The following is a 72089-nucleotide window of genomic DNA, read 5'->3' on the forward strand; positions in this document are numbered from 1 at the left end:
TTTTTAAAATAGAACATAAATATCAGCAATAATTGTCAGTTAATCAACGAAAAAGGCCCAACACGTGATATTTAAATTAGGGTTCTTATGTTATTTTGTGCTATAAATTTGAGACATTCATAAAAACTTTTTGCTTGTTTTCGAAAATTTATTAATTTGCTAAATCTAGAAGAAACATAAATAAGCTCTTGAAGTTACTAAATGAGAAATATTTTCTGCACTTAGAAAAAAATGAGCAAATCATTCTTAAATTGAAAACAATACACATTTTCCCCCTCCATTTTTCGTTTCTTAAGATGGCAACTTTTTCTACTTTTGTTTTTCAGTTTTACCCTATTTTACTTCCAGCCTTCTTAATGGTATTGATATTTTTCTGTGAAAAAAGTCAATTTGACTGCTTTTGAAATGAGATTTGGGAGCTTTGAGAGCGTTTGTATTAAATATATAGGGGGCTCCTTTTTCAAGAGCTTCTTTTTTCTGGAAAATTCTCAATGAGAGAAAATGATTGTGCACGAAATGGCTTTTTGATATTTTTAAAAGTTAAAATGTATCAAAGAAATTTTTCAAAAGTATTTGGCCATGCCATAATATTATTCGCTAAAGAAAACCATTTTATGTTTTAACTCAAAGAAACTAAATTCATATTAAGAATTTTGTTAAGTAGATAAATGCATCATTCAAAAGTTTTCGTTGCATGAAGATTTTATTGTTTGGAAATTTTACTCAAAAAGAGTCACTAAAACATTTTTCTATTTTTCAAAAATTATAATGTAAAGTTTTTTCTTTTACCTTAACTATCTGAAGTTTTTAAGCCCTTTTTAAAAAGGCAAAGGATAAAACTGCGAAAAAATTAATGTTAAAAAAAATGCTTGCCACTTGAAAACACACACACACACACAATAAATTTTGCCAAATTTTTGGCTCAAATAATATGTTTTTCCTCGACAATAGTACGAAATAGTATAAAATAAATTTTATTTAAATGCTTACATGCATTTAAAACTCCAAAATTTATTCCGCATTTAAGCTAAAATAGTAGTATCGATTCTGTTAAGAAAATGTAATTTAAATCGAAGGGGCTGACACTCTCTCACATTAATAAAATTACTAATTGGGTTAAGTAGTTACTTTAAGTATCTCGCCGTATTTTTATGGCAAGGAAATTACTCCTGACGTCCACCCTAAACATTTATTGCCCTTTTTTCCTACTAAATCTTTAAAATATTTTCCGGCAGAAAATTTTATGTACTGAAATTGTGCAGGGTATAAATAAAGCATTTCACTTTGTCTTTGAAAGAGTAGGCTAGAACTAATATTATAATTGCATTTTCTAAGATTTCGGGTCTGTAATAAACACTTTTGTACATACTTTACCCTCGGATTTTTTTTCGGATAATATTCTATAATAACAGGGCATGTTCTCATGTATTTTTCGCAAGTTTGTTAAATTTATGAGCTGAGTAATTACAATGGACTTCGGTGTGATTTGAAATTACCCAAGGCAAAGTTAAGAAATATTGCAAAATAAATTCTGGTACAATAATTCTAAAACGCGCTGTTTTTCGAACTTGTTCAAAACCTTAATTTTTTCCTCAAATTACAAACATATTAATATTCATTAATCGACAGCATAACGTTTTGCTACTTTAGTGCAGTAATGAAATGATTTGTTCGCAGAATTTGGTACTTCAAATACCAAAAAAACTTTTTTCTTCATAAGAATGTACGAGCTCGTTGAGATTAATTAAAGCAGGCAAAAAAATGCATGTTTTTTACTTAAAAGCTGTAATTATTAGCACGACTATTTGTAATAATATATTTCTAAGGTGAAATAATTTTATTTGTTTCAAGAGAATCGCTTGATATACTTTATTATGCTAAATTTAATGAATAATAATTTCAATAGAATATATGCTACCACATTTGCAATTCGTTTAAAAAAAAAGTTTTTTTTTTTAATAGCTATTGTTTCTACACAATTTATAGTCAATGTATAATATTCCTAGAAGGAAAGAAAATGAATGGTGTGAACTTTTAAATTAAAAGTTAATAATTTTCATCTTTAGCAATTTTTTGTTCCTCACTCTCACATTTTTACCGATTAAACATTACATGGGAAAGCATTTTTATCTGGCCCTAAAGAATATCAGAGTGATTTTTCTCCCGCCCATGTCCATTTTTATGAAAAAGTTTTTTTTTTTCTTGTTTTTGTTTTTATTGCTTCATTCAAATATAAAATTCAACAAAGTGTTTGGAACCTGTCCAAATCGTATGAAACTCATACAGTTTAAAACTATTTTGTGAGCACATAAAAAATTTTTTTTTTCATATAAATTATTCTAACAAAGAAACATTCTTTTTTTTTTTTTCAATTTATGATGGAAAAGAAAGAAAAGTAAAATTTTATTTCAGCTATTTCCTTCTTCTTAGGAAATCGTTATGGTTAGTCGTCGACATTTCTTTTAAAAGTCAATAAATAAGAAAATTGAATTGCTCTAAACATGTTTCAGAAATTAAAACTAGTAACGGATTATGAATGAAAATTATGCTAGTACGTTTTTATTATTGTACTATTGTTTTTATTTTTAGGTAACATTTTTTTATATTATGAAGAAAGCCGTGAACATATTTGATACAAGATTAATTAGACACAAGCGCTTTAATATTCGATTGCTTATATCCCCAAAACTAAGAATGTTGTGAAATAGTAGTTAATTTTTACGGGTTTCACTTGTTAACTTTTCTTTTTTCGTTTGAAAATGTTTCGTGAAAAATCAATTTCTTCGCACAAAAGTGTTTTCATTTAACTGCAGTATAGTTTTAGTGATTTTATCATAGTAAGCAAAATATTAATGTGTTCCTTGATGAGGATACACGATTTTACCCAACAGACTTTGTGCACATTCAAAGCTGTTTGTACACCGATCTTTAGTCAATGCTATGGCGTTTTTTGAGTCAGGTTGATACATCGCGTTTGAATCAAGGGGACAGCGTGTAAAAATTAAACACACGAGTTTTCAAATGTTTCTTTCTTCTTTCAGAAATGCTAAATAAAGGACCAAAAATCTACAAGAAAGATATTTTTCTTGAAATGTTTGAGAGAACGTATTTCGAAGAAGATAGGCATGCGTTTGCATTAAATGTGAGACAAATTTACATTGACTATGTAACTCGGATTAAAACTTCAAATATTTTGTGAGAGTCTAGTTTGCTTTTTCGGGGAATTTTCCCGTAACATATGTAGGTGCTGGCAATTTTAAAGAGATCAATGCACTATCAGACAAATCAAATAAATATTTCCAAAAAAGTCGTTATAAAATTTTAAAATTCTGCCGTAAGGAATCAAATTTCGAGAAACTTTCAGCTTAAAAACAATCAAGGAGAAATGACTCTTTTCCAGAAGTTCAGGAAACTGAAACAAAAATTTTTGAATCCCACCCCATCTACATTAAGAGACAGAACGATTTGCCTATAAGGAAGAGTTTTATGTTGCATGAAATTTTGTTCTACCAAATTGCTTACGGAACGATAAAATCTGTAACGCCTGTTTGTTTTATTAGCATATGATTCGACCTTGATCTCAACAAGTTTGATTATTCTCTTTCATCGGTGGAACTTTTAAACATTGTACACTGTTAAAAATTCAGGAAGATTTTCTGGTAATTGTTACTGTAAAATTGCATCGCCGACGCATCGCTGATTTTTACGGTAATTTATACCGGAGAAATAAGCGATCCCAGTGCCAATTGGTTGCTGCGGCCTACCGAGGATACCGTAAAATTTTACAGTAACATTTGATTTTTACGGTAATAGTTACTGGCAACATGGATGCCAGTAACAATTACCGTAAATTTTCCGGAAAATTTTTAACAGTGTAGGTTTCAGCATAGCTCATTTCTTTGTTTACATGGCCTGTATTTATTTATAAAATCATTAGTTTATTTGGTGATGACGAAAACTTGGTATCACAAAAAAAATTGGTTATTTTTTACAAACCATCAAAATGAAAATAATATTTACAAAATTAATGATTTTTTTTTTCCTCCATGCATGCAATTTCATTTCGCAATTAATCGCTCATCCAGAAACCAAAAGGCTTATGAAGGCTCCTTGCTCTACAACTACACGTGAAGTACATATTATTTATTCATTTATTTGAGAAGTAAAGAATAATGATTATTTATTCATTTATTTGAGAAATAATTAAGAAGTTAAGTCTCAAAACATTTTCAAACTTGAATTCACAAAAATGGTCGTATACGAAAAAGGACAAAGAATGATTATTTGTCTTTTTTTACAGTATAATTAGGAATTTAAGAAAAACACCCAAGAAAATATTTAGCAAAGCAAGGGCTTAAGAGTTCAATATCGGCCAACTCATGAAAGAGTGATTATTGCATTATCTGTTTCTTTGCGTGAGTACAAATCTTTTCCAATTTTCACGAAACCTTAACGAAAATCTTAAAAAACTGAATAGTTAGTTCAACTGAATAAGAACTTCAGGGTATATCAAGGAGTCCAAATAGGTGTACATATAAACACTTTTAGAGAAAAAAGTTATTTCAAACATCAAATTTTAAGATTCAATAGCGTATTTGAAAAATTTATTCGTTTATCATTAGGCATACTGTTTAAAAAAATTCTGAAATTTTACAGTAAAAGTTGCTGGCATCCATGTTGCCAGTAACTTTTACCGTAAACTCATATCTTGCTGTAAAAATTTTACGGTTGAATAAACGAGAGTCAAAAAACGCAACATGGGAGAAGCAAGTTCGATCTCGGGAACTTCGTATTTGCAGGTGGCGTTGCTAGCACCATAACAGTAGAAACATATCAAATGAGGGGAAAAACGGTGATAGACGCTTCGCACTGTAAGTCACGGGATGCATCAGTTGGCGTTGCAATCGTTTATTTTTTTTCTGTACAACATACTATACACTTTCTCTGTACTGTAAACACTCCATTTTACAGTAATATTTACCATAAACGATCCCTGAATTTTCAACAGTGTATGCTATATCTAGTTCAAGTTAAAACTTACTTTTTTACGGGGTGAAAGGTATAGTTTAGTTTAAAGTAGTAAACTTTTATATATTATAAAGTTTAAGAATGTATGAAGAATTTTTCCTTCCCTGATTTTTTAAAGATGAAATAACTAAACGCTTCTTTTAAAACTAATATTGTATTTTTTATCTTCTTGTGAGGAAAGTACTATTATTTTTGCCTTTTTACTTTTATGCCTTTTGTGTTATAAACGAGGGGCTTAATTTTGAGAAGCGAAGAGCATCCAGGTCGCATTAATTTTAACGCATTTGATGTCACAGGAAAAATGATTTGTTTAAAAATGCTACAAAGGCAGACCGTTCGAACTGATCCGAAAGCGTAATAATCTACCGACTGAGCAATCCTGTTCTCTCTTTTACAAATGCAAGCGGAAGTTCGCTTTTTAATTAAACGAACTCATCCATTTTTTTTAAACTGGCAAAACTCTAATTGTTTGCTTTTTGAAAATTGATAAAAACTCTTTAAAAGTTAAACCTTACTTATGAAATTTGATGACGTGTTTCGGTAATGGCCTCTCTCAAAAAATACATTTGAAAAATAATATCTTAGATTCTTTACATCAAATGTACATCAAACATTTTCAGGCTACTCGATAAAATTATTGTCGTGAAACCAATTTCAGCCAAACTAGTCACTATTTTCAACTTTGAAGGTTTAATAACACATTGAGGATAAAAAAGGTAGTGAGAGAAAAATTAAAGACTAATTACTAATTCAATGCTTTTAAAACTATATTTTCGATAAATTAAAAAATTACTTTACGCATAACGCTCCGAAACAAAAATTAATTAGTATCGTCTTAAAAGAATAGTGACTTTCATGGTCTGATCAATGCTCTTCTTAAAATTAAAAAAAAAAAGTATTTAAAAAAAATGTTATTCAAAATAAATTGTTACAAAACTTTCTAAATTAAAGGTTAAAGAAGAACTAATTGAAATTTAAAATTAAGCTCCTTCAAAAACACTTTTAGCACTTAAAAAACATCTTTTGAAAGAAAAATGGGACATTGTATGCATAAACTCATAAATAAACGTTTATTAACAAAGAAGGTAATTGAATGTTTTTATGAAAACACCTCATTTATTGGATGGAATAATTCATAAATTTCTCTCCGAATATGCAAAAAACGATACGGTATCTTTTGTTTCAGTAAATGAATTTGCATAAGAGAAAACATGCAAGTAAAGTGAAAATAAAAAATAATTTCATTACATTTTGCGTGCAATTGTGTTTCTGAGCCACAGAACTAAGAATCTTTTAAATTGACTATTTTAGCTTTTGATTATATGCGTTTTATTATTGAAAAGAAATTGAAGAAAAGCTACTATGCAACAAAATATTTTTAGTAAAAGAGTTCATTTTCAACCCATACTCAAGAAGTATTACATCATTTTTCTTAACATATCTTTGAATTCAGGTAAAATGAGAAAGAAAGAAAAAAAAAAGCTCGGAAAACTCTTAACTTCATAAATCTAGTAAAAATCTATAAGGTTTGTTTTTTTCTTTGTGTCACTTGATGTTTGCACTTATTATCTTCCAGTTAATCCGAGCATTGCCTTGAAGACCTCGAATTTAACTGGTTCCCTTATTATTTTTTGTTATTTTTTTAGCTAATCTTTTGACGTTTGAAAACAAAAACTTACACTCCAGAAAATCTAAATATTTATCTAAGGTTATGATGCATTAGACTTGACATATATATGTCAATATGACATATATAAATATATAAGACATCTATCCTATATCAATAATGACATGAAATTCCTGTAGTTTCTTTGAATGATATTACAATACGAAGCATAAATACAAAACCAAAGCAGTGAAACAATGACTAAGAACCAACAAGGTCAATTTGGTGCTGCGAATTCAGTCATTATTATCGAAAATTAATCTCAAATATTTTTGTGACGAAAAACATAATACCAAAGACACAGCATGTTGTTTTTGCTCAAAAAACATGCACAAAATGGTGTATTTTTTATAGTTTTGGGAACTAGTACCCTCTTGGAAACCCAGTCGGACCTTCAGGAACTTACACTAAAAACTTACACACAAAAAAAAAAACACTATTATTACCAAAACGTTTTGCACTCGTAAATATGGCATATGTCATACTTTCCTACTATGCCGGTTTCATGGTAATTTACATGTTTCTCCATACGTCACCCATAATTAACAGGTGCCAATTTGTCACGGTTGCACCATAATTTGAAGAAAAAACGTTACCAGTAAAACTTTAATTTCGGCCTGAAATTTTATACCAGCATTAAAAGAAATTTATATTAGTGTTTTATATTTTATATACACTGCAAAAAATAATTGTTATTTTTATAGTAATATACTGCTTTTTCCTACAGGTTAATACTGCTCTGCCAAATAACAGAGAAAAACTGTAAAAATATTTTAGATTGCGCAAAAACGATGCGCAAAAGGTGTTTCTTTCATACGGGAACAGAAACTAATGAATTCAAGATATTGGCAGCCATGTTTTTTGATGATTCGGGTGTGCTGAGGCAGGACTGCAATCCAAGTTAAAGGTAAGTGCTGGTTATATTATTCATTCCCTTTTCCTCAAAATATAGTTTTCTTTATCATCGAGAATGTATGTAAAATAACAGTTTATTTTGAAATCGCAATTCGTATCCCAATATTCGTTGATGCTGACTTTGCAATTTCTTATAGTTGCTAAGTTGCAGCGATTGCTTTCTAGCAAAAATCTGAGTAGTTGTTGTGATTCTGAATATTTTATTGCACGTGCGATAGTTTTTTAAACATTTTCTGAAACTCAAATTTTATTTAAAAATAAATCAATTCCTTTCTTGATCGTATTTAAAGTTATTAGAACATTAAACTTTGTGTACGATTATATTTTGTGTTATATACTATGTCAGTACTTAAAATTTAAATTTTTATTTTCTCTAGTGAATTTTGAACATATCGCGATTGGCTTCTTTTTTCTGTTTTTTTTTTTCTTTCTTATGTTCAGTTTTAAATTCTTTAACATTTTGCATTTAACCATTTTATTGAAAAACTTTACGTTATAGCATCAGTGGCTTTTATACATAATTCGATGAATAAAATGAAAATAAATAAAATAACAACGTGACAGAGAGACATGCAAACAGTATACAATTTACTGATATTTTTTGTTGAAGAATTTGACACTGTGGAAATACAATACTCTGATGTCTGAACGACTCAAAATTCTCTGAAATCTGGAGCCAGCTTTCATACTTAACGGTCGAAAGTAAAATAATAATAATTGAAAAAATCATCAATAAAGAACTCAAAAAAAAAAAAAAAAAACTCAAAAAATAAGCAACTTAAAATACAAACACGAAACCCTTGTGTTTTAAAAGTTTTATATTTGCGTCAGTAGGAAATTAAAGTTTTACTTCGGGAAAATTGCACTAGTACCGTTGAAACTTGGAAACGTAAAAATAATTTTAGAAACTATATTCAAAGGCACTCGATTGGAGGTCACGGGAAGTCTCTATGACTTCCCCAAAAATGCCATACTGGGAAAATTTTGTCTGGCTATTCGGCAAATTTGGGGATATAATTGTAATGTTGCAATTTTTAAATTCTCGAATGTGCAAATTTCATTAGATATTGTACTTAATTGTGCGTACTTAATGTGTGCATTTACCAGTATTTTATTAATCGGCAAATATTTAAGTTCCATTTGGCAAATTGAGATTATACGCCTTCTCAACATATTTAAGTTCAGGCCGTGCCTGGCTATATTTTAAAATTTTCAGCTTTTCATTTCTGATCTGGCAGTGTTTCGTTCTCGTCAAAATTACAGCTTTTAAATTTAAAGTAGAATATTTACATTATTATGCATTGTTTGTTATATTTTATTCGCTTTGAAGGGCATGCTCATTTAGAAAAGTAGATGCTCGAGAACTACAGTAGAATTTGAAACTCTTACAACCTTGAAACTCATCAGTTTCCTTACATTTTAACTTTTAGAACACTTTGAGTCTTAAATTTTGGCATCAACATGTTCAGGATGAAGACAAAAAGTATATCATAAATAATGAAAAGTGTGATTCTGTACTTCACTGTCTTTCACTGCTTATCAAAAGTAAAAATATGTCAGATTGTTATCCGTGTAAAATGAAAAAATCGGAGAATTTCGTTTAAACCTGTAACGGAGATTCAAGCCAACATCCGGGAAGATCTTTTGCATTTGAATACGATGGGTTCCTTAGCAGTTGAGTTTTTTAAAGCGGGGGGGGGGGGGGGGCGCTTATTTTCACAATAATAGACAATTTTTCAAGAAACTCTCCAGTTTATTTCTTTTTTCAGAAGAAAAGTGAGGTTTAAGAACATTTTGTCAGGTTTCAAAAGATAAGAGAGATTTGTGGCAAAGCTCCGATAACGCAAAGGAATTTCTGAACTCCCGGTTTGAAATTTACCTTAGCGACCAAAGCATAAGAATCGAAAAAAACCAACAAATCCTCTAGTTAACAAAGTAGCTTCATAGAACACTATAAGTCAACATTAATTGAATGGAAACTTTGAAATGAATTGGGTTTGCCTCAGCAGTTTTGAGCCGAAGCAGCTATGTACTTCCACTGCTTACGGACTAGAGCGGCTTTAAAAGGAAAAACCGAACTCTTTTTTGAGCTTTTTGGGGGAAGAAAGCCATCTATTAAACAAAACCTATTTTGAGCTATTTGGGGTAAGAAAGCCATCTATTAAACACTCCCGGGGTTTTTTTGGATGCATTTCGTATATTGGACTTCCAAAACAGAAAATAAACAAATTGGATATGAGAACTCAACAAGGAGTCATGGTAGGATATGCGTTTCATACGAAAGGTTACAGAATTTGGGATCTCAAAAATCGCGAAGTGACAGAAACGCTGAATGTTAAATTCGATGAAAATAAATTCTGGACGAACCCCCCCCCCCCCCCAGGAACGAGAAACAGAGGGACACAGTTTTATTTCACTACTGAGTAAATCTGAAGTAGAAGAAGAATATCCTGAAAATCATAAAATAGCATGTTGAGAATTAAATGGGTTAAAGCAAGTCCAAGGCAAAATAAAGAATACAGGGATAAGTATTATTCTATTGACACGACTGTTCTAAAGTCCGAATCGTGAAGCCGAGGTTTATTGTTCTGAAAATAACATTGAATATGACACAAAATATTTTAATTTCACTTGTGATGATAATTCAAGAAAAGTATAGGATTTTTATGAAGATGGGGGGGATAATTCAAGTATGCTAGAAGCTAACATTTCCGAGATTTAAAATTAGCAAAACGGAATGGCTCAAGAAATTCAGGTGATATGAGAAAGAAACGTTTACGTATTGTTCCACTGAATGAAAGTTTTAGAAAGAAAAAAGGGTACAGATGTTTTTTTTTTATTTAAAAACAAATGAGCAGACTGAAATAATGCGCTTCAAGACCAGACTGGTAATTTTAAATACCCACCAGGTGGGGGGGGGTTACTTTTCGAAAGTGTTCTCTCCATAAATTTCCTTTCCTTTGATTTAGGTTTTCTTTTCAATTTTTGTGTATAAGCTACATTGAGTCCATTTCCATGTAGATGTTTGCAATGCGTATCTATATGCGGATGTAAGAGAGGAGATTTGTGAGACAACCTAAAAGGTTTGTCCGTCAATGAAATCTAAATTTTGTCTGTAAATTGAATAAATCATTGTCATTCTGATACAGATGACGCCTCGAATCACGACGACCGGATTTCAATGGGGGGGGGAAGGGGGCTTGTAGTGTTTTTGGATAGGGTACGAATAATATGGTGGTACATTCAAACAAAAATGCGTACAACTGTCAACGATGGAAGCGGAGTATATTTCAATTAGTGAATAATCTAAGGATGTGGGTTAAAGGAATTTTAAATCAATTGGCTACGAAAGAGTTCAGAATTTTAGATTGTGACAGTACAGAGTACTATTAATCAATCTAGTTGCAATCGATTTTTCTAGTTCTGCAATAGAAAATAGCAGAACTGAGCAGATTGATGTGGGGTACTATTTCCTAAGGAATTTGATTAATAAAAATAAATTTGGAATACAATTTATTGAAACTAAAAATAATGTAGCTGATTGTTTTACAAAACCTTTCTCTAGGGAAAATTTACATAAAGCTTGAATTGCAATGACATATTTTTCTAGGTTTTTTTTTTTCTTTTTTTGAAATGTTTCAATTATTCCATTATGTTTAAGTTATAATTTGTGCACACAAACGGATGGCCTGTAATATATTTCTATTTTTTTTTATTCATGTCTTAAAGTATTTCATTCCAGCCGCCTGAATTTCCTTCATCTAAATTTATTCACTAATGCAATATTATTTCTATGAGTTTAGTGGTATGCAAATGTAAAGAACTACGTAACTTGTGACCAGAATTGAATGGGTGGTTTCATTTTATCAAGATGGCAATTCGTGGTTGTGTTCCGCTTGGAATTTCAAAGAAGCCTCTAGTCTGAACGATGTTGCGATGATTCACTTAGTGACATGAATGCCGGTAATGGAAGTTTATAAGTACCCTTTTTCATTTATATTTTTATGTTTTAGGATGTAATTTGTAATCACAAATGCTTTTGAGCTTTAGAGCGTTCTTAGCCACTAAAGCCTATCCTACGGTCTGTGTGCCATATTGGGCCCCTGAAGCTGATTTTTGTGTGCCCGTTGTCAGGTTTTATGTTACAATCAAGAACTATGTATTGGAACAAGATAAACTAAATTTTGTTTTGATTTAAATGTGATGGATCATACAATTCATTTACGTCTGGGTTTTTTAAACTTGTAATTCAATATTGGTTTTTATGGGTAGTTGAATAATATCATTTCAAGAATCACCGGAATATAGAAATTTCTGTTAGTGCTAAATTAAACGTAATTTATTTTATTATTTATTTATTTTTTTATTTTTATTTTCCAGTAAATTTTGGAGCACTGATTCTTTGTTTTTACATGTTAGTAAAATTGAAGGAACCAAATCAGAATGTTAAGTGCTTTATTATTTATTGTACGTATGTTTGTAAAAATTTAAAGGAACAAAGTTTAAAGTCAACTTTATAATGAGAGCAACAATAAAGATTAGAGTTTAAAGTACGATGTATTACAGCGTATGAAACTTTCTTCGTATATTCAGACTTGTGACTTATAAAACAAAATTATAGATTATTTTTATTGTAATGTAAATAAAAAGCAGTTATTTTGCAAATGTGAGCATATTTAAATTTACAGTTAAAAGAGGTGCGATCTTCTGGCAAGCATTTCCAAGAAGGGTAGCATTGTTTACAAATGTGGACCTACAATTTCTTAATGATTAGAACTGGCAGTATCAGATTTAATCTATTTCTTGACATGTTTGTCGATTTATTCTTGTTAAAAACTTTCAACTTTTCTGATCGATTTTCACTTTTTACTGAATTGACTTTAACTAAGTCATCTTGATTTTGGGAATATAGAATTGTTTCTTCCGAGTTTCAGGTAAATTCTGAAAAACTTAAAGATAAATTGTCTAAATCCTATCAAAAGAAGTAGCACTTAAAAAAAAAAGCCGCTGGCGAATTAAATGGGGATATCGATAGCTGTTCAAAACGGGGGAGGGGAGCGTCCACATTTTAAAAGACATAAAATATAAATGAAACATCTTAAATTATGCTTGAATATTAAGACAGATATAAGATAGAATGCTCTTACGGTATTATTTTATTTCAACTCAAATGATTTTTTTATGCAGTTCCTTAGTACTTAGAAAAAAAGCTCCAAAAAATTAAATTTAAACAATATAATAACACAATTGTGGAATAAAATATATGAAAAAAAAAATATTTAAAAAAATTACAAGTAAAATATTTCATATTAAGTACAGAAATCTAAATTATTTTACATCACACATTGTTTCATATTCAGATTTCTAAAAATGGGCAGCTGTCGAAGAAAAAGAATATGAAGCTGGTATCAGTTGAACATAGCTCGAGCTGTTAACAAGTGTTGGAATGGAATATGAGTTAAAGAAAAAGAAAGAAGAAACATCTACGGTTTTCAGTGCTACTATAGCAACTCGGGGAGGGGGGGGGGGGCTAAAAGAGGCTAGATGCAGTATTCATTATTTTAAATGAATACCTCAATATTTCCCAATTGGTTGTCCTAAACGTCGACCTTGCTCCATTTTCTAAAAAAATAATTCTCTACCGCATCCTAATTATTGCTTTGAAGTAAACATATTGCAATCCAATAATCTGGAGCCTATTATAAGAAGAAACTAGTTTCAAGTTTCATTATCCGTAAGATATATATTCTCCCGATCACCGATCACTTCAGTTATCCGATCAAAAAAAATAAATATTACTCTTAATCAACGGTCTCCTATGTATTACAAAATCCTTCAAAACTACCGAAAGTTAGAAGGATTTTTTTAAATTGTATTTCAAAAACCAGTATAAGTGCATTTCTTGACATGGAAGACAAAATGTAAGATTATGTTCTTTCTTTTTTCTTTTTTGAGTTCTTATGTAAAGTATTCAGATTAGGTCTATTTTAATTAGACACTAATAAACCACCGTTTCAATTGCGTAGTTTCCAAATTGCTGCACAGCAGTTTTTTTTTTTTCTCCTTGAAAACAACATATTTAGCGCTTAACTGGTTCCTGAAATAAACGATTCAATTACAATTTAGGTATATGTTAAGGGGTTTCAAAATAAAAGCAACTCCCAAGGCAATCTTAATTTCAGATCATTCAGAGTTATAATTTTAATCATTTTAGGGCGTATTTTTATACCTACGTAATTTGATTTTTCCATGAATGTTTTTTGGTGTCCACAAGTTTTATGAGATTCTAACAATTTTTATTTTGACAGATGCTTTCATGATATAAGGCCTAATGATGGCACCTAAGTCGGCAAAGATGTCACAAAGAAGAATCAAGTTTGTAATGTAAAAATATTGGCCTTGAAAAAATCAGCATTCGGTTTTAAATGAATTTCTGCAATTTCACTGTAAAAGCTACTAATCGATATTTATAGGTGATGTATACGAAATAAAATAATTTGGCAATTTTTAATGGTGTGAATGTTTCATTTTTTCTCATGAAAACAGTATAACATAATATAAAGTTATATAATTTTTCGAGTAGTAAAACCAATTTTTAACTTTAATACTAGTACTCATAAACCTGCAGATTTTATTATACCGAGTGAAAAATTGTTTCTGTTTAGTAGCTCTGGAATTTTAAACCGTCACATATTTATAGTTTTCATCTATGTAAATTTTAAAAGGTTAATAGGATAAAGTATTATCTAATCTTTAATAATCAGTTTAGAATAAAAACCATTCTGTGCAGTCTAAATGCTGTATACTGCACATATGGTGTGAAATAAAATTAGTTTGTTACTAGTATTTCTCAAATAAAGTAGATCCAAATGCAACTTATAATATTAAAAAAAGAAAACCATGAAAATATTCTGTTTTACCATAAAAGAAAAATAAATGCATATAATTGCATGCATCAAGTTAAAATTAACTTAAAGGTTTAATGGATTGCATATTGCAAAACATTTCTCACGTTATGCTGCACATTTTAGCATTACAATAATGCTGGAAGTGAAAAAAGTAGTTTTAGTGAAGATACGATGTAGTATTTTCAGTTATATATAAAAAACCATTCTCATTTTTACTACCTCCATGGATCAAAAAGTTTTGTATTATGAAAAAGCTATAGCTGTTCTTAAAATAAAGCTTCAGACCATATTTTGCAGTTTCCTTCAATTTGTAAAAGTCTGCAATAAAGCTAAAAGTTTTTTGTAGAAATGAAAATGCACCACTTTTTCTTCTTTAACATGTGTTTATAAAATATTGAGATGGGGCATTGATTTATTTTGTGTACAAGGAAATTAATATCAATAAAACATATATTTAGCAGCAGTTAACTATTTTTATGTAAAAGTGTTTTATATTTCTTTATTTGTCGCTTTTCATAGCCTAAAACATTATTTTTGTTGTTGAAAAACTTAAGAAAAGGAACAGATTTCGTATGTAGGCTGATTTATATAACGTACATACTGACTCAATTGCTTTACTTTTCGATATTGTTCTTCAGCTGTAAAAGCAGTGATTTCGGCTATGAAAAGAAACGATAGGGTGAAACAACCCTTTTGCATAAAAACTGATAACTTCATTTTATGGTTTACTGCTGTTAATTTTACTATACAAATCATTTATAAAACCGTATACTACTGCTGCTTTTATGGCACAATTCAGTTGATTCCGCAGCATAATACTGCAAACTTTACAGTTTGATACTGTTAATTTTGCAGGGCAATTCCGTTACAAAACAGTATATAACTGTTAATTTTACATATTATCTCTGTTAAATTTACAGGTCAAGTCATTCCTAAAACAGTATATTGCTGCTGATTTTACAGTTTGATACTGTAAGTTTTACAGGGCAGTTCTATTAAAAAGCAGTATATTACTGCTAATTTTACAGTTTATCGCTGTAAATTTCACAGTAAAAGTCTGTTATAAAACAGTATATTACTGCAAATTTTACAGTTTAGAATTGTAATTTTTGCAGTTTTTCTTTGGAATGCGAGCTGCCAGTATTTTACTGTAAAAACAACAGCTTTTTTTTGCAGTGTAAGAACAGTTTAGGCTAAATACCATCAACAGTAGTTTTATTTGATTAAAGCTATTGAAACTTTAGAGAAATATTTCGTATATCAATGAATTGAATCTTTTTCCTTCAATTTTCGGGTGTTCTAACTGTAGTTACCTATCTGGAGCTTATCACTTTTAGTTTAATTCAAGTTAGAATTTGCATTCTTAATTACTGAATCATTAGCTTACTGCTATGCAGAGTTAAATTAGATCAAATCACAGAAAAAGACTTTAATACATTAAATTAACTATTTTTCATAAAAAGTTCCTTTTCGTATTTGCAGTTTCATAACACAAAACATGAAAAGTATAATGAAACAAAGAAATTTTTTATACAACAATGAGCTGCATAAAACTACTGAAAACAATGCACGATAAAGTAATAAATGAACTTCTTCCTATCGTATGAAAAAGGTACAATTCAGCCCAAAACAATATACCTTATATAAGTTTCAATAAGATATTAACGATATACAAAAAGCGCCATAGCTTATAACAATAAGTAAGCATAACAAAATACAAGTTATTAAAAAAAAACACAAAAAATGGAATAAAAATAATAAATCCATCTTAGATATAAAAAAACATTCTTTATCGAATGCTCAAAGAAAGGATACTTTAAGTGATTTACGATGAAATTTACATTAAACTACTTTCAAAATAAATGGATTCGATGACATTAGTAGAAAATCAATACTTTAGTAGAAATATGTGTTGTTTTAATTTACCAAAAATAGATTAATATGTAGATATAAGACTGTTTTATTCTAAACACAAGCTTAGTCAGTTGAATACATTCCTTTGACTCGATTATTGATCGGATCAGCCTTCGGTTTATTTTTATCTTTACCAAGATAAATCAATCATTCTGCAAAGGAAATAAGAAACTGAATATAAAACTTGAAAAACTCTGTTAAAGAAACTGATTTATGATGAAAATGAAATATTGGATTTCAAAAAAGAAATCGAAAAATAATGTTAAGGTCAGATTTCATGTTCAGAAATCAGTTAATATAGCGAAACGTGGAGTAAACTGATGATATTAAACTTCAAAAAATATTTATCGCTTTAGGATTTGAATTAAAATTTTGATTTAAATCTACGACTCCTTCAAATTATAGTGCTTGATTTTCAAAAAAAGAAAAGAAAAAAAAAAAAAACCTCTGGTTATCTCCATTTGAATTCTGAAAAATATATCATCTGAAACAAAAACGTTTTTCGTCATCGTACACAACCTATCGAATAAGCTGACGAACTGCCAACATCTATATTAATAATATAAATCTGAAGAGTTTGTTTGATTGTTAAACGCGCTAATCTCAGGAACTACTAGCTCGAAATGAAAAATTCTTCGTGTGTTGAATAGACTATATATTGAGAAAGGCTGTATGTGATTTCTTTTAAATCAGATTCAATAAAATATTAGTAATTGAAAATCAAATGTGCAATTAATTGATTAGTTTCATAAGTTTAGTTATATGAATTTCTAAGAAGATGGCAGGGAAAGTTAAAGCAGAAGAGTTTATTTGCATTCTCTAATCTCAGGAACTAATGGCTCAAATTGAAAAATTATTTTTTAATGAAATAGTCCACTTATTGAGGAAGGCTCTAGGCTATATCTCTAAGGCGGACGGCGAACGCTGGTTTTTAAAATTTTAACTCCCGTCTGAGCGTGGGTTTGAATCCAACTCCTGACAGACGGCGAACGCTGTTTTCAAATTTTAACCTCCCACGTTAATTGCGTTTAATACTTTGATCACTACGATTAATCATAAGCAAGGAGGTTCCGGTGGCCTAACTGTGGTCATGGAGGCCGAGCGGTCTAAGGCGCCAGATTTAAGCTTTGGTTCTCATCTCAGAGCGTTTGTTCGAATCCCACTCCTGACAAACAGGGAACGCAGTTTTCTACGTTTTTACGTCCCGCCTTAATTGAATTTAATAATTTGATAACTACGATTTGATAACGTAAGCAATGAGGTTCCGGCGACCTAACTGTAGTGAGGGTGGCCGAGTGATCTAAGATGCCAGATTTAAGCTCTGGTTCTCATCTAAGAGCCTGGGTTCGAAACCTACCCCGTACAGACGGCGAAGGCTACTTTTCAAGTCATTACCTCCCGCGTTAATTGCGTTTAATAATTTGATAACTACGATTAATCATAAGCTCTCTCAGGTTCCGGCGACCTAACTGTGGTCAGGGTGGTCAACCTGTATAACGCGCCAGATTTAAGCTATGGTTCTCATTTGAAAGCGTGGGTTCGGATGCCACTCCTGACTGTCGGCGCGCTCAGCTTTTCTATTTTTTGCCTCCCGCGTTAATTGCATTTACCACTTATATAGCTACGATTAATAAGAAGCTAACAGGTTTAGATGACCTGCCCTTGGTCAAGATGGCCGAGTGGTGTCAGTCGACAGATTTAAGCTCTAGTTCAAATCTGACAGCGTGGGTTTAAATCCCACTCGTAACAGACGGCAAACGCTGATTTTCAACTTTTTACTTCCCGCGTTATTTACTTTAATAACTACGAGCAATTCTAAGCTATCAGATTCCGGCGTCCAAATGGTGGTCAGGGTGGCCAAGCGGTCTACGGCGCAAGAGTTAAACTCTGGTTCCGATCTTAGAGCATGGGTTCGAATCCCTCTCGTAACTGACGGGGAACGCAGCTATTCATACTTTGACCCCCTACGTTAATTGCATTTAATGCTTTGATAACTACGATTAATCAGACGCAATCAGGTTCCAGAGAACGAGCTGTGGTCAAGGTGCCCGAGTGGTCTAAAGCGTCAGATTTAAGTTCTGGTTCTCATTTAAAAACTTGGGTTCGAATCACATCCCCTGCAGACGGCGGACGCTGCTATTCAACCTTTTACCGACCGCATTAATTGCATTTAAAACTATTATAATTACGATTAATAAAAGCTATCAAAATCTGGCTCGCTGTCCGTGGTCAGGGTGACCGAGTAATCTAAGGCTTGAGGATAAATTTTGATTCCCATCTCAGATAGGGGGTTCAAATTCCACTCTTTTCGCATTTTCACCTCCCGCGTTAATTGCATTTAATACTCTGATAACTACAATTAATCGGAAGCTTTCTGGTTCCGGCGGCCTAATGGTTGTCAGGGTGGCCAAGAGGTCTAAGGCGCTAGTTTTAAGCTCCGGTTCTAAGCTGAAAGCGTGGGTTGAAACCCACTCTTGACAGACGGGGAACGCTGCTTTTCAAATTTTTACCTCCTGCGTTTAATACATTAATAACTACGATTAATCATTTGCTATTAGAATCCGGCGACCAAACGGTGGTCAGGGTGGCCAAGTGGTCTACGTCGTAAGATTTATCTGTTGTTCCGATCTGAGAGCATGGGGTTCGAATCCCACTCGTAACAGACTGAGAGACTCGTAACGGCAGGTTTTCATGCTTTGACTTCCTGCGTTAATTGCATTTAATGCTTTGATAACAACGATTAATTGGAAGCAATCAGGTTTTTTAGAACGAACTGTATTGAGGGTGGCCGAGAGGTCTAAGGCTTCAGATGTAAGATCTGGTCTTCATCTGAGACAGTGGGTTCAAATCACACCCCTGACAGACGGCGAACGCTGTTTTTTAAATTTTTACCTACCGCGTTAATTGAATCAAAAGCAATCAAGGTCCGGTGCCCTTTGCGTGGTCGGGTGGCCGTGTGGTCTAAGGCGCCAGATGTAAGCTCAGGTTCTCATCTGAAAGCGTGGGTTTGAATCCCCCTCCTGATAGACAGCGAACGTAGCTATCTATGTTTTTACCTCCCGCGGTAATTGCATTTAATATTTTGATACCTACGATTAATCAGAAGATATCAGGTTTCGTCAACCTGTCCGTGGTCAGGCTGGCCGAGCGGTATAAGGCACCAGATTTAAGCTCTGGATCTCATCTGAGAGCGTGAGTTCGAATACCACTCCTGACAGACAGGGAACGCAGCTTTCTATAGTTTTACCTCCCGCAGTAGTTGCATTTAATACATTGATAGCTACAATTAATCAGAAGCCATCAGGTTTTGTCGACCTGTCCGCGGTCAGGTCGGCCGAGCGGTCTAAGGTGCCAGATTTAAGCTCTGGATCTCATCTGAGAGCGTAGGTTTTGATGCACACGCCTGAGAGATATCGAACGAAGCTTTTCTATTTTTTACCTCGCGCAGTAATTGCATTTATTATTTTAAAAGCTACGATAAATCAGAAGATAGTCGGTTTCGTCGGCTTGCTCCTGATCAGGGTGGCCGAGTCGTCTAAGGCGCAAGTTTTAAGCTCTGGTTCTCATCTGAGAGCGTGGGTTCGAATCCCTCTCCTGACAAAGGGCGAACGTAGCATTATCACGGGACGCGGGAGAGTCCCGCCCCGCCAAGGAAACCAAACGTCAGCAGCCAACAGAAGCAAATCCACCGCCAAAGACGAAAGAAAATAAAAGCGACCAAGAAAAAGATTACACGACAGAACAAGTAGGGGTTTTTGGGTTTTTCACCCCTCTGTATCTCAGCCCCATGAAGACCCCCGGAGTTGATTTTTGGTACGATCAATCTCTATGGGCCCCTGCCGCCGTAAACCAAAATACAATCCCCTGGACCATCAGGGGGAGGAGGTATTAAAGTTATAAAATCGCTGTTCAAAAAGTTTTCGCTTTCTTTGACAGGGCTACAGCCCAGACGAAAAAAGGAATCAAGCTGAAATTTCGCACACACATTCCTTGTGCCCTACTGATGTGCCTTTTGTGCCATTTGACCCCCCTCCCCTTCCCCCCTCGTTTTTACCACCCAAATTGTACCTTCCCGGGGTTCTATCACAGCCCCCCGCGGGGCTACGGAAATGATTTTTTGGGTACATATTCTTGGGGGGCCATTGAGTACATATACAAAAATTCAACCTCCAGGGACATCATGGGCCGGAGTAATTGAAGTTTGGAAATCACTAACTTTCCCTAAATTCTTATGTACTTACTCTCAGCGCATAGGGTTTGTTTATTTCGGACTGCAATTGCAAGGTTAGAACAGATCTAACAGTTATTCCAAAGTTGTCTTAGGAAATGAAATTCAATCAAGACAAAAACATATCCAACAGTCGCAACTAGACGTTAAATCGCGGATATCACAAATTTGCCACAGCGACTGCGCATGCGCGCAGACTAAGCTCATTGGGCTTTGTGTTTTCAGATTCTATTTTGTTTGTTTATACTTACGCAGAGAAACAAATTAATGAATGAGATTAGAATGCTGTAAAATAGCACTTTTTTATTGGTTTGCTTATTTTCTAAATTAATGGATTTTTCACAAACAAGACATAATGAATTGAAAATATATGAAATACCTGTGTGGATATCCTTGCTTTGCAGTAATTTGTTAGCTGAAAAAATTTTTGCAATTAATTTAAGAAAGACTTAAGCAAATTAATGAGCTTAGTCCGCGCGCAACATGTGCATTCACTATGCCGAATTTGGGATATCCGCGATTTGACATCGAGTAAAGTTGTATAGATCTTCTGACACATTCAAATTTAAAATATTTAATGGCTTAGTTTTTTTTTTTTTTTTTTTGCTCGGTGATAACATGCGTTATTTCGTTTTTTAAATGAACTTTTAAACAAAACTAGGTATTAAACAAGACAAAGACTTATATCAAGAAAAGGATAAATGACCAAGCAATTAAAATTATCCCATAAAACGTAAAATAATCCACGATTCAAGAAAAAATGTAATGAAACAAAAAGTGAAAAGCTAGATTAAAATAGCTGTAAAACTTTAAAAGAAACCTTCATGAAAATGTTGAATAATCTGTCAAATAAAGAAACTGTAATAGAATTTATTGCGAAGTTGTAAAATACTCGAAAATAAATATAATTTAAAATAAAATATTTTATTATCCAAGAAGTTTCCTTTGCAACAGAGAGGATACAAGTATTGCAATAATATTTAAACCGCCAAATTCTTGCAAAATGAACCTAGAATCTTAATAGTCAAAAAATAACTTGACGTAAAATTAGGCTACCAATTATTGTTCCTTAAAAACACAAAACAGCTTTGTTTCAATTGAAAATTTTCTGACTTGAAGTTCTCAATTCTAAAAATACAGACAAAGTAATAATATCAATGCAAAAAGATGTGATATCTCATCAAAAACAATCCTGTTGTAAAAATTTCCCCACCAAGAAAACCTTTAATTTTTCCACACAAAAAAGAAAACCTGCATCCTACACGCAAAAACCGTCAGCCATAAAAAGTTATGATATCCAGTTTGTCCGCCAAGTATCAGCCAAACTATCATCCTCCCTCTTCTCCTTTTTCATCACAGCTACTTCCATTAGAACCTCCTCCCACCTTCAACTCCTCAGAAATATGGATAGATGTTTTAAATTGTTTATCTTGTTTGGCGGGAAGTTTTTCAAAGTGAAGTGGTTGCTTGGTGAGCAAAAAGCTTCTCGCCAAACAAGATAAACAATTTAAACCTCCCAAGGTAATAGCTTTTAAAACATTGATAGCTACGATTAATCAGAAGATATGAGGCTTCACTGACCTGTCCGTGGTCAGGGTGGCCGAGCGCAATAAGGTGACAGACTGGGTTCGAATCCCTCTCCTGACAGACGGCGAACGTAGCTTGTTTTATTTTAACCTCCCTCCGTAACTGCATTTAATATTTCGATAGCTACAATTAATCAGAAGATATCAGGTTTCGTCGACCTGCTCGTGGTCAGGGTGTCCAAGTGGTCTAAGGCGCCAGATTCAAGCTCTGGTTCTCATCTGAGAGCGTGGGTTCGAATCCCACTCCTGACAGACGGGGAACGCAGCTTTCTCTGTTTTTGCCTCCCGCGGTAATTGCATTTAATACATTGATAGCTCGATTAATCAGGAGATATCAGGTTTCATCGTCCTGTCCGTGGTCAGGGTGACCGAGCGGTCTAAGGCGCCGGATTTAAGCTCTGGTGCTCTTCTGAGAGCGTGGGTTCGAATCCGCCTCCTGACACTCGGCGAACTGAGAAGTTAAATTTTTTTTCCTCGCGCAGTAATGGCATTTAATATTTTGATAGCTACGATTAATCAGAAGCTAACATGTTTTTTCGCCGTGTCCGCGGTCAGGGAGCCGAGCGAACTAAGGCGCCAGATTTAAACTCTGGTTCTCTTCTGAGAGCGTGGGTACGAATCCCTCTCCTGACAGACGGCGAACTTAGCTTGTTTTATTTTTAAATCCCTCGGTAATTGCATTTAATATTTCGATAGCTACAATTAATCAGAAGATATCAGGCTTCGTCTACCTGTCCATGGTCAGGGTGAGCGAATGGTCTAAAGCGCCAGATTTAAGCTCTGGTCTTCATCTGAGACCATGGGTCTCGAATACCACTCCTGACAGACGGGGAATGCAGCATTCTATGTTTTTACCTCCCGCAGTAATTGCATTTAATACATTGATAGCTACGATTAATCAGAAGATTACAGGTTTCATCGTCCTGTCCGTGGTCAAAGTTGCCGAGTGGTCTAAGGCGCAAGATTTAAGTTCTGGTTCTCTTCTGAGAGCGTGGGTTCGAATCCCACTCCTGACAGACTGCGAACGTAGGTTTTTTTTTTTTTTCCTCCCTCGGAAATTGCATTTAATATTTCGATAGCTACGATTAGTCAGAAGATATCGGGTTTCGACGATTAGTCTGTGGTCGGGGTGGATAAGTGGTCTAAGTCGCCAGATTTAAACTCTGGTTCTTATCTGACAGCGTGGGTTCGAATCCCACTCCTGACAGACGGGGAACGGAGCTTTCTATGTTTTTACCTCGCGCGGTAATTGCATTTTATACATTGATAGCTAAGATTAATAAGAAAATATCAGGTTTCGTCGACCGGCCCGTGGTCAGGGTGACCGAGTGGTCTAAGGCGCAAGATTTAAGCTCTGGTTCTGATCTGAGAGCGTTGGTTCGAATCACACTCCTGACATACGTGGAACGCAGCTATCTACGTTTTTTCCTCCCGCGGTAATTGCATTTAATACATTGATAGCTAAGATTAATCAGAAAATATCAGGTTTCGTCGACCTGCCCGTGTTTAGTGTGGCCGAGTGGTCTAAGGCGCTACATGTAAGCTCTGGTTCTCATCTGAGAGCGTGGGATCGAATCCCGCTCCTGGCAGACGGAGAACACAGCTATCTATGCTTTTACCTCCCGCGGTAATTGCATTTAATACATTGATAGCTAAGATTAATCAGAAAATGTCAGGTTTCGTCTACAGGCCCGTGGTCAGGGTGGCCGAGTGGTCTAAGGCGCAAGATTTAAGCTCTGGTTCTCGTCTGAGAGCGTGGGTTCGAATCCCTCTCCTGACATACGGAAAACGCAGCTATCTATGTTTCTACCTCTCGCGGTAATTGCATTTAATACATTGATAGCTAAGATTAATCAGAAGCCATCAGGTTTTGTCGACCTGTCCGCGGTCAGGTCGGCCGAGCGGTCTAAGGTGCCAGATTTAAGCTCTGGATCTCATCTGAGAGCGTAGGTTTTGATCCACACGCCTGAGAGATATCGAACGAAGCTTTTCTATTTTTCACCTCTCGCAGTAATTGCATTTATTATTTTAAAAGCTACGATAAATCAGAAGATAGTCGGTTTCGTCGGCTTGCTCCTGGTCAGGGTGGCCGAGTAGTCTAAGTCGCCAGATTTAAGCTCTGGTTCTCATCTGAGAGCGTGGGTTCGAATCCCTCTCCTGACAAAGGGCGAACGTAGCTTTATCACGAGACGCGGGAGCGTCCCGCCCCGCCAAGGAAACCAAACGTCAGCAGCCAACAGAAGCAAAACCACCGCCAAAGACGAAAGAAAATAAAAGCGACCAAGAACAAGATTACACGACAGAACAAGTTGGGGTTTTTCACCCCTCTGTATCTCAGCCCCATGAAGACCCCCGAAGTTGATTTTTGGTACGATCAATCCCTAGTGGCCCCTGACGCCGTAAACCACAATACAATCCCCTGGACCATCAGGGGGAGGAGGTATTAAAGTTATAAAATCGCTGTTCAAAAAAGTTTTTGCTTTCTTTGACAGGACTACAGCCCAGACGAAAAAAGGAATAAGCTGAAATTTCGCACACACATTCCTTGTGCCCTACTGATGTGCCTTTTGTGCCATTTGACCCCCCTCCCCTTCCCCCCTCGTTTTTACCACCCAAATTGTACCTTCCCGGGGTTCTATCACAGCCCTCCGGGGGGCTACGGTAATGATTTTTTGGGTACATATTCTTGGGGGACCATTGAGTACATATACAAAAATTCAACCTCCAGGGACATCATGGGCCGGAGTAATTGATGTTTGGAAATCACTAACTTTCCCTAAATTCTTATGTACTTTCTCTCAGCGCATAGGGTTTGTTTATTTCGGACTGCAATTGCAAGGTTAGAACAGATCTAACCGTTATTACAAAGTTGTCTTAGGAAATGAAATTCAATCAAGACAAAAACATATCCAACAGTCGCAACTAGACGTTAAATCGCGGATATCACAAATTTGCCACAGCGACTGCGCATGCGCGCAGACTAAGCTCATTGGGCTTTCTGTTTTCAGATTATATTTCGTTTGTTTATACTTAAGCAGAGAAACAAATTAAATTAGAATCACCTGGTAACTCGGTTACCAGGTGATTCTAATTTAGAGACTTTTGTAACTGATTCATTGTCGCAGCGTATTATAAATGGACGGCCGAAAAGGTAGTACTTGAATGATTTAACTGATTCTTTGACAGCGAAGAATTCTTTTTCAAAAATGGGATACTTCTGTTGAGCAGGCGTAAGTTTACGAGAAAAATATGCTATCGGGTGGATGATGTTACTATTATCTCTCTGACCTAGCATGGCAGATATGCAGTTATCCGACGCATCAGTAGAAAGCACGAAAGTTTTGCTGTAGTCAGGGTGAATCAAAATTGGTGGTTGTGACAATTTTAATTTTAATTTGTCAAAGGCGGATTGTGCTTCTTCAGTCCATTTCAGTTTGGATCCTTTTCGAATTAAATTAGTTAAAGGAGCTGTAAGAGCACTAAAATGTGGAATGAATTTCCGATAATAATTTACTAATCCAATCCATCTGCGTACTTTGCGAACAGTGTTTGGAACAGGAAAATCTTGTATTTTCCGTAGATTTTCATCGGTTGGGGAAATGCTATATTGGTCCAGTTGATGTCCCAAAAATTTGATGGAAGGTAAAATCCACTGACATTTTTGAGGATTAAGGGTCAATCCGAATTCTCGAAGTCGGGAGAACAATTTATCTAATTTGAAAAGCATTTGATCAACAGAATCGGCGCCTAAGCAAAAATCATCAATGTAATTAGCAATATTGAGGTCAGAAATTGGAGATAGTAATTTGTCGGAATAGCTTTGGAAAATTTCTGGTGCGGCATTAATACCTTGCGGTAGAGAGCGATGACGATATGTGCCATAAATTGTGCTAAAAGAAGTCATGTCCCTATCTTCGGGTTTTAAAGGTATTTGTCAAAAACTGTTTGAGAGATCGAGTGATGTGTATAGTTGTGAACCTTTCAAATTTTCCAAAAGTGTGTGAATAAGAGGTAAATTATGTTTTTGGTATCGCAAATTTTTGTTCAGTTCCCTAAAATCTACAACCAATCGCCATTTTTGTTTTGCAGGGTCATTACTCTCATTTTTTTTCTTTATCATTATCAGTGGGAAACTTATATGGGAAGATGAACGTTCAATTACCCCACATTCTTCTAATTCATTCAATTGCCGTTTTAATTCCGATCGAAGAGATTCGGGTACGGAATAAGGGCGTGTGGAAGGTAATTTGCATGGGTCTACGTGTAGATTTAGAGTTTCTATATTTGATCTGCCCATAGTGTAGATTCTGGTACTAAAAATATCTGCATATTTGTACAGCAGTTGGAGAAGTTTGGTTTTTGTTTCGTTATCTAAATGCGATAAATTAAAATCCGATTCCTTAAACTCATCCTTCCTTAGTTGTTTAATTTTTTTCATATCCCGTATTTCAATGTCCGAATTAATGTTTGCCATTTTTGTATTTTTGTTGAGGGATATTTCCTCCGAAGAAAGGTTTGAAATAACAACCGAAACAGTTTCATCCTTTGAAATTTTCGCAACCGCTGAATGTAACTCTAAAAACGGATTACGTAAAATTGGAGTTAACAAAATGTCGTCTCCTACTTTAGCGGGGATATCGACAGATAAATCAATAATTTTGGTTTCATGTGGTTGCAGCGTGTGCTTTTTCCTGAGAGTGGCTGTGGACGAAGGCAAATTATTAAATGAAGTGGAATTAGCATCATAAAGTCTCGTTGAAACAGTATTGAATGCAAGCGTGTCATTGTGAAAATTAAGGTGAAATTTGTGTAATTTTAGAAAATCATAGCCCAAAATAGCCCTGTATTGGGACGGAAAATTTTTTGTAACAAAAAAATTGTGTCGAAAATGCTTATCACCTATTGTTATTGGTACGGAAACACAACACTCAAATTTTAAAGATTCGCCTGAAATGGTTTTTATCAAAATGTCCTTACTAACAGGCTTAATTAAAGGATCATTTTTAATTTTCTTGTACACGAAATCATCAAGGAGGCTGACACTAGCCCCACTATCAGCAAGACAAACAGTGTCGAGGCCTGCAAATTTCATTAGTAATACGGGTAAATATAAATTTGAAATATTTGGGTCAATTTTCTGGGTATTCAAGACGCATGGAAACGGCTTATATTTCTCGGTTTGGGGATCGCTAACCGTTTCATTTTTTTCTCTTGTTCCTGCGAGCCCCACTTCTAGTTTAAAGGACGATGATTTGTAGAGGGGTGAAATGGAGGAAAAGCGCACTGCTGATCTCTGTTATTCTCGGTCTGGGACTGAAAGTGAGGATGGAAACTTTGGATAAGAGTTGTTGTAAGGGGATCTGCTGGAGAACTGATTCTGCGGGGGGAGGACGGGGATGTCATTTCTTGTGCGATTTCGGAAATAACATTCGCTAGTGTAATGATTCGTCCGATTGCAAATTTCGCAATGTCGCGCATAGTTTTGTTCGTATGTGGGTGGAGGTCTGAAGTTTCGGGAATTATTTTGCCCGTGTGTATTTTCTGATCTGTAATTGCCTGAAAAATTTTGCCTATAATTAGGTGGAGTTCTAAAGTTATTTGTTCTGGGTTGATATTGATTTCGATATTCACGAAAGTTTGAAGAGATTTTTAAATCCTGGATATCTTTAGTTAAGGATGAGATCATTTCGTGCGTGGCACGCGCATGTTCGGACAGGATGGTAGCAAAATCGCTGTTAGTCGGTGAGGTTGTTGTCTGAGTTTTTGTGTTATTTACTGCGTGTTCATTTTCAATTCTGTTCAACTGTAGTAATTCCACGAAGTCGACCGCTTCCTGGAATTCCGTGGGATTTTTCATTAAGACTGATTGTTTGAATACTGGGCGTAAGCCTTCAATGAATTTGGACAATTTTGTGTTATTATAAATTTTCTTAACGTCATCGTTTTCTAACGCGATGTCGCCAAAAAATTTCAATGTGGCGGTTGCTACCCTAGCAGCAAAGTGCTTAGCTGGCTCCTTTTCGTACATTTTACACGATGAAAATAGCTGTTGTCGTGATGTTAAACTGGATTTAATTTCAAAAAAATCTAAGAATTTAGTTTTGAAATTATCATAATTAAGCTCAGAAGATAGATCCGGGCAGTTTATCAAGTGGTTTAATGCGTCACCTCGGATTCGTGATTTTATAACAAACAATTTCTCTTCATCGGAACAATTGGATGCGGTGGTAAGACTATCAACTAATTGTACAAAATATCTGGGTGTGACAGCAGAAGAGTTATCGAATTGTGGGATAAGGGACTGAAAGGTGGCTAGTTTTGAAATAATGGGGAGGGAATTTGCACCAGCGGGAGGATTTTCGGAGATTGTATTTTGCATGATTACAATTTTTTTTTCTTTGGCAAAATATTTCAATAAACAAATAATAACGCAATAAATTTTCTCAAAAGAACACAAATAAAATACATTTTCAATATCGATCCGTCATAATAGAGAAAAAATAAAGCGATAAATAATAATTTCATTTCACAAAAAAATCAGCAAGTATAAATTCAAACAAAAAAAAATTCAAGAGCCTTAAATTGTTTTTAGACATGACTACGTAAAGAAATAGACACCATTTAAAATCCGAGAAAATAATTGAGTCTTATTTAAAAGTGATATAATATTACAAGTATAAAGTGATAAGATGAATCCAACTATAATGAATGCAAACAAAGTAATTTCTCTAGCAAAATAGAAAAAGTCACGGTATCATTTAATGTTGCCTTTGACTAAATTAAAAATCGCGTAATCAATAAACATTCAAATTTGCACTGCATCATTTACTGTTGCCGTTCACTAACATAAATTTCGCGTCGTCGATAACCGTTCGGAATGGTCACGGCATCATTTACTGCTAGGCCAATTACTAACTTAAATTTCGCGTCATCAATAACCGTTCGGAATGGTCACGGCACCATTTACTGCTGGGCCGAAACCCCATAGTGGAGTTCGTACAATGCGTTGTGTTATGATTTGGTGGACTTTTGGACTGTAGGAATAATAGTTGGATTCATTTTTGCACCTTGAAAGTTTATTAAATAAAATTGTACATATACAGTTCTAAACTAAGCTTAGATATTTAGCTAGGAGTTAAATATTTATATTCAAAACATTAAAGATTTCAATAATTAAGTACATCATGATTCTGCTCTCCAAAGGAATTAAACTTTAATCTACTGGTTTAAATTAAGTTGTGGGAAGTGGGAGCTAGTATTGTACGTACCAAGATTTCGGTCCTTTCTCCATTAAGTCATCCAAAGGCACAGCGCGTTTCTATCATGACTCCGGACAAACGTCTCGGAGAAACGCCGAGCTCTCGAAAGATCTTCTCCCCTCAAAACTCTGTCTCCTCTACCTTCCAAAACTATCTCTTCTCCTCTCGAAAAATCTTAACTCCTTGTTTTATACTGGGGGATAAAGTTCCCTGATCGGGGCACATTCTCTGGGGATCATAGTTCAACATCTGGAGATCCAGCTTCCAGGAAAACCCTATGCTTTATGGGGTACGGAGTGTAGCAAAGTGTCAGAATGGAATTTTGTTATTCCCAAGTCTTCTATTTTATGGGCTCGAAAATGTCAGAACTTCAGAAGTTATATCCTACAGCTATGACTCGGAAAGGGGAAAAATGTTTGAAATGTCCGAAAGAAGCTAACCCCTTTTGACCCACTGCGGGTGTCACAGAAAATTCCAAGTGTCGCTTACTCAAAACAAGCGGAGGGAAACTTTCCCGCCAAAATGTGTTTATTTCTAACTCTCTATTTTATGAGATGCAACTGCTCGGGGGTCTGAACTTATTTCCTGCACGGGAAAAATGTACCGCCGCACCGCGACAAAAAGGTCAACTCTTCTTAACCTAAAAGACGTTTAAAAATGCGAGGGAGGCTATTTGTAGCGGAATGAAGGTTCAGGGGATAGATATCCCTTTCCAGGCATGTGGGGCAGAAGGTCAAAATCGGCCCCACAGTAGACTTTTTTATTTATTCCTCCCTCGGTAATTACATTTAATATTTTGATAGCTACGATTAATCAGAAACTCTCAGGTTTCGACGACCTATCCGTGGTCAGGGTGACCAAGTTGATCAAGGCGCCGTATTTAAGCTCTGGTTCTCTTCTGAGAGTGTGGGTTCGAATCCCACTCCTGACAGACGGGGAACGCAGCTATCTATGTTTTTACCTCCCGCAGTAATTGCATTTAATACATTGATAGCTAAGATTAATCAGAAGATATCAGGTTTCGTCGGCCGGCCCGTGGTCAGGGAGGCCGAGTGGTCTAAGGCGCCAGATTTAAGATCTGGTGCTCATCTGAGAGCTTGGGTTCGACTCCCAGTCCTGACAGACGGGGAACGCAGCTATCTATGGTTTACCTCCCGCGGTAATTGCATTTAATACATTGATATCTAAGATTAATCAGAAAATATCAGGTTTCGTCAACGGGCCTGTGGTTAGGGTGGCCGAGTGGTCTAAGGCGCCAGATTTAAGCTCTGGTTCTCAGCTGAGAGCGTGGGTTCGAATCCCACTCCTGACAGACGGGGAACGCAGCCATCTATGCTTTTACCTCCCGCGGCAATTGCATTAAATACATTGATAGCCAAGATTAATCAGAAAATATCGGGTTTCGTCGACCGGCCTGTGGTCAGGGTGGCCGAGTGGTCTAAGGCGCCAGATTTAAGCGCTGGTTCTCAGCTGAGAGCGTGGGTTCGAATCCCACTCCTGACAGACGGGGAACGCAGCTATCTATGTTTTTACCTCCCACGGTAATTGCATTTAATACATTGATAGCAAAGATTAATCAGAAAATATCAGGTTTCGTCGACCGGCCCGTGGTCAGGGTGACCGAGTGGTCTAAGGCGCCAGATTTAAGATCTGATTCCCGTCTGAGAGCGTAGGTTCGAATCCCACTCCTGACAGACGGGGAACGCAGCTATCTATATTTTTACCTCCCGCGGTAATTGCATTTACTACATTGATAGCTAAGATTAATCAGAAAATATCAGGTTTCGTCGACCGGCCCGTTGTCAGGGAGGCCGAGTGGTCTAAGGCGCCAGATTTAAGATCTGGTGCTCATCTGAGAGCTTGGGTTCGACTCCCAGTCCTGACAGACGGGGAACGCAGCTATCTATGGTTTACCTCCCGCGGTAATTGCATTTAATACGTTGATATCTAAGATTAATCAGAAAATATCAGGTTTCGTCAACGGGCCTGTGGTTAGGGTGGCCGAGTGGTCTAAGGCGCCAGATTTAAGCTCTGGTTCTCAGCTGAGAGCGTGGGTTCGAATCCCACTCCTGACAGACGGGGAACGCAGCTATCTGTGTTTTTACCTCCCACGGTAATTGCATTTAATACATTGATAGCAAAGATTAATCAGAAAATATCAGGTTTCGTCGACCGGCCCGTGGTCAGGGTGACCGAGTGGTCTAAGGCGCCAGATTTAAGATCTGATTCCCGTCTGAGAGCGTAGGTTCGAATCCCACTCCTGACAGACGGGGAACGCAGCTATCTATATTTTTACCTCCCGCGGTAATTGCATTTACTACATTGATAGCTAAGATTAATCAGAAAATATCAGGTTTCGTCGACCGGCCCGTTGTCAAGGAGGCCGAGTGATCTAAGGCGTCAGAATTAAGCTCTGATTCTCATCTGAGAGCGTGGGTTCGAATCCCAATCCTGACAGACGGGGAACGCAGCTATCTATGTTTTTACCTCCCGCGGTAATTGCATTTAATACATTGATAGCTAAGATTAATCAGAAAATATCAGGTTTCGTAAACCGGCCCGTGGTCAGGGTTTCGTCGACCGCCCCGTGGTCAGGGTGGCCGAGTGGTCTAAGGGGCCAGATTTAAGCTCTGGTTCTCATCTGAGAGCGTGGATTCGAATCCCACTCCTGACAGACGGGGAACGCAGCTATCTATGTTTTAACCTCCCACGGTAATTGCATTTAATACATTCATAGCTAAGATTAATCAGAAGATATCAGGTTTCGTCAACCGCCCCGTGGTCAGGGTGACCGAGTGGTCTAAGGCGCCAGATTTAAGCTCTGATTCTCGTCTCAAAGCGTGGGTTGGAATCCCACTCCTGACAGACGGGGAACGCAGCTATCTATGTTTTTACCTCCCGCGGTAATTGCATTTAATACATTGATAGCTAAGATTAATCAGAAAATATCAGGTTTCGTCGTCCGGCCCGTGGTCAGGGTAACTGAGTAGTCTAAGGCGGCAGATTTAAGCTCTGATTCCCGTCTGAGAGCGTGGGTTCGAATCCCACTCCTGACAGACGGGGAACGCAGCTATCTATGCTTTTACCTCCCGCGGTAATTGCATTGAATACATTGATAGCTAAGATTAATCAAAAATTTCGGGTTTCGTCGACCGGACTGTGGTCAGGGTGGCCGAGTGGTCTAAGGCGCCAGATTTAAGCTCTGGTTCTCAGCTGAGAGCGTGGGTTCGAATCCCATTCCTGACAGACGGGGAATGCAGGCGTCTATGTTTTTACCTCTCGCGGCAATTGCATTTAATACATTGATAACTAAGATTAATCAGAAAATATTAGGTTTCGTCGAACGGCCCGTGGTCAGGGTGACCAAGTGGTCTAAGGCGCCAGATTTAAGCTCTGATTCCCGTCTGAGAGCGTGGGTCCGAATCCCACTCCTGACAGACGGGGAACGCAGCTATCTTTGTTTTTACTTCCCCCGGTAATTGCATTTAATGCATTGATAGCTAAGATTAATCAGAAAATATCAGGTTTCGTCGACCGGCCCGTTGTCAAGGTGGCCGAGTGGTCTAAGGCGCCAGAATTAAGCTCTGATTCTCATCTGAGAGCGTGGGTTCGAATCCCACTCCTGACAGACGGGGAACGCAGCTATCTATGTTTTTACCTCCCGCGGTGATTGCATTTAATACATTGATAGCTATGATCAATTAAAAAAATATCAGGTTTCGTCGACCGGCCCGTGATCAGGGTGGCCGAGTGGTCTAAGGCGCCAGATTTAAGCTCTGGTTCTCATCTGAGAGGTGGGTTCGAATCCCACTCCTGACAGACGGGGAACGCAGCTATGTTTGTTTTTACCTCCCCCGGTAATTGCATTTAATGCATTGATAGCTAAGATTAATCAAAAATTTCGGGTTTCGTCGACCGGCCTGTGGTCAGGGTGGCCGAGTGGTCTAAGGCGCCAGATTTAAGCTCTGGTTCTCAGCTGAGAGCGTGGGTTCGAATCCCACTCCTGACAGACGGGGAACGCAGCTATCTATGCTTTTACCTCCCGCGGTAATTGCATTGAATACATTGATAGCTAAGATTAAACAGAAAATATCAGGTTTCGTCGTCCGGAGAGTAGTCAGGTTAACCGAGTAGTCTAAGTCGCCAGATTTAAGCTCTGGTTCTCATCTGAGAGCGTGGGTCGAATCCCACTCCTGACAGACGGGGAACGCAGCTATCTATGTTTTTACCTCCCGCGGTAATTGCATTTAATATATTGATAGTTAAGATTAATCAGAAAATATCAGGTTTCTTCGACCGGCCCGTGTTCAGGGTGGCCGAGTGGTCTAAGGCGCCAGATTTAAGCTCTGATTCTCTTCTGAGAGCGTGGGTTCGAGTCCCACTTCTGACAGACGGGGAGTGCGTCCATTTATGTTTTTACCTCCCGCGGTAATTGCATTTAATACATTTATAGCTAAGATTAATCAGAAGATATCAGGTTTCGTCAACCGCACCGTGGTCAGGGTGACCGAGTGGTCTAAGGCGCCAGATTTAAGCTCTGATTCTCGTCTCAAAGCGTGGGTTGGAATCCCACTCCTGACAGACGGGGAACGCAGCTATCTATGTTTTTACCCTCCCGCGGTAATTGCATTTAATACATTGATAGCTAAGATTAATCAGAAAATATCCGGTTTCGTCGTCCGGCCCGTGGTCAGGGTGACCGAGTGGTCTAAGGCGCCAGATTTAAGCTCTGGTTCTCATCTCAGAGCGTGGGTTCAAATCCCACTCCTGACAGGCGGGGAACGCAGCTATCTATGTTTTAACCTCCCGCGGTAATTGCATTTAATACATTGATAGCTAAGATTAAATAGAAGATATCAGATTTCGGCGACCGGCCCGTGGCCAGGGTGACCGAGTGGTCTATGGCGCCAGATTTAAGCTCTGATTCTCGTCTGAGAGCGTGGGTTCGAATCCCTCTCCTGACAGACGGGGAACGCAGCTGCCTATGTTTTTACTTCCCGCGGTAATTGCATTTAATAAATTGATAGCTAAGATTAATCAGAAAATATCAGGTTTCGCGGTCCGGCCCGTGGTCAGGGTGACCGAGTGGTCTACGGCGCCAGATTTATGCTCTGGCTCTCATCTGAGAGCGTGGGTTCGAATCCCACTCCTGACAGACGGGGAACGCAGCTATCTACGTTTTTACCTTCCGCGGTATTTGCATTTAATACATTAATAGCTAAGATTAATCAGAAAATATCAGGTTTCGTCGTCCCGCTCGTGGTCAGGGTGACCGAGTGGTCTAAGGCGCCAGATTTAAGCTCTGGTTCTCATTTGAGAGCGTGGGTTCGAATCCCACTCCTGACAGACGGGGAACGCGGCTAGCTATGTTTTTACCTCCCGCGGTAATTGCATTTATTGCATTGATAGCTAAGATTAATGAGAAAATATCAAGTTTCGTCGTCTGGCCCGTGGTCAGGGTAACCGAGTAGTCTAAGGCGCCAGATTTAAGCTCTGGTTCTCTTCTGAGAGCGTGGGTTCGAATTCCACTCCTGACAGACGGGGAACGCAGCTATCTATGTTTTTACCTCCCGCGGTAATTGCATTTAATAAATTGATAGCTAAGATTAATCAGAAAATATCAGATTTCGTCGACCGGGCCGTGGTTTGGGTGGCCGAGTGGTCTAAGGCGCCAGATTTAAGCTCTGGTTCTCATCTGTGAGCGTGGGTTCGAATCCCACTCCTGACAGACGGGGAACGCAGCTATCTATGTTTTTACCTCCCGCGGTAATTGCATTTAATACATTGATAGCTAAGATTAATCAGAAAATATCAGATTTTGTCGACCGGCCCGTGGTCAGGGTGGCCGATTGGTCTAAGGCGCCAGATTTAAGCTCTGGATCTCATCTGAGAGCGTGGGTTCGAATCCCACTCCTGACAGACGGGGAACGGAAATATCTATGTTTTTACCTCACGCGGTAAGTACATTTAATACTTTGATAATTATGTTTAATTAGAAGCTGATTTCATGCAACTATTTCTGATTAATCTTAACTCAGTTCAATAAATTGAGCACAAAACTTGCATGTTGCATAATTAGAACATTTTTCGTTGAATTTAGAGTGCTGCAGTGCAACGTCGTGTTGAGAACGGGAAAATCTTAGAAAATTCGATTGAACTTTCAGCTCAAAAATAAATTGAGCATGAAAAGATCGAATTAAATACAGACTGTAGTGACAGATGGAAGATTGATTAAAAAAGAGAATACATTATATAGGACAAAGATAAAATGTATCATACTTACAAAATGCTGCAAAAAAGTAAACTTGGTTAACCGTTGAGAAGTGATTCAAGATTTCCCCCAAACTGGACTTTTGCCAACAAAGTAGGAAGACATGTTCTAAGCGAGTACAGTAGAGCCGCTCTGGGACATCTCGACACCTTAAGGGAAAAGGATGAATAACTAGTTTGTATTTGAGGGTTTTATCATTTATTTTTCCTGAAAATATTTTTTCGCTTATTAGTATCACTTAGTAAAAATTTGCTTCGGTTCGAAAACGCCATCAATAAAATTAATGTAATAGAGAATTTAAAAACCAAATGTCTAGTTCTTCCTAAGCTGCTAGCGATCTCGAAAGGCACCTACGCCAAAATCCGATAACAATGTAGAAACGGATAGAGAGGTTTAACTGATGTCTGATCTTTCAAACTTTGTAAACTATGAGTAACTAATGTGATAGAAATTTAAGAGCCAGTTTTTATAAGAACCGGGCAGAAACGGGGTGTCCAGATATACACCATTTTTGATTTTGCTCAAATTTTTAGGATGGATTCTTTTAAAGATTTTAGAAAATACGTATTTTTTCTTTTCTTCCAAAAAACATTTTTGGGGACCTGTAAAAAATCGTTAAGTGGAGCCCGACGTAGAGGTTTTTCCAAATCGTTTTTTTTTAAATGCGATTGTTTTTGTGCATTAAGCATCGGGCAAAAAAATTCTTGTGCTGACAATATGACCTTTAGTACCTAAATTGAAACATATCGTAAATTTTGTGGCTGACCTTCAGTGCAGCATTTCAGGGGTCGCCGAACTTTGTCGAATAAAATGAAAAGGTGCCATGTTTCAGGCCCTCTGGTTCCCTACATTCAGGTTCAACCATGGTTTTTGTACGTAATTTGTGTAAGAATATATATAAATTATTCAATATCCTCATTAGTTGCTTGGCTCACTCTCTGCGCTGCCATAAAATGGCAGCTTTTGTATCGAAAAATGCTAAAAAGTGCAATTTTCATAAGGCTTTATCTCAGTGCACTGAGGGCCAGTGTAGAACTGGATGCCTGCATATCAAATATAAGTATGTATTTTCACAAAAAAGTGACTGAACTATGGGAAAATTCGTTTCAAGAACACAATACGTATTTCAAAACAGTAAAATGAACTATTCAGTTTTCAATTCAGTCAACATTCCGGGTTTTAACTTTCCTCCAGGGACTTCCTGATACTATTTAAAAAACTAGATTGATCAGAAACTTACCATAAAAGAGTTGTAAACTTGGAAATAGGCTGTTTATGCTTACTCGCATACTTTATAATATGATAACTAAAAGCAAAGTGAAAGGAAAACATCAAAATCTGATTAAAAAAATGTACTTTTTAGGGGCCTGTAGGGGGTGCATTGAGGGTTAGCAAAGAACGTGATGCCTACATTTCAATTTAGAGTGCATGTCTTTTCACAAACAAGTGACATAACTAGTTGCAATGGCTCTGAAGGCTCATAAAATGCACTTCAAGATGAGGAAATTGCATAAGAGTTAACGACGCATCCAGATAGTTGTATTTAAGCTACAATGCTTTGTCTTGCATTTTTTTTTCTTGTTTCACTTGTCAGTTAGGCAACTATACCCTTGTTTTTTAACGTCATAGTATTGCTTTTATCATAAGTAATAAAATATGACTTAGTAATTGTTTGTTATCATGGTAGTTTAGTGCAGAGAAAATAATTTTTGTCACTATAATGTACAGGCTAAACGAATGTCAATGAACTAGTATAATGTACAGTACAAACGAAAAAAAAGCTATCTTATTTAAAATAATTAAAAATGTACGTAAAACACTTTCAAAAAAGTGTATAACTTCTGTTTTTACCGCAATAATAACCGTTTTTTTTTTTTTTTTTTCACTTTGCTTCCAGTTATCATAATATAATGTATGCGAGTAAGCACAATCAGTCTATTTACAAGTCTATAACTCTTTTATGGTGAGTTTTTGATCATACTAGTTTTTTAAATAGTATCTGGAAGTCCCTGGAGGAAAGTTTAAACCCGGTATGTTGATTGAATTGAAAATTAAATAGTTCATTTTACTGTTTTGAAATACGTATTGTGTTCTTGAAAAGAATTTGCCCATAGTTCTGTCACTTGATTGTAAAAATACACATACTCCAGTTTGAAATGCGGGCAGTAAGTTCTATACTGACCCTCAGTGCACTGAGATACAAACCCCTAAAAAGTACATTCTTTATCATATTTTGATGACAAAATTGCTATTATTTCGCAGCAGTGAGTATAAACCATGCATTTAATGAGCCTATTTAGTAATTTATATATATCAGTACACAAATTGCTTGCAAAAACTATGGTTGAACCTCAGTGCATGGAACCAGGTTGCCTCAAACATGACGCATTTTCACTTTATTCGGCACAGTTTAGCCACCCCTGCCAGGGTCCACTGAAGGTCAGCCATAAAATTTACGATACATTTCATTTGAGACACTAAATACCATGTTGTAATCACAAAGATTACTTTTGCTGATACTCTATGCGCAGAGATAATTGAATATTAAAAAATGTCGATTCGGGAAAAATCCTTCGTTGAGACTAACTTTCGGAATTTTTGTGTGTCACAATTTTTTTTTTTTTTTGGAAGAAAATAAAAAATATGTGTCTTCTAAAATCATTCAAAGAAACCACTGTAAAAACTTTAGAGAATTCAAAAATGGCATGTATCTGACCTGCCTGACTCTTATAAAAATATCTCTTTAACATTTGTTTCTTGGTCAATCTTTGAAACTTTAGGATCTTCTATTATCTTCTATGTTCTTAGCTTACTGCATTTCAGTGGTTTTTATACGCGACACTAGATTGCAATCTGTGCTTTATGCGTGACACTACAGTGCAGTCCATGCTTCATACGCGACACTACAGAGCAGTGTCTACGCTTCTAAGTGGTTTTCTTAAGCATGTCGAGATAATTCAAGTGTCGATATGCTCCTGAGTGACTCTAGTGAGAAACAAATGTTTTTCTGAAAAAATTAAATCAAATGTATCTCTATAAATACAGTGGTAGTCAAAATTATAAGGACAAAAGAAAAATACCCAGATCTTGGCTGCATTTGGTTGGAAAGTTATGCAAATTTTAATACTAGACACCAATGGTAAAAGACACTTTTTTCGTAGTTTTATTGGAAATACATAGAAATTTCGCATTCATACAATGAAGTTTGAATTTATACATTCCTATTATTTGAACAAAATTATAAGGACAATTTGATTTGTGCATTCTAAAAAGCAAAATTTGCGGGGTTTTTTTTCTCTGCACACTGCATTGCATAACAATATAAATGCTCAGTAGGCGATTGGGGACATCACATTCTATTTTTACAGTCATGTCGTTAGGTACTAAACTTAAAGAATTTGAGAAAACTAAAGTGGTAGGTTGAAAAACTTCACGACTTACTGTACGTCAAATAGCAACACATCTGAATAGATACAGGGCGGTCATTCCAAGCTCGTCAGCTTGCGAGATCGAGATTCTCGCTCACGTGATCGGTTGTGGCGTAGAAATGTCGCAAAGTAGCATTCTAATCTACTCGAACCTAGCCGCAAGACAAGTTCGAGTAAATCAGAATGCTACTTTGCGACATTTCTACGTGACAACCGATCACTTGAGCGAGAATCTCGATCTCGCAAGCTGACGAGCTTGGAATGACCGCCCAGATCGGCCATTTCGTGATTTCTCAAAAATCCCGGCAAATAATGACCACAAAGATGAACAGGTAGGAAATCTTCTGTTTCTGTTCGTGTAAAACAAATTATAATAAGACGAGGTTGCTCCAAAAAACAAACACCAACACATATTAGATGGAAATTTAAGTTACAATGCAGTTTTGGAACTGTTCAACAAGTTTTAAAAAAAAAGAAAAAATTTCATGATGTGAAACTAATGTCACGACCGACTCTTAAAAGATTCATATGAGATCAAGGGATGAGCGTCGCCAAAAATGCGTTGTTATGGGTAAAATGTGGGACAATGTTGTCTTTCCTGATGCGAAAAAGTTTAATTAGGATGGACTAGGTTTTTTTCAACTTCTGGTACTATCTCTGTGAAGGAAAAAAAATCTCACCGGTGCATTTGGAGGCGACTTAGTAATGTTCTGTGGAAGTTTCACTACGGACGGAAACTATACCAATGTTTTTTGTGCATAGCAGAATGAGTTCTGAGAGTGATGTTGATGTACTGAGCGGTATTTATTTAAACCAAAAACACCGTTAATTACTATGTTAAACAATTTGTTCCAGCAGGATAATGTCTATTTGCATGTTTCTTAAAACTCAAAATCATTATTTAATGCTAATTCCTTGAAATTTCTGTACTGGCTCGACAAAAGGCTCGATCTAAGTTAAAAAGCAACTTTGTGAGTCATTCTGGCGCCCTTAGTATGAAAAAATGGCATTCAATGTCGAAACAAGCAAGAACTTATATTCTCCATCGAAGAAGCCATGATAAATTCTTCAAGAACCTTCTTCAACTTCCGTGACATCAAGAGTGCTGTAAAGGATTGAAAAAAAGGGAGAAATTATTGATTACTAGGGCTTTTTAGGGCAAAATGCTGGTTGTGCTTATAATTTTGTCCAGTTTTATCGGTGACATTTTTTTTTATTAATCACGGCAAAACATTTATATTTTGTATTTTCAAATATTCTGCTTTACGCAACGATTTCTGGCGTAAAAAGTCACTTTGTTTAAAAATTTCACTGCATTATTCCAGAAATAACTTTTTTTCTGTACAATTTTCTGCTGTCCTTATAATTCAGACCACCACCGTATTTGAAAACAAGTACATTAAAAATAATTAATATATCAGTATTGTTTGCAAAATATTTCCACATCTAAAAATGTATAGTACGTGCTTTACAAAACCGTAAATTTAAATTCTTCTGTATTTTTTAGGCACGAGCGATCTCTGAGCACAATCGCATCCAAAGTAAGACATATCCTTAATTATAGTTTTTGAGGGCTGGTTCAATAGAAATCTGAATGCACACTGACCTGCCGCTGGGTAGTCAATGAATCGGATCTGTAATCGTAATATTGACAATCCTTCTTTGCGTAATCTGGTTCTACGACGTAGAAAGTATATCCGACAAGGATGTATAAGCAGAGTTCTTGGTTTAACTTGATTGACTCTCTTTTGATGAAAAATGAATTTGCATATGAGAAAAAAAATTCACTTATACCTAAAAAAAAAGTTTTTTAATGTATTTTAAGGAATATATCGAAAAACTTATTTCTTAAATCAGAGATGAATTATAAAAATGAATAAGATGAATTGAAAAATAATTAAATTAACTGTGAAAAACAGATTCAAGTTTCTTCGTACATCTAAATGAAAATTAAATTTTCAGACCACAAAAGAGATTGATTTCGATTTGTATCATTTTTTTCGCAGGAGTTTTTGTCAGTAATTTTATAGTTTCATTTGGAACGGATGCAAATTTGGTACATATGGTCAAATAAACACAGTCAAAATGGTTTTATTTTTTTTAAAAAAACTAATGTACAAGTCTTCATCATTGTCAGCTACTATTAGAACGTTTCCAACATAAAAAAAATATGTTTGATTGCAAATTGATGATTTTTTTTTTATTCCTCTAGCTTTTGTGTTTTCTTTTCTAAAATTTGTTTTCCAAGAGTTACTTTTCAATGATACTTTTACCTTTTTTATGCTTTTTCTTTTTTCTCAACCTTTTCTCTCTTCGGTTTTTGGATATCTTCTGAAACTCTAAGAACCTTACAAAAGACTTACTGCTGCAGTAGAGCAAGATGAACTAAACATTTTATATGATAACTTGCTACATAGATAGAGCAATGAAAGTGATCAAATGGATAATTTTAATTCATAAAAGAACATGTTATACACCAATGCACGCGAGAGTTATAAAAAAAAAATAAAAATAAAATAAAAAAAAAAAAAATTGCTTGCCTGAAAACAGAAAAATAACGATCCTTTGATTGCAAACTCAAGCAACTACTTCATATCCCAGAATCCACCCGTCCAATTGCTGCAGATTCATCGGTACCTAACATCATTTCTCGATTATAATTTAAAAAGGAAAAAAATAACTTTGTCCCACTGTACCCCGCGTCTCACTGTGCCCCACCCTCCCCTATTTATAATTTCTGTGTATCATTTATTGTGTATACCACTGTTTACTGAACGGCTATAAATTTAAAATGCAAATCTGAAAGCATTTGTTTAAAAACCCTTGGCAGTTGAGGGGAATGGTATAACTGCGTTATCATTTCAGTTATGCATTAAAATAGAAGAATTATTTCTCTCTCTTCAGAAATAATTTCGTGATCTTTACTGGCTAATTAGTCTATTAATCATACCGCTCTTCACGAAGTTTTCAGCACATAATTAAAAACCTTATTTTGATTACAGTTCGTTTGAAATTTTGTTTTCAATTTAAGGGATTATCTGGAAAAATTCATCTAACACAGTTTCCAGTTTAACAATTAAAAACAGAAGAGCAAAACAAAGCTTCTCAAAATATTTATTGCATTTTAAACCACATTTTATGCATTTATTCTTTAAAAACTACCTAGCTAAACAGTAGTAAATGAATGGATGATGACTATGACAATAAATGTTTTAATAATATATTCGTCTGTAAACTGAAAAATGGTTAGAAACCTTCAAAATTTTTCAATGCATAAAAAAGTTCAAACTACGAAGGAAACTGGTTTTAATCATTTTTAATAGGTTACTTTTGCAGTTTTGTTTTGTTTAAATTTCGATAATACACAGGCGCTTAATAATTCAAAGAAAAAAAAACCCCAGGTTATGGGTTTCCCAATAACGGTTTAAAGAAATTGCATTTCCTTACTGGAAAAATTCTCTTTAAATAATCATTCAAATTTATCATTAAAAATTTATTAAAATGATTTGAAGAAACAAACATATTACGGAGAGATGAAAATTAACCATTAAAAGGTATTTTACTAAAAGAAACTTTAATTTAATTACTACTCAAACTACTGCGAAAAATCATATACAGTAAAACCAGTGAAGTTAACCACCCTTGTAAGTTGACTACCTGTCTAAGTTGAATGCTTTCTTTCAGGCACGGAATTAACCCTTATCATATAAATCAACCTCTGTAAGTTGAACACTAAAGTAGTGCACCGCGAGTGGTCAACTTACACAGGTTTTACTGTAATTGTAATTAAGCATAATTAATTTTAATTTAAGTATGATATATTTTCAGGAATATTCTTCGTAAAAGCTTTATTAACAGGTAAATTGTACATAAACGAGCTTCTAGAAACGTTTTTAAGTTCAACTTATTCTATTTTGGAGAACATATTTGTCACTGAACCTTCTTTTAATGAGTAGTTGCGCATGTTCCTGAACTAAGACCTGCAAATAATTACTTTTGTTTGAAGCAATATTTCAAAACCTAAAAATGTATTTATAAAAATGTAATAACATTTATATTTAGTGTAATTCTGTAAAACACTATTTTTCAATTTACGCCTAATTTTTAGATCTAAACGAAGCAAGGTAACATTGTTATTGTATTTAGCTTTCAGGGAACATTCTTGACACTTCTCTTTTGTGAGAGTATTCTTCAAAAAATCATTTCCGAGAATTTTATTATTTTATGGCTCTAACATCCACACACACACACACTTATATATATATATAAATGCGTGTGTGTAGGTGTAGGTATTAGAGTCATAAAATCATAAAGCGTATGAATTTATGGTAAATGACAAATTTTGGGCATAAATTAAGGTTTTTTCTGTTTTTTTTTTTTACTTTTTTTTTTGTCAATTTGGATACAAATGTTGCAGTTCTAGCTCATGGAAAAAACTAAGTCTATCGAGATTAAGACTTAGAACTTTTGTAGCTGTGATATTTTAACAAATTTTCAATTTTGATTTATAAATATTACATTTATTTTTGAAACAAATAGGAGTACACTGGTTTGACTAGTTATGGTCTCACTCGCTTAGTTATTGTCATACTAAAGGCTTAGCTGATTTCAGTTATGTTCAGGATAAACACAAAAAATATTTAACAATATTAAAACGTTAATTTTTCTTACAATATAAACAAACGAAAAATTTCTTTACTTATAATTTCAAGCAACTTTAAAATTCAAAAATTAATAACTGACAAATCGCTTTTGAAAGGTTTGACTGAACAACAAAAAATATAAATAAATAAATAGAACTAATTCTGCTGTAGCAATTTTTATTTATCAGTTGCTAAAATTACACCATGCTTTATCGTCAGCTCTGTTGTTTACATGTGCCTGCTAGACTGGGAATTTTGGAGTGCGCTGCTGCACTTTTCCAACTGTACCGTAATTTGGTGTGAAGTCCGACTTCCACAGTACACACAAGCCATAAGGACCCGTTTATAGGGTAGGCAACCATTCACAGCACAACACATTCACACAAAGGAAGGACAAGGACAGAAGAGAGAAAGTACATCCTTGCCAGAGCCAGGATTCGAACCCGGGACCTCCGGATCGCAGTTAAACTTCTCTGAACACTAGGCAGAGATCATCAGCTCTAAATAACAAATTTGAGTAGGAAGGGGAAAAAATCTGGTCATATGTGCTCATAAAAAAAGTACTTACTCTTAATTACACTGCGACTGATTAAAAACTTCAACAACAACAACGCCAAGTACTTAAGAAAGAAACCGCTCGAAAAACTTAAATTCATAGGAAACTCACTATTGGTGACTGAGAAGCATAAACGTAACAAATCACACCTTAGATAAAACTTTTGTGCGGAAAAAATGTTATGAGAATGTTCTTGAAAGATGTTATTTAATCAACTGACGGTGTTCCTGCAACATAGATTCCAAACTTGATATTCAAAATTCAAGACAAATCTGCCCATAACTGGTTGATTATTGATGCAGCGATGATGTTGGTTCAATAAAATACAGTTGCATGACTAATCGCAGTCACATTTTGTCAGGATTATTAATTGTTTACTTTTAGTTATTTCGTAAAACTAAAACGGTGAAAAATGCAACATTTTAGAAAACGTGGAATGAAGCAATATATGCACAAATTCACTAATCACTATCAGTCATACATATCTGCAATCATATCATTGACTTAAATGTATATACTCAAATCAGGAACATTTAAATATTTAGTAGATCCTTCACGAGAAGCGAGGAGAGCATTGCATTAATCCTGCATAGAAGATATCGACTTCTAAAAGTACTCCAGACTAATATGAGGGAATCAGAATCTAGTACTGCTTTTCTGCAGTTTCATCTTAGTCTAGATCTTTTAACAATGAGTTAGTCGCTTTTTTGCTTCTAAATTTGAACACACTTAAGCAACCTCTTGACTAAAGAATCATCTAATCTGCAAAGTCTCTATCTGCTATCTCAATCTGAGTGCGTGATTACAAAAAATAAAGATCACAATGATGTTCCAGATTTCAACCACATTGGTAAATGTTTACGACGCATTTCGTTGGATAAGCGATGCATGGAGAAATTTATTTTCATCAACAATTTCTTAATATTTACTAATAATAAAGCTCAGTTTGTCTGGATATCTGTCCGGATGTCTCTCTGTGACGCGCATAGCACCTAAACCGTTTTGCCAATTTTCAGGAAATTTGGCATGGAATTAATTTGTAGCATGGGAGTGTGCACCTCGAAGCGATTTTTTGAAAATTGGATTTTGTTCTTTTTCTCTTATAATTTTAAGAACATTTTACTGAGCAAATGATCACAACGTGGAGGAGTAAATTACCAAATTATCATAACGTGGAATCGTAACATGGGCGAGCAAATGAACATAGCAAATTAGGGAGAAATTCAATTCATTATTTGTAAATACACTGCTCGATATTGAAAATGCAACACCAAGAAGGAGTGGTAAGAAATTGATGAAATTTGGAAAAAAGACAGCATGGAATAATAAATGATCTTAACCCGAGATTGCTCGCGCAGGGTATGACATACCCACCTCTTCGCTTTCAATCAAATTTCTCTCCACTTTTTTTTTGGAAGTGGACGATTCCTAGAGTAGCTGACCCATAGGTCATAAAGTTGAAGGGGTAGAAACGGTGGAGACATTCTAAAATTAGTTTCTTTGCAATTGACTTCTACGGGTGTATCATACTCTGCGCGAGTATTTCTGCTACATTTCTGAACTAAAGCATATGCAATGCTTCCAAGAGACTTGAAATTAAAACTGGGATCTAGTGAAGACATTGCATCCCCTGCTAAAAAAGCAAAGTCATCGCACAAAAGCTGTACTGAAAGCTCCAATATAAAAGACAAAAACCAAATTTGTATGTGAAAAATGTGACAAAAACATTTGCATGGACCATATGGCATGCATTTGCAAAAAAAATGTAGAAATTGAATGCAAGTCTTTTAAGAAAGTATTTTATAACTATATTCTTTTCTCTTATTTGCATTTTCAACCTTTTTGAAAAAAAAAAAAAAAAATTAACTCTAAAATACTAAAAAATCTCCTCGGGTATGAGATATCCTGCGCGAGCACTCCCGTTCGTTTTGGTCGCGCGAGCCATTTTGGGTTAATTTCAAAATGATAGGCAGAATACAGAGCGAGAACGGCGTCGGCTCTGTAGGATGTAGGACCACCGCGGACAGCGATACAAGAAGAAACACGTCTAGGCATAGAGTCATTAAGGGTGCGGAGGGTGTCCGGAGGGATTACTCTCCAATCTCTTTCAACCATTTGCCACAGTTCATCTTCTGAATAAGGCAGGGACAGAGTCTGCAAACGGCGTCCAATCACATGCTACACATGTTCGATTGGTGACGGGTCAGGAGAGTGTGGTGGACAGGGAAGCATCTGTGTGCCTTGGAGTGCATGTTGGCAGATGCGAACAAAAATACCAAAATAGTAATTGCAATTCATTAAGTTTTTTTCTAAAAAAAAGCCCAATTTTTTGTAAGAGATGAAATTTTCTGACTTAAACGAAAATCCGGAAAGCCTAGCTGGTTCTTTCATGGACCCTGCTTTGTCATAGGCATTTTAAAAGGAGCTAGGTGGAACGGCTCACACTTGGCTAAGTGATCAATATGTATAATCTATTTTTGTTTTATATGGGGAACTGGACCAAATTACCCTTAAAACCAATCAGCGCAGATCTACCATAACTGAATTAAATAATATTATTTTTTTTAATTTCTGTTTTATTATTCGTAATTGCAGTTTACAAACTTAAAGATTAATTATAATCTATTTTATTTCTCTTAGTTTGTTATCAAAGTTTTGCTGTTAGTCATTCACTTCCAGATCTGCGTTTCTCAAAACTACATGAACATAAGTAATTATACTTAAACCATTTCTTGCTTTTAAAAATTCCCAGTGAAATATTTATCAAAAGGAACTTTAAATCATTCAAAGTCCTTGCGCGTTCTATAAATTAGAAGCAAAAAAAAAAACTTTAACTGCTCAACATAAAAAAAAAACACTTTTGTGGCATTCAAAAGTTCTTTAATTATTAAAATCATTACTTCCCCAAGCTAATAAATTTTTGTTTCACTAACACAATTACTTTCTGTTTTCCCATTAAACACTACACAGCGTCCTCTTAAATATTTGCCGTTAATATCTGTTCAGCTTAATCCATTTCCAAAGCCATTAGCTCGCCAGCAAGTACTCAAAATTTTAGCCGAAGTGAAGAAAAACAGAATGAAGGTAATTAAATTGATTCAAAATGGATACCAAACTCTAAAATTATTCCAAAATAATGTTAGGGCATTACTGGGAAGCATCGGCACTTTCGTCGAAAGTTTACGGTCGTTTGTTAATGAAGTATAAAAATATTGCACGAAACTGAGAGAAATGTACTTTTAAAATACATTCAGCAAATGTAATGCAATGTCTAGGGGGGAAAGTAATTCTTTTTCCTGTAGTTATGTATTTTTTTTCTTTTCTATTCTTTTCTTTTTTTTTTAATGTTTTTTTTTTTAACTTTGTGTGCCTGGGGAAGGATGTGATTTGGAACATTTATACTTTGACAAATTCTGCTACTCTTCCTTGTAAGGAGTAAGCAATAAATCTACATATTGTGAATTGAAAAAATAAAAAATATATTTTGAGCCTAAAGCAATACCAAAGGAAACAACGTAAGGAGCCCTAGAATGTCACCAAAAATTGTGTAGAAACACATTTTTTGCTTAAAGCTAGTTCAGAAAGGTTTGCCAAGGAAGTATCAAAGGTATTCAACAAGAGATCTATCCAGAACTAAGATGCCTTACTTTCAGATGAGCTATCGATCTCAAGATTGAGACTCCATATTGTGTAATTTGTTTCTTTTGACAGATTTTAATAATTATTTAAAAATGAAGCACAAGTCTTTAATTTGAAATTGAACTCTTACTTAGTCTGAAAATAATACAAAATTCATTCCTCCCCTTTATGGGTTTTAATCTTTAATAAATTGCAGCTGTCAATTTTTCTGAATGCAAATATTAGTAATATTTTAGTGGGAAAAGTTAACATTCAACGCAGTGTTTCATAATGAGGAAAATATTAGCATATAGAGATGAAAAACATTGAATAAAAAAATTAAATTACAATAAGTACGCTCCAAACACATGAGCTTATCATTCAGCAGCCGAAAATTAATTTAAGAAAATGGAATTTAACGCATTATTCTTTGACAGCACATGAGAGCGTAAGTAAATAAATGAATAACTTGCACTTGATAACTATACAGAAATAAGATATAAATTGCGGTTGTATTTTTGCAAAACAAAATGAGTAGTAAAAGTTCGAAATTGAGTAAAAAGTATCCATCTCTAGTCATATATGTGTAAAATCTACAATATTTTTCATTATGGTTTTCACAAACGTACCACACCAGTACGCACACAACACACTCACCGATATACCCCGGGAGGTTACAAACATTAGTGCGAAAAACTGGTGCATACGTGGCCTTTTAAGTTCCACTGTGTAATATTTCTATTATATCACTCTCCATAATAAAACTTTTTTCAATAAAATTAGCTAGTTATTAAGGAACATACAGAAATAGAATATAAACTGCGCCTGTATTGTTGCAAAGAAATGATTAATTGAGTAAAAGATATCCATCTCTACTTATATTTGTGTAAAATCTACAGTACTTTTCATTTTTGTTTTCACTAATGTACCACAGCAGTATGCACACAACACAATCACCGATATACCCCGGATGTTAGGAACAGCAGTGCAAAAAACTGGTGCATACGTTGCCTTCTAAGTTCCAATATGTAACATTTCTATCATACCACTCTCCATAACAAAACTTGTTTTAATAAAATAAGCTAGTTATTAAGGAGTTATAAGCTAGTTACTTTAAAGAAGGAAGTTTCTTTTCACCCACCCGATATATATATATATATATATATATATATATATATATATATATATATATATATATATATATATATATAAGCTTTTTCATTTAAGGATTTCCCAAAAGCTCCAAAATTGAAGCTGCATTTTCTATCACATTATGAAAGCTATTTTGTTTCGCAAAACATCTCCTTTCTCAAAGAGCGCTTTCTTCAAAAACCATTTTGTGAATTATTTCAAATGTTCATTTTTCGTCTGACAGCAATATTGATTGATGAGATTTATTCGGAGAATATCCTTCTCAAATCCGATAAAATTCCCGTTCCAATTTATGTTTAAAATGCTTCTACGAACTTATTTTAGAAAGTTACTACGTGTTATACTGTTTTGAAGCACATTTGAAGATCATATATCTAAGCAGTCCTTATACAGTAACCTGGGCATCATCTTCGTACATTTGTAAAAATAATGTATTAGTGACGTAAAATAAAGTTAACAAATATAATGAAAATTATTTATATTAAGGATAATGTAATATTAACTGAGTGCAATATTAATGTACACTTGTGTATTAACTGTGTGCATATAAAAAATTGCTTAATGTAAACTATTTAGCACATAAATTATTTATATTATGTAATCAATTATTTTGGCTTCGTAGAACTTTATATTTTCAAAAATGAAATATTTATTCAGCTTAAAATGTAACATGATTTAAAACATAATTTTAATGTCCATAAATGAGGAAAGTTATTAAAACTTGCCCGCTCACTCATTTATTAGTGTAACAAAAGCAACATGAAGACAATATTATAAAATTTGAAAACATGAAAAAAGGAATGATTGTTTTCATTTGAAAGTTGAAGAATTTCTGAGTTAATGTCTCGGAAAGTCCTTATATATCATATGGGAATATTATTACATTTCTTAGGATGATGGAAGAATACGTTATGCGCATGTTTTTATAAATTGAAAGGGTCGATCACTGTATTAATAACGAAAATGAAATCTTGAAGGCTGCCTGTATAACTTACACTTTTATTTGGAAGAAAATGTCAGAGGAAGGTGCGAATGGGGCATAAATATCCTTACAATTTTCTAAGATAGGGCTCGACCGATGGCATTTTTTGGCCGATGGGCCGATGCCGATTGTTGGCCGATTTTTGGCCGATTGTTCAAAGATGGCCGATGGCCGATTGCCGATTGTTTTCCTCCAAATGGCCGATAGCCGATGGCCGATGGCCGATGCCATAGGCCGATGGCAAAAAAAAAGAAAAAAAGAAAATCTAACAGAAATAAATTGATAAGATTGTCAGGGATTTAAAGGATCATTAATTCTTTTCACTTTGCCTCCTTGCTCCGAATAAGAAATTGTAATCACAAAAAAAAAAAAAAAAACAGATTTCGACCTAAATTTCTATTTTACGATTACCCAATTTAAACTTCACAAGTTTTTTCGGCACATGTGTACATGCATATGTACCTAAGAAAATATAGATGACCAAAATATACATTTTGAACACCTCCTTAGTTAATTATCGCAAATTCTTTTGTGATGTCTTAATGCGCGAAAACTTGCGTCACTCAAAAACGTTATGAAATAGTAAGTTGAAAACTCATACGCACGTAGTATGATCTAAGAGTTCAAGGACAAGTTGTATAAAACCTTACCCTGAATAGTTCACATTACCGAAGTACACATATCTACAAAATAGTCACCTTGAACGACTATGCACTTATGCCAACGTTCGTATAGCTTTTAGAAGGACTCCTGGAACACATTTGTCGCAACCTTCTGTAAGGCCTCTTGCGCTGCTGCTTTAACTTCATCGTGGGGAAGAAGTCGACTTTCATGTTGAGGATGCGCTGTTCGATTGGTCAATACTCTGATATGACAAAAAAATAACGTAACGTTTCGTCGGACTTAGCTCCGTGTGACTTTTACCTGTTCTCAGCAAAAAAACATTTGCATGGACACCGCTTTCTTCCGTCAGGAGAAGATAAAACTGCATCACAGAAGGTAGCGAAAAAGTGGCTTCCAGGAGTGTTTCTAAAAGTTATATGAACGCTGGCAGAAATACATAGTCCCTCAAGGTGACCTTTTGAAGGTGGATGTGTTTCGGTAATGTGAACTATTCTGGGTAAGATTTGATAGTACAGCTTGTCCCTCGAACTTTTGGATCGTACTACGTACAATCTGTACAGGGTGTAGTTATGCTTCTCCTTTTCCGACTGCTGTATGATGGAAGACAGAAAACAACAGACAAAAAAAAAAGAGAAAGAAAAAAAAAGAAAGAAAAACAACGAGACTGTTTAATAACCAACTGATTTGTTTTATTTTTTAATTGAACATATAACTAAGATTTAAGTAATATTGTAATAATGCATGGATTTAGGTACACTAAAGATAGTTAAAAAACATTAAATTATGTTGTTTAATCATTCAAAAAAAAAAGAATAAAACTATGAAACCGTCAACAAATTACGCAATTAAAGTGGAAAGAGTGCACGTAGATATTTTTTAGTCATCAAATTAAACAAAAAAGGTAACAGATAAATTACAATATTAAATCCTAACAGGAATATTTTTATACTTATTTAAAGTTTATGAACAGAAAAGTTTGCATTTTTCATAAAAGCTATAACAGTGACATAAATTTTACGGGAAAAAAATATCCATGAAAGGAGCAAGGTTCTTAAAACGCAGCCAAAATAAACAAACTCAATATTTACACCAAGTTAATCACTGAATACATATACTACTTGATCTGATGTTTGCACACGTAATATTGAACAATTTGATTGTTTAATCTTTTTTGAAGCACTAGAAACAAGTTCAAATTAAATTTTTCAATTTAACAATAATTTTCTGAAATTAAAAAAAAATGCATAATAGAAAATCCTTGAAACTTTTCTACAACATATTATTAAAAATATGATGAAAACAAAAATAACTTATTCATTGATTTTACATAAATACATAAAAATAGTTACTTACAACAGAAAAAAATCGATCGCTATTAATGATGCAAAAAAGATGGCTCATTACGAAATATAGGTGAAACAAGTATAAGAAATATGCAAAATGACATTTCTTGATCAAAATAAATTATCGTTAAGTATTTAAGAAATGCTTGAAACGACGAGGGTGGGTTAGGGGGGTCAACCTCTAATTTTGGAGTAATTCACAACATTAAACTTTGGCCCCAACTTCAGCCCCCTTTTTATAGTACAGAACCGCTACCATCAACGCCTCGGAAGAGTTTCTGAATCTACTTCAGCACTTCCGAAGAAAAAATTCAAAAGTCCCTTTGATTTCCGAATTATGTCACCATTCAAAACGTCTTTAATCAATTTCTTACATTAATGCTCGAAATTCTTCCTAAACAATAGATAAAGCTTGAAAAAAAAAACCAAATTTTATCAATGGTGTTAGTTTTAAACAACTCAGAAGTACAACTAGAGTTTAGTTTCAGAAATTGAGGGAGTGGGAGGAGGGGCACATAAGTGTTCTCGGAAATACAAAAAATAGTCGTAAGAAATAGAGTTCAAAATAATCATAAACATTGAGCAGAAAAACCCTTTTAATATTTGCACCCAAGTTTGTTTTGATGTGCAGTGGCGGATTTAAAATATAGCAAATGTTGTAATTGCACGAGAGGCCCCATAACCATAGGGGAACCGTAGGAATTACAAAAATGCCTATGATAAATATTTTACAACTTCTGTGATAGAGAAATTGGGCCCCAGAATGTATTTCGACGGGCCTCAAACTTGTAACTCCGCCGAAGCGATACAGAAAAAACTGCAATACTGTGATTCATATTACAAATATCGAAAAAGTAAAAATTACCGTCGGTTCAACGGGAATCCAACAAAATGAAACAAAACCGGTTTCGCCATCTCATATTTGTTTCCATGGTCTCCAATGCGGCAAAATATCACCAAATGATCGTCAGTCTGAGACGCTAAATTAGTTTTGCATTGAAATAAGTAATTAATAGCCACAAAAAATAAGTAAATAGGCTTTTTAGAACACCCGATCGAAAACAAAAAGGTGAAGTGCACAACGGGAACGCACGCATACACCACATGCGAAAATTTAGCATTCTACAGCTTACCATTTTTGAGTTATGACTTATGACAGGTACATACGTACATCCAGCTGCAAGAAACAACGCAACAATTAACTTGTTCGGTACCTGAATGCAGTATTCAAAACTCTTTCAGGGGTGACTAAAATAGAAATTCATACTGAATTTGAAGTAAACGATTTTATATGAAAACGGTAACTCAATTTACTTTGTATTGAAAAGTAAAACAACAAAGGTCCTTTTTTTTCAAAAACATCGGCCAATCCCATCGGCTTTTCGATGTTTTTTAAGGCCGATGGGCCGATGTTTCCTGCAAGTTAGCATCGGCCGCCGATGCCGATGCCGATGGCTAAATTGTTGAACCATCAGCGCCGATGCATCGGCCAGGCCGATGCATCGGTCGAGTCCTAGAATATATTACATTCTTAAGAGCAACGTTGGAAAAATACTTATTTGCAAACTGAAAGAATCAGTCACAGCATTAATCAAGAAATTGAACTCTGGAAGGCCGTCTAGATAAATTATATATTTTTTAAGCAACCAGAAGAAGAAGGTGCAAATGTCTTAACAATTGTACTTTTTTTATCGTAGGAAAAATTTTCTTGTGTTTAAGTGACAATGTTAGGAAAATAATAAAAATGCATATTTCATGCTATGTCCTATAGTCATTCCAATCGAAATATACAACATGCTTGCTCTTCTCTCTCACTCGTTTATGTACTTACAATCCCAGTATATTTACATGATGTCAAAATTAAAATGAATGAAGATCTTAAAACCAGATAATTAAATTTAGGGGAGGGTGGCCTAAAGTGAGTAGGTTAACGAAGAGCGATTGAAAACTAATTTTTGGCTCATTACCGTAAAAGTTTTGATTTTATTTCCTATAAGGGATCTTGAACTTAAAAATAAAAGTAACTCTTACATTCTTTTAAACACAATAATTATTTACTAGTCGACCCGTGCGGAACTCCGCACTGTACTTCGAATCGTTTCATAAGGCATTTCGCTCTTTAAAAATTTCAAAGAAAGAATATTATGAAGAAAAACCGAAAAAAGTAAACGGAAAAAAGTAAGCGCGCAAGAGAATGCATGTAGTTTGAAGACATCAGTAACAAAACCTCGTTAAATACAACGTTGTGATAATTTGATCATCGCTCCCCTTTTGGTTGTACGTATTCTCAATTCAAATATAAATATCATTAAAAGTGTGGCTGAGTGACACGTGAAACATCAGTAATTTTGCATGTGAAAAAACAGATTGTGGCAAATACAGTCCTGCCCATGTGAGCATCTGACGGAAAAAAAAGAAACATTAAAGAGATATTTAATGGCACGGATTCGAACTGGCGCCATTCTGATTAACAGTACGACGCTCCAACAAACCTAGCAACTGTGCCTTCCTTTTCGAATGCTATTCATTGAAGGATGCGTAATAAAACACAGTAAAAAGTTTTTCGCCGAAAAAAATATAATAAGATAATGCTTCTATGTTTTGTCATTAGCCAGCATGATACGATTTAAAATTATTCGTAAAACATGAAATTTGATTAAAGAATGAGGAAGATCTCACGTAGCGATTGAAACAAACATTCTAGAGAAGTAATAAATTCGGTAGAAAAAATAAGTGTTTTTATTTTTGAATATTCAACAATTTCCCATAGCAGGCTTCTTTAACCTGTACAGCTTAAAAGCCCGCACTTGTTTTTCTTTTAATCGAACACTTAAAATTCAAAACCAAAACCAGTTGAACTGAGTCCGTTTTTTAAGTGTAATTTTTCGAACGTAGACAAAATGTTTTTTTTTTTTTTTTTTTTTTTTTTTCAGCCGAAAGCAGAGGAGTAGAAAATGATTTCTTACTAATGAAGTTGATAATAATTTTAATGTTTTATATCGTATTGGAATAAAAAATTAAAGATTTACTGGTTGAAACTCGTAGTTTTAATTTGGCGTAGTATTTTTTCATTTGTACAAAAGTTCGAACACTGCTATTAGAAAAATCTACATTTCAGCATACCATGAAAATGTTTTTCTGCACAAAAAGGATTCCCTTGAGGTATATCTAATACTTTTTTTTATGCTTACATTATACTCAGTAGTCTAGACGGAGTCAAAGCTTAAAAAAAAGGGAAGAACACCCTTCGTTTAGCAGTCAACTTATCTGAATGATAACTGTAGCCTGCATAAAGGAGTCGAAACACCAAATAGCATTCCCACTGCATTTATTTTATAAGGTGTGTTGTATGTTATGAGTACATGTAATGCGTAATATTACTGTAAATTTGCTATTATGTCGGACAGCCCGAACTGGCCCGAAGTTCAGATAGTTTATATCCGAACGCTCTACCGAAAAAAAAAAAATCCACAGGTAATTTTAATTTTTTTTTCTTGTCGAGAAGTGTTTTTATTTTTAAAAATTTTTACAATTTGTTATCGCAGGCTGTTTGAAACGTTATGACTTAGATGGCAGCACGTGTTCATCATTTAACAGCACGGTTAAAATGCAAAATAATTTGAACTAAGTTCTTTTTTAAGCGTAGCTTTTCAAATGTAGTAAAAATGTGATACGCTATTTGTTTTTTTGTTTTTTTGTTTTTTTGTTTTTTTTTTTTTTTTTGCAAAAAGAAGAAATATATATATATATATTACCCTTTAAATTGAGGTAGTATTTTTTTATTTGTACAAAGAGTCAGAAACTTATTAGAAGAATCTATATTTCAACATACGATTTATTATATTTTACTGAACAAAAAACAATTCCAATGTAGTCTGAAATCTTAAACCTGATACTTATATTTTCGCTTACATTATGTTTTAATTTTCTTCCCGGAGCCAAAGCTTTAAAAAAAAAAAAAAAAAAAAAACCTTACAACTGAGTATCAATTTAGCTCCGTGTTGCATCAAGTTTTCATAACAGCTAAGAGCTTTTCTACCTCATGTATTCCCTCATATTTGTTATTCATTGTTCATGTAATGCGCGATATTTTTCTAACTTTTTGATGCAGATTGTCCGGACGTGGGCCCGAACACGCATTCTCCTGGTTCCCTGTCGAACGCTCTGCCGATCAAGCTATTCAGCTCTGTCGGCAACAGTGCAAGTTAAAGTTATAAAATTAACCGAAAACCTCATTCTGGTTCTTTAAAATAGGTTTTTTTGCCCGAAAAAAGAATTTTTAGACCGTGGGTCTATTTTTCGTCAGTAACCTGCACGATAAGCTTTAAAATAAGGTGTAAATCAAAGACATAGATCAAGAATTGAGGAAAATCTCGCGTAGAAACTAAAAACAGGCTACAGAAATAATATATAAGGATTATCAAACATTACAATCACTCGGAAACCCCGCTTTGCTCTACCAGGGGGACTAAAGCGGGTAAGCCGTTCGGGTAAAGCGGATAAGCTTAACCCATTGTGATTTGGTACATTTGTCACTCAAATATGAAGTAATAAATAATTAAACCAATTGAATAGCTAACTGCTATTATAAAAAAATATGAAATAAAATTATACTAATCGAATTTAAATTAAAAATCTAAGTCAGCCCCTTTGTTTATAAAACATAAAGCATTAATTGATTAAATCAAAAGACTAATAAATTGAAATAAAAAAATAACTTTTTAAAATTATTCTTATCCTACTATTTAAATAGAAAATCTAAGTCAAAAACATTTGCCAACAAAACATATAGAAAAAGGGTATACCCGCTTTGCCCAAAACATTTTGCCCGAAAGCACGTTGTTTGTTTCAATAGTTATAACCTCAAATTAATAATTGAAAAAATGGAGTGACTATCGTAGTTAATAGGTGGATAGTATCAGAATAACGTAATATTATTGACAATAAAAGAAATACGCTGATATTCGACTAATCACAAGTTACTATACTGTCAGTTTTAGAAATGCATTATTTTCTGTATTTTAAGTCTGGTGGGACTGATTGATACTCGGGGGCATTCGGGTAAACACGACCTACGTATGCATTGCTACTTGCCCACCATGCAACGGCATACAATTGCCTATCCGTTTGGGTGACATACCTGCTTTGGGTCACCCTCCTCTATGTTAATGAGATCTTAAATGATTTTATACACTACGGTGGTTCTTAAAAATGTACTCTTGTAATTTTTATGGGGCACACTCACCTATGGATTTATTTTCTAAACTAAGACTTCCATAAAAATTTCAGACTGGTAAAATGATTTTTAGAGATCGCTACAGAGCTTCAAAGTGTCTTAAATCCAAGATACTTTCCATAATTTGAATAAATTTTACATCAAACTACTAAACACATATTAAAAGCCAATACAAAGTACTTAATACACGAGATTCCGATTTACTTTTTAGAAGGGTAACTCATATTCATTTTAGTATTTAGAAGGTACTTAATGATCATATCCTCAGAGCGCAAACCTAAAACAGCTATTGTCTTGACAACAACACGTAAAAGCGTTAGGCATGACGCAGCATTTAACAACGCAATTAAAATTGTGGTATAGTGTGACTTTGGTAACTGGATGCTTGACCTTGGCCGAGCTCGTTTATGTATGGGTTTTAAAAACAGAAATCCTCAGATCGGCGCACAACTCCATTAATCAGCATTGCAAAGCGAGCCGGCTTTCCTCACTTCTGTTTTAGCAAATGGCATCGCTTGAACGTCAAACTAATGACCAGTGTTTTATATAACTTTATATACAACTTCTTCCACAGAGCTACGAAAGGAGCATGTGCCCTTATTGATGAACACATGAACAAAGCATTCCTGTGGATCCATTGGCATTATAATTTTCTTGAAAGCATGTTCGAGGCACACGTAGTTGAATCAACTTGGTTATCAACAAAGACGTGAAATGCTGGAGCTCAAACACACTTTTAAATATTTGTAGAGTTCTGTTAATAACAGTAATTTTCATACTGGTTTGTCTGATGTTTCAATTCATTTGAAAGTGATTACATGTATATCAGATATTTCTCAGTTCAACAAAAAATAACTTGAATAGTTTAAGCCTCGTGAAAAAAATTTAGAATTAAATATTCGTACTTATATTTTATTGTACTAAATAGATATACCCTTTAACCTGTTTTTGAAATTCTGTTAATTTAATATGGTTTTTGAGTGCAGAGATTTGGTTATTTTTTAAATGTATGGAATACTTAATAAGTGGAAATTTAACAAAAGGTGAAAAAATTCTAATATTGTAAAGAAATTCATAAGTTTCAGCTGTGGCAGCGACCCTATAAATTCGGTCTCAGATTATTTCTGGGCTTCCAGGGAATCCACGAGTTTCGAACATTTTCTTGTGAAGTTCAAGTATCCGTGCGAAAACGTTTCCTAAATTGCTACAAGTAGCATGAATGATCTGTTCTCACTGATGTGAAAAACATTTTTAGCTATCCGTTTCAAAATACAATCAGCATTTTTTTAAAGTGTTTCAGTTTCAACTCTATTGAAAATGCCATTTAGTATTACAAACTACTTGTTATTATTCTGCACTGATTTGATGTAGAAGCTGCACGTTACTTTTGATGCCTAATAATTGACTCTAATTCAAAATAGAGTTCCCTCTATAGAGAAACTAAAGAAATGGAATGAGACACAGAAAAAGATACGTAGAATTACACTACTTTTGCAACATTGATTCGAGTCTACTCAGAAACCACCTGAAGGTGACAGGAGAGCGTTGGCAGGAACACCAATCTAGAGAAGACGAAAAATAGAAAATAAATTACTATTCTAAAAAAAAAAAAAAAACAGAAACGAGATTTTATCGCAGCAGAAGAAAAATTGTTCAATGTCTCAGATATTCATAGCAAAACTAATCTATACGTAAGAAAATTTAAATTTGAATTGAATATCTGCTCTCCTTTTGTAGTCAAATGGATTTATCTGTAGGATATAGTTTTTGAAAGATTTCTAAACAGAAGTAATCTTTCAAAGACATCTATTTAAGTCGCAAAAGTGCCCCTTTCAATAAAGTTTAAATAAAAATAATTTTCAACATATTTATTTTATGGGATTAGCAGTAGAATATAATACAACGAAACTATAAGAACTGTAAAATCTGCGTGTTTTCAACACTAAAATGTTTTCTGTTTCGAATAAATTATATTTACCTAAATGAGTAACGCTTTACTCATGTGTGAGTTTGCTCTTTTTAAACAATATCAATGCATCTTTGAATAAATGTAGATTTTTCTGGAATGTAATTTTGAGGAATGCAAATGTCTGTCTAGAACTCCTGCACCACATAACTTTGAAAAAAAAAAAAAATATATATATATATATATATATATATATATATATATATATATATATATATATATATATATATATATATATATATATATATATATATATATATATATATATATATATATATTCATGAATAAACAATCTAAATAAAATTGAAGATTGAAAACGTAAGAACGTCAAAATGAAAAAAGGTGAACCATGGACTGACACTTTCTCAAGGGGAGGATCGGTCCCTATGTTTACAAGACCCTTTCTGTTTAGCAAGAAGGAAGGTCTCAATAATTTGCTACCCTCCCCAAGAGCCTTGGAGGAAAATTGAACAAGAAAACATACCTGAAAAATAATGAACGAAAACATTTTCAAAAGGAAGAAACAATCAGAATGTAGACCTTGAAAAAGAAATGATATGCACGAGCCAGGCAAACATGCAGTTAAGACACGGCAGCAGCGGAACCTGGATTCGTAAAACATGGAGTTGAAAAACCTGGAGTTGAAAAAAACACGGAGTTGTAAAAAACCCTGGACAAGAAATAAAAATGATAATAAAAAATAATACTAAAAATAAAAAATAATACTAAAAATAAAAAATAATACTAAAAATAAAAACTGAATCGGAAATTGCATCAGAAATTTTCAGGATAGATCTCAACAGACTTTCACAGCTTAGGTGGTCATACTGCAATAATACAATTGCGCTATACTTCACTCTGCGGGGCATTACCTTACTTTTCTAATGTAACTTAAATAAAAAGATTAGGGAACTAGTTTAAAGTACTTTTCAATAAATTAAGATTTTTAGAGACAAAATCATTTCTGTTGCAGATAGTTTTAGTAATATTGATTTCATTAATTAAGGTGTTACGAAAATCTTTAATAGAATTATTTGAATTCCATGAAATCAAACGATTAACATGGAATTGAAAGGAAAGTCGTTTGCAAAAAATATCAATATGAATGGAATTGTCTGAAAGAGAAATATTAAGATCAAGGAAATCAGATTGTTTGATATTATCATTGGTATTAATAAGCTCTAACTCAGGAGGATAGATACTTTTGGAACCATTAAAAAATTTGTGATCATTGAAAATTAATATTTATTCTTTCATTTTTTTTCAATGTCTTTGAATTAATATTTCAAATATGTTCTTATAATGTATCTCATGTTGTAAATATATATATATATATATATATATATTATGGTGGTCCTTATTTATATGGGAATTTTTTTTTTCTCAATTCAACAAGCGACGCCCCCTAGTTTTGTGACACTATAATAAAAAGTAACGTGTGCAAAATTTGAACTCGATTGGTCAATAATAACACGTGCACCTAGGCCGTTGAACTTTAACACTTTTAATAATTTTTTCACAAATCTTCGAGTTTTTACTTCAGACCCAGTACATCGTTTCTCCTAGGTTTGAAAAATATTTTTACAGTGAGGTAGCACTAAAATTAATTTTTTTAATTACTTAATATCATCTAAAGATTTTACGTTGAATAAGAATGAAATAATGCTTTAGAAACTTCCCTTAATCGTACGCTTTCTCAATGTATCTCGATAGTGCGTATTTTTTTCCGGTATTCTTGGACGGTCTGTAAAATTGCGTTGTGACTCATGTTTGGTAAATTAGTTGTGAAATTCTTCGATTAATTGTGCTCCTCTTTCAGTTGTATCATGCACAATTTTCAGTATTTTAACGATCTCTCTTCCCTTTAAATAGCTTCCTTTATTTTGCCGTGAACCAGGATCAAATAGGAAAAAATCTTTTAGTATTTGTAACTTATCAAACAGTTTTATTGACTCGTAATTGATTCTATAACGAGGAAGATCTTGACTAAGAAAGTATTCCAAATCATCTACTGTTATCTGAAATTTTTTAAACAGTTATCAGACACGTCTTCCTTATCACAAGCATTTTTTGAACTAGTCTTTTCCTGTATTCAAAGTTAATTCCTTCATCCAATACGGACAAAGGTACTAGTTTATACCCTAAAAACCATAAATGATTTATGAATTTTCCAAACACTGCTTCTGCTGCATGTTTGTCGTCCTTTTTTACGCTGCTAGTTTTTCAGACATATTATATTATTCAAATTAGCCTCGATTGGGTTGCTGCGAAAAACCATATCTTCATACAGCATTTAATTGTAAAACAGCTTTGTAAAACAGCATTGAAGGGCTTTCTTTTCATGTAAGGTCAATTTAAATTGTTTCCTAAATATAAAAATTTTCAAAGAAAAATTCCTTTTGCCATCCATGTGGCTCAGGGATAAGCTCCAAGTTGCCGAAAACATATCCCTGTAGGAGGAAATTCACCAGGAAATATTATTACAAGGTATGAGAATTCTCTGTAATCTTTCTCAATTCCGCTTTTTACGAACAATAATGTGTCATCAACTTCGTCTTTTAGAATTTAAGTGGTACATGTGTATTTGATTATTTGATTGAATTTTTTTAAGTTTTGAATGATGGAGATATTTCAATAAAATTTTGAAGATCTTAAATAATTGAATATCTGATCTAGAACTAAGAAAGGCAAGAACTTCTTTAAGGACACACTCTGCAGTACGCTTTTAAGTGACTGATGATGGCAATCCAAATGTAATATATCACCGTTCAGTTTTTGCTCTAAAAATTTGCATGCACAATTTATACGGTTGGTATTGCAAGTCGTTGTATCAAACACTACAGCTAGAACAGTTAGCATTAAAGAGCTATCATCTAAGATATCATATACAACTGAAGAAATATCTAAGGCATTCCAAGTAGCTGTTCAATATTAGGACCTGAAGCTATCACGGTAATCCTGTCGGCGTTCTTTTTCCAGTTACATCTGGATGTAGCTTCGTATCCCAGTAAATAACTACAAAATCTAAATTCATGAAATTTAATTTTAACTCTCGAAGATTTTCTTTTGCTCTCTTAAGGAATGTACGATTGATCACTAGGTCATTTGAATTTAAATTTACAGCAGCTACATAAGCTGTAAATAAATGAACAACATCTTTATCCCTAATATGGCATTTGTCTGACTGATGAAAAGCGAGCAGATATTAATAGTTGTCAAGCTTTTTTGCATTGTGGTAGATCAGCTGTAGAAAACAAAAGCTCAACAGGTTAGGATATATACCCATTTCGGTTTCTAAATCTTGTGAATCGCAAGAATTTGATGATAATAAAGGACTGTGTACTGAAATAGAAGAAAATTAATTTAAAGTATAAATTTCTACATTGTTCCGATCTGGATATTTTTTTTAAATTTATATTTTAGGTACGGAAAATACAGTTTATTTTTATGTTAGGAGTTATCAAGGATTTTTCGAAATTTATATTTTAATAATAAAAATTGCATAAGCATTTAGGTATGTTTATAACTAAAGAACATCGAATTAAAATATAATTGCAATTACTTATATTTATAACATTGAAGCTATATATATATATATATATATATATATATATATATATATATATATATATATATATATATATATATATATATATATATATATACAAAATGTAGAATCAAAATTGAACAAAATGAAACAAAAGTTCCCATTCTCTCACTTGGCACCACTATTGGTGCGTACATGATTCCTGCGAACCACGACTATTTTGACTCCCAGTTTCTCGTCAGATGGAGACACCTGGACGCTCACGATGTGAAATTGCACTAGGAATTTCTCTTTTAGCAGATTATGCTTTAGTTAAATAGGCATTCAAGGAATCTTCAACTTGCAGTACCAATGCTGATCATTTTCTGCATTTTGAAAATCGACCGGCTAGAGTCGGGTTTGAGCCCGTGACCTTGGACGTCAGTTACAAACGATTAACCACTACGCCACCCTCTCGGAAAGAGTAGTTCTTTATGCAAAAATATTGTTTTTAACTTGCATTCAAAACCTTTAAACGAGGGGTATTTGCATTCCTGTTTATTTCTTTACATCTACAATCATTTATAGGGATAATTGCTGCATGTAACAATGTGAATACTGAAATAGCAATGACCATTTCAAGAGTTGATTATTTTTGCAAACCTTTATATTTTAAGTTTATTTAATTTAACTGACTTGAGTTCATTTTAAAATGTAATTGTGTGTGGCTGTTATTTTTTTTTTTTTTTAATTTTATTTTCCAACTTTAAGAAAAAGGAATGCGATCACTTTGCTTTTATAATGCAAACTCAAACTTTCATATTTTGATATTAAAAACACTAAAATAACGTTATATAAATAATACTTTCAAGAAACCAGTATCTTTATTGATAAATTGTAAATATTGTTGTTTATAGATTTTATGATATTATTTTAGTAGGTAAACACTTATTAATAATGGGTATTTTTACTTCAAAATCCAGTAGCACATCCCTGAGACTTGACAACATTTATTCTGAAAAGCACAAATTCCATTATTAGACATCAGTTCTGACTAAGAAAGCTTACTTTATTCAGTTTATAGGCGTACAAGAAGGTCTTTCTAATCGGACAATTTTTTCCAACAATATCAACGCTTCAGTTTACACTATACAAATGGATTTAGCGTCATTGATTCATATAGCCAACCCAAAACAGTTTTTTTTTATCTGTGTTGACACTCAGTTTACCGCATCTGCGTCATTTTTCGGTTTGTTGTCTTACTGAAATATCCGGCTATGATGAATATTTCTTCTGGAGGTTTTTCATTTCCATTATAATTAAATACTGTGAATAGTCCATTTTATTTCATCAATAAATTTACTGAGGACGATTGAAATGAACCTCATTCCATAACTTTCCTACCGTCATGTTCAACTATGAAATCTGGTAGCGATTATGCCTCCTTTAATTATGGAAGGCCACTGAATATACTATTTGTATTTGCTGTTTGCTGACGTTTATACAGTTAATGAGCCCCTTGAAAAGCTTGGGTGCCATTGCCTCGAGATATTGTACTTCATTATTTATGTACAGATGTGGCAACACGCAAAATATTTGCAGCACAACGAAATAAAAAAATAACCAGGGAATATGAGAGTCGAACCCATGACCTCTGGTATATGATAAGAAGTTTCTAGCTTCGAGCTATGGAACTTGTGGTGTCCCCCAAATAGAAAACGCAGAGTTTCGTAACTAAGTTGTAGTGCTTTTGCCCAGCTATTAAATGAGCAGTTTACTTTCAAAACGGATTATATAAAGTTTAATATTTTTTTGGCAAAACGAAAAAAACGATTTACGCACAAACATTAACTGTTAGAATTTAGAATTTTTCACCATGTTTTGGTAGAATAACAAGTGACTATTGGCATAAGTCTTAGAATTTTTCCACAATTTTATCAGATCTAAATAGCCAATTTTATTTTGGATATATTCCTTTTTGGTGTAAAACAGTGAATATCATCCCTTTCGCAAAAAACACGCATTTTCTAGTTTACTTTCGAAACGGGTTATATCCAGCTTTATATTTTTTGGCAAAACGAAAAAAAAACGTTTTACACACAAACACAAACTGTTAGAATTTCGAATTTTTCACAATGTTTTGGTAGAATAACAAGTGACTATTAGCATAAGTCTAGGAATTTTTCCACAATTTTATCAGACCTAAATTGCCAAAGTTGTAGGTATTAATAGATCAGAATTTTTAAATTAATCACAATTTAATCATTAATTAATCACAATTTAATCATTAATTAATCACAATTTAATAGTAATATCAATTATTTAATATTAATTTAGTGATCACAATTTGAGGTCGCGCTTGCCTAACTGATAACAAACTTGCACAAGGCACAAGGTGCTGTGATTTCTTAATACGGACGGGTATCATGCTTGATTGGAAATGCTCAGAAAGTACCTCGCTCTGCTATTTTATTTGTGAACTACTTTTGAATTATAGGTGGCAAATTCAAAGTTGGATATGTGCCATTTTGATATGAAAGTGAATGAGTGGAAAGTAAATAAGGGATAGGTTCCACTTTGCTGTAAAAGACCGGGTGAGAAATCAGGGGATGGATATACACTTTTAGCAGGTAAAATCAATTTTTACACATTTTTTAATAGTAGATATAAACCACTTCGAGCAGAAAGAAATTCATGGGTCGATAGGGCTTATATTAGCGATTCTGAAAACGAAAAAAAGGGGGGTTTCTAAAACGTGGATATAATCCGTTTTGAAAGTAAACTCCTCAAATACGCAATGCCGATATTTTTAAGCAAATGCAAAACATGCTCTTTGATACTTTAGGGGAAATTGAAGACTTTTTGATGGCTTTACTTACAAATAATGTAGCATCATAAAGAGTTTTATTGTTGAAATATGTGTATACAATCCCTGGTGAGACTGTATTTTACATTTAGTTTGTACTACAGTTCCAGTAAGATCTTTCTTTGAAAGCAGTGTGATGATCTTCTTTTACATTAGTTTTTTCTGGTCAATCATATGTGTGCTTTTTATTTTAATGCCAACGAGCATAGACAATTAAAGCTCTCAGTTCAACTCCATTGAGCAGTTTCAGTAAATCAGAATGAAAATATTCATATTTCATTAAGCATAAAAAAAATGATCTTCTGATGTTTCTACATGCTATTGTATATTCAAAAGCATTTTTGAATCCAAAAGAAATTACTATCGGGACTCAACCTTCGTAAAGCTAAACTTGAATCATGTTTTTTTTTTTTTTTTTTTTCAATAAATGCAATGTTTTAAATCTCGTCAGTTTTTAACGCATTAAAACACTTCTTCTGACTTAAAAGGTTTGGAAATATTTCCACTTTTGCACTTATTTCACTTGGATGTTGAAGTTGTCGGATGCATATCATTTACCTTATCGGGATAGCAAGGTTAACTAGCAAAACCCTACCTTAAACTATTAGAGTAAAATAATTTAAAGTAAAATAATCAACAAATACGTGATAAAACGAATGATTCAAGCGAATCTTTCTCTCAGAATTTTCTTACGAGATTGATGGGCTTTCAAAGCATCGAACACTGAACAGCTACAAAATTTGGCGTTTTTTTTTTTTTTTGACAGAAGCTGAGTGTAGAAGTACGTTAGAAATTTAATAGTGTAGGACAAATTACTTCTTTTAAAAAATCTAGAACTTTATTCATTTATTGATTTATTTAAATTATTGAATTGCAAGAAATATTTTTTTCATGCTATTGTGATAGCACCTTCGAAACCTATTCCGATATATATCTAGCTAATGAAAAAATCAAGAAATTTATGAAATTTTTTCTTTAAAGTATTGAATTGCAAGAAATATGCTTAAGCCTTGATACTTTGGTGTAGACAGAGGAAAAAATCAGAGGGAGATATGATTAAATTTTGGATGGGAATGTGGTTAATTTTAGTCCTTTTATAGTGCAAAAAAAGAAAATCTCTGAGTTTTGGAGGCAATGTTATCCTTGAAATAACATCGTCTCGAGTGTCCCCCCCCCCCACACACACACACTCGCTTTTGCTGGTGCGCAGCCTAAACTGCTGCGCTACGCACAAAAGTCGTATCTGCACATTTCATCAAAATTGTGTTATAGTCACCAAGTAGTAACATACTTTATCAATGTGCAATGTCTATGGTCATTTGCGAGTGGGAAATTTAAGTCAAACATATGGAGGCGTAAAACTAAATAGCAATTTGAACTCCGCTGCAAATACGACTTTTGTGCTTAGCACAGGAGTATAGCCTTGCATATCAAATGAAACAAAGATGTGTACAATTTTAAAATTGTATTCCGATAATACTTTGAGAAGGAAAGCACTAAAACACCAAAAACAAAAACGTACGACGTAACCTACGCGAAATAGTATGTAACTCAAAAGATATTACGTAATAGAGGTGGGTAATGTCATTCTTTTTAATGATCCGTTCATTACAGGAGCGTTCATTCTTTTGATCCGTTCATTCAAGTCGTTCATTTGAACGAATTCGTTCATTTAAAAAAATTGCAAATGATCTATCTGCATGACATACTCACATACATTCGAAATGTTTCATTGCATCAATAATATTCTTTGAAGGAAAAATAACTAAAATGATCTAAAAGTAACAAAATATGCCTATGAAAAATGAATAAAAAAACATTCAGGTCTAGATGTATAAAGCAATTACAGTTCATTTTTCAAGACATTTCTCAGTTGCCGAATGGTAAGATATGTTTTCCATTCCAAAAATCGCCGGTTCCATTTCAGCATGTTAAAAATCTAAGTTATTAAATTTTCCCAGCTACAGCACTTGTATCTATAAACATAAATGGCTACTTCTGCATGTAAGTATGTCTGGGGTAAACTTCAAAACTACTGGACCGATTTTAACCATTTTTTCACCACATATATCAGGAAGCAATTTAGTCTATAATTTATTCCTAAAAAACTTAGTTTTAAAAAGTTATGATGGAAAACAGTAAATTTCATGTAATTTCCCCAATAAATGATTAAAAATAAAATCCATTGTTACAAAAAGTCTTTGCCTTACAACCGCAATATTAATAATAATCATAATGAAAATTTTGAATCAAGGCATCTCTGGAGCAAGCATGATATTAATTGCCTTCTTACTATTTTTATCCTCATCTATGTGCATAAATGGCTACTTCTGTATGTAAGTATATCCGGGGTAAACTTCAAAACTACTGTACCGATTTTAACCATTTTTTCACCATAGATAGCTACATTATCAAGATGCAACATAGTCTATAATTTATTTCTAAAAAACTCAGTTTAAAAGAGTTATGATGGAAAACAGTAAATTTCCTGTAATCTCCCTATCAAATGATTAAATACAAAACCCATTATTACCGATATTCGTTGCCTTACAACAGCAATATTAATAGTAATCATAATGAAAATTTTGAATCAAGGCTTCTCCGGAGCAAACATAAATTAAAAGCCGTTTAAATATTTGGAAACTCTACTTTTTGTACTCTTTGGGACACATAGTAGGGACTTTTTTTTTTTTTTTCTTGTGTGTGTGTGTGTACTATTTAATTAAATAAATAAAGCGCACGGTTTTTTTAGTGTACTTTGTTTTTATTCAGATTTTGGAAAATCTTCCAATTTTTATATACTCAAATGTCGTGCTTTCGTTTCTAACTGAATACTATTTCATTCTTTATAATTATTGCTATTTTGCTTTTATGGGTAAGGAAGAAGCTCGATTTTTAATCACGTCAAAGCGGTGTGTTTTGAGTTCTTTCAGTTGAAACAGAAAACGAATGAAAGTAGCGATTGTTTCTCACAATTATTTCTGACCCAGGCAACGCCGGGTATTTTTGCTAGTATACCAACGAAAAAAGTGACAACAAATGTATCGGAGAACCGGATAACTTAATTTAAAAAAAAAAAAGATTCACCTTAAACATTAGGGAGCTTCAAAATTATTCCGCAGTACCGATGAGAACAGAAAAAAACACACACACAGCATTTTTTAAGTGGGGAAAAAATTAGACAGTAATAATAATCCTTATTAAAAATCTCTGGATATTGAATGTAAAATAAGCGACTTGGAAGTTACCTAGTAAGTTAAAAATAAAGCCAATTCAGTATAGATGGTATAGAAGACAAAAGGATCGCCAGAAAAAAGATATGTTGTTGTTGTTGTTGTCGTGTGCCAGCTAGGCTGGAAATTTGGGGTGCGTTGCTTCACTTTTTTCAACTGTCCCGTCATTTGGTGTGAAGTCCGACTTCTACAGTACACACATGCCATAAGCACCCGTTTATAGGGTAGGCAACCATTCACAGCATAACAACAAATTCACACAAAGAAAGGACAGGGACAGGAGAGAGAGCAACACAAAACATTACTAATGGATACGTTGGAAAATTGCAGATGAACTGCAACGATTAAAGAAAAATGATGAATAAAGCAGAACGTAAAAAAGTTTGAATGAATATATTGTATTGCATTGAGAAAAAGGAACTTTGAGATTGATTGAGAGTTTAAAATTTTAAGATGAATGTAATTTTTTAAAAAAATGTCATTTTATCACAAGTGCATCAATGCAGTGTTCCAAATTGCTCACCGTTTAAAAGAAAGGTCGTTCATTTTTTAAGTGAACGAAGGATCGGTTTATTTTTAATAACAAAGAAATTCCTTGCGCCTAGCATATTGAATTGAATAAAGCATTTCTAAATAAGGAATTTTGTTAAGTTTTATTTCAATATCACAACGATAAAGAGGACGGCCGAACACTAAAATAACGTTTGATGCGACGCCGAAAAGTATGCATGTCAAGATATCAAAATAACGAGCTGGCAGTGGCATTTTGATCCGCAACTTTCTAAAAAATCTCATTTGCTTTTTTAAATGATGTTATGAAAACAGAATATTTTTATTGCTGTCGGATTGAACTTTCAGATTGCTTTAATTAGTGGATCTTAGTAAGGAATAATTATTGCTATTCAAATAACTAGTGATTGACCCCTGCCATTTCGCAGAAAATACAAATGCATAACCGTTTATTTGAATAGGGTTTCAACTCATGTATTTCAGGCAAAGGAAGAGATATGTTCAATGTTATTATAAAAATTCAATAATTCATTGTTTCGAAATTATTTAAATAAGTTTACAGATAACACACATGAGTAATTTCTTTCCATCACAACTGCTCAGATTGATTTATAATTTTTAAGTGCCAGATATCGGTTGGTAGACGTGTTTTTGACGCACAAATGGCATTATTTCCGAAGAAATTAATTTACTATCAAATCCAAAGTGAGGATGTTAACTGCTTATATCAATGTGATAAAGAGCTATATTAATCGTAAAACTTGAAATTGAATACGCTACGTACATTAAAATGATTGTTCAAAATAAAACTACTTCATGTAGAATTCATATTGGATAAACTTAAACTATATCATTCTTGGGTATTTTACTACTCGATTAATCGATAACATTTCAAATAATCCTTCGATAGTTTTGTACCAAATCCGTGTTCAACAAAGTTATAAAATCAGAGATTAACTGAAAGAACCGATAAGGAGTGTTTCTTTCCTTTCATGTTTTGCCATTATCTTAAAAGTAAGATTGTTATTCTTGCAAATTGCTTTACCAATGAAATTTACCTTTGGCGTTGGAAATTAACGTCACGTATCATCCCGATTACCTTTTTTTTTGGTTTATGAAAGATTCATTTACAAAATTTAAAATCTTGCAAGTAATTTCTCCCTTTTCATGAATAAACTTACCGATTAATTTTACCTTCTGGCAAACAAAACAAGTACTTAATCATTTAATATTTAATAACATACAGCTGCTTGTTATTGACAAAGAATTTCTCTGCTTGCTGTAAACTGAAACGATTAATTGGTTTTCTTTATAAATAATTTATAATTAATTAATCTTTGAGCTTCACTGATTTGATTAATATTTGAACTAATAATATTTCTTTCCCATCGCATAGTGTTTTAACGCTCATAATACTTCGTATTACGATTCCTTCAATTATTGTATTTGTATGCAGATGTATTAGATAATTAAGCTAGATTGACAGGTCCACTTGGAAAATTTTAACAAGACATTGCCCCAAGGGTTGTTTCACAGCGATATTCAAAGATAATATCACTCCAAAATGTGCAATCCTAAAATTATGTATCTTTAAAAACATTAATTTATCAGCACTAGTGGCAGCAATATAAGGTAGTTTGCCCTGCAATAAAATGCCAAATTTGCGTGTTTTAAAAACATCAATCGACTATTGTTACCATTCAGAAAAAACCTATAAGCTCATCGTAAATTACATCAATACATTTTCAGCATAAATTACATAGAAAATGCTTATCTTTGTTTGCTAAGGGGAGAAGAGTAATGAGAATTTTAATTATTTCAGAAAACAAAGGATTTCATAATTTGGTATCGTGCAAAACAGTTCTCATCCAGAGATGAATATTAATAACTTGAATCTCCTCGAACAAGCTACTAATTATGTAAAATTAAATAATTTGCAATGGTAATCATCTACAATCATGTTTCTTAATAGTTGTTTTCAAAATGTTACAGCAGTTAATTGAAAACTCTTGTTTTGGAAATTCCGTAAGCAAACAAGTTAGATAATTTTTGTAATGAGAAAAATATTTCGCTTTAATTACGAAATTGTAATCGTTGTTCTGAGTGGCTGTTTTTAAAACTACTTTGAATAAAATAAGACGGAGTTTTTTGTAAAATAGGTTTAAAAAAATTTTCAAGTATGAGTTAGAGATTCACTGTTTTATTTGAAATCAGGTTATTTCAAAAAAGGTTTTTTTTTAAATAAGTTCTTGAATGGATATGTCTGTCGTGTAAATACAAAAACTGCTCATACTTTGATTTTTTACAGGTTTAAAAGATTAAGTTTGAAGAAAGGTATCCTCTCCAGCAATAAACTCTTTCAAGAATAATTTTCTTTTCTAAAAGCGTTTGATACATAATCAGAAAATTAAAATTATTTTATTCAATTAATAAAAAGTGTTTCGCACCAATGACATTGAAATTCTTAAGAGTTAGTATTTCACTTTGGTACTTCCAGCTCAGTTAAAATTTAATAGTTGAACGATAAGTTAAAGTATTTATGTTTTACATTTCTGATACAGTTCTGACGTTAATTGCAAAACCTCACACGACAAAAATATTAGTGCGTGGTGTATCAACGACGGATTTGTC

General features: G+C 34.1%; 18 non-coding genes across 18 annotated transcripts; all 18 read left to right on the forward strand.

The window, feature by feature from the left end:
- Window positions 1-22413: 22413 nt before the first annotated feature.
- Trnal-caa (transfer RNA leucine (anticodon CAA)) lies at window positions 22414-22497 on the forward strand. The gene has a single exon. It is a non-coding gene; the product is annotated as a tRNA-Leu (tRNA).
- An 871-nt stretch (window positions 22498-23368) lies between these two features.
- Trnal-uaa (transfer RNA leucine (anticodon UAA)) lies at window positions 23369-23452 on the forward strand. The gene has a single exon. It is a non-coding gene; the product is annotated as a tRNA-Leu (tRNA).
- Window positions 23453-23941: 489 nt separating this feature from the next.
- Trnal-uaa (transfer RNA leucine (anticodon UAA)) lies at window positions 23942-24025 on the forward strand. Its single transcript has one exon. It is a non-coding gene; the product is annotated as a tRNA-Leu (tRNA).
- Window positions 24026-30542: 6517 nt separating this feature from the next.
- On the forward strand, window positions 30543-30626 carry Trnal-uaa (transfer RNA leucine (anticodon UAA)). Its single transcript has one exon. It is a non-coding gene; the product is annotated as a tRNA-Leu (tRNA).
- Window positions 30627-30732: 106 nt separating this feature from the next.
- Window positions 30733-30816, forward strand: Trnal-uaa (transfer RNA leucine (anticodon UAA)). Its single transcript has one exon. It is a non-coding gene; the product is annotated as a tRNA-Leu (tRNA).
- Window positions 30817-30923: 107 nt separating this feature from the next.
- On the forward strand, window positions 30924-31007 carry Trnal-uaa (transfer RNA leucine (anticodon UAA)). Its single transcript has one exon. It is a non-coding gene; the product is annotated as a tRNA-Leu (tRNA).
- Window positions 31008-31305: 298 nt separating this feature from the next.
- Window positions 31306-31389, forward strand: Trnal-uaa (transfer RNA leucine (anticodon UAA)). The gene has a single exon. It is a non-coding gene; the product is annotated as a tRNA-Leu (tRNA).
- Window positions 31390-31495: 106 nt separating this feature from the next.
- Trnal-uaa (transfer RNA leucine (anticodon UAA)) lies at window positions 31496-31579 on the forward strand. Its single transcript has one exon. It is a non-coding gene; the product is annotated as a tRNA-Leu (tRNA).
- Window positions 31580-32094: 515 nt separating this feature from the next.
- Trnal-uaa (transfer RNA leucine (anticodon UAA)) lies at window positions 32095-32178 on the forward strand. The gene has a single exon. It is a non-coding gene; the product is annotated as a tRNA-Leu (tRNA).
- A 488-nt stretch (window positions 32179-32666) lies between these two features.
- Trnal-uaa (transfer RNA leucine (anticodon UAA)) lies at window positions 32667-32750 on the forward strand. The gene has a single exon. It is a non-coding gene; the product is annotated as a tRNA-Leu (tRNA).
- Window positions 32751-33048: 298 nt separating this feature from the next.
- Window positions 33049-33132, forward strand: Trnal-uaa (transfer RNA leucine (anticodon UAA)). Its single transcript has one exon. It is a non-coding gene; the product is annotated as a tRNA-Leu (tRNA).
- A 108-nt stretch (window positions 33133-33240) lies between these two features.
- Trnal-uaa (transfer RNA leucine (anticodon UAA)) lies at window positions 33241-33323 on the forward strand. The gene has a single exon. It is a non-coding gene; the product is annotated as a tRNA-Leu (tRNA).
- A 106-nt stretch (window positions 33324-33429) lies between these two features.
- On the forward strand, window positions 33430-33513 carry Trnal-uaa (transfer RNA leucine (anticodon UAA)). The gene has a single exon. It is a non-coding gene; the product is annotated as a tRNA-Leu (tRNA).
- A 296-nt stretch (window positions 33514-33809) lies between these two features.
- Trnal-uaa (transfer RNA leucine (anticodon UAA)) lies at window positions 33810-33894 on the forward strand. Its single transcript has one exon. It is a non-coding gene; the product is annotated as a tRNA-Leu (tRNA).
- Window positions 33895-34193: 299 nt separating this feature from the next.
- Trnal-uaa (transfer RNA leucine (anticodon UAA)) lies at window positions 34194-34277 on the forward strand. The gene has a single exon. It is a non-coding gene; the product is annotated as a tRNA-Leu (tRNA).
- Window positions 34278-34766: 489 nt separating this feature from the next.
- On the forward strand, window positions 34767-34850 carry Trnal-uaa (transfer RNA leucine (anticodon UAA)). The gene has a single exon. It is a non-coding gene; the product is annotated as a tRNA-Leu (tRNA).
- Window positions 34851-35148: 298 nt separating this feature from the next.
- Trnal-uaa (transfer RNA leucine (anticodon UAA)) lies at window positions 35149-35232 on the forward strand. The gene has a single exon. It is a non-coding gene; the product is annotated as a tRNA-Leu (tRNA).
- Window positions 35233-35339: 107 nt separating this feature from the next.
- Trnal-uaa (transfer RNA leucine (anticodon UAA)) lies at window positions 35340-35423 on the forward strand. Its single transcript has one exon. It is a non-coding gene; the product is annotated as a tRNA-Leu (tRNA).
- Window positions 35424-72089: the final 36666 nt, after the last annotated feature.

This window comes from Uloborus diversus, chromosome 3, assembly GCF_026930045.1.
Source record: "Uloborus diversus isolate 005 chromosome 3, Udiv.v.3.1, whole genome shotgun sequence".
Classification (NCBI taxonomy): domain Eukaryota; kingdom Metazoa; phylum Arthropoda; class Arachnida; order Araneae; family Uloboridae; genus Uloborus; species Uloborus diversus.